General features: G+C 35.3%; 3 protein-coding genes and 1 non-coding gene across 5 annotated transcripts in view; 2 read left to right on the top strand and 2 right to left on the bottom strand.

Moving 5' to 3' along the window:
* Nucleotides 1-846, top strand: part of LOC116116586 (vacuolar protein sorting-associated protein 26A) — a 9,258-nt gene extending 8,412 nt beyond the window's left edge. For both annotated transcript variants that reach the window (XM_031402647.1, XM_031402648.1), the window contains exons 10-12: nucleotides 1-27; nucleotides 274-449; nucleotides 689-846. The exon at nucleotides 1-27 is cut by the window's left edge and continues 29 nt beyond it. In XM_031402647.1, the coding sequence (XP_031258507.1) occupies nucleotides 1-27; nucleotides 274-449; nucleotides 689-846 (361 nt within the window). The remainder of the gene's footprint in view (nucleotides 28-273; nucleotides 450-688) is intronic.
* A 1,430-nt stretch (nucleotides 847-2,276) lies between these two features.
* Nucleotides 2,277-4,538, bottom strand: LOC116116694 (rhodanese-like domain-containing protein 14, chloroplastic). Its single transcript, XM_031402742.1, has 6 exons — nucleotides 4,197-4,538; nucleotides 4,002-4,048; nucleotides 3,159-3,251; nucleotides 2,880-3,018; nucleotides 2,693-2,795; nucleotides 2,277-2,546 (listed from the first exon to the last, which is right to left on the bottom strand). The coding sequence occupies exons 1-6, from the start codon at nucleotides 4,417-4,419 to the stop codon at nucleotides 2,432-2,434; spliced, it is 720 nt and encodes a 239-aa protein (XP_031258602.1). The 5' UTR covers nucleotides 4,420-4,538; the 3' UTR covers nucleotides 2,277-2,431.
* Nucleotides 4,539-34,009: 29,471 nt separating this feature from the next.
* Nucleotides 34,010-36,419, bottom strand: LOC116116608 (protein FAR1-RELATED SEQUENCE 5-like). Its single transcript, XM_031402672.1, has 4 exons — nucleotides 35,586-36,419; nucleotides 34,833-34,937; nucleotides 34,136-34,231; nucleotides 34,010-34,066 (listed from the first exon to the last, which is right to left on the bottom strand). Exons 1-4 carry the CDS (start codon nucleotides 36,417-36,419, stop codon nucleotides 34,010-34,012), a joined length of 1,092 nt encoding a protein of 363 aa, XP_031258532.1.
* Nucleotides 36,420-66,077: 29,658 nt separating this feature from the next.
* LOC116116749 lies at nucleotides 66,078-66,182 on the top strand. Its single transcript, XR_004125860.1, has one exon. It is a non-coding gene; the product is annotated as a small nucleolar RNA R71 (small nucleolar RNA).
* Nucleotides 66,183-72,089: the final 5,907 nt, after the last annotated feature.

Genomic DNA, 72,089 nt, shown 5'->3' with positions numbered 1-72,089 from the left:
CATTGAGTTTGAATACAATAAAAGCAAGTAAGTTGTCTATGTCTTTTGACTAGGGTTTGTTCAGCCTTTTTTAGATTGTTGTGCTCTCTGTCAGTTATCAATCAGTAGTCAGACTTGGACCATACAGTAGCTATGATTGGAAAATTTCAGATGTTTTTTGCAGTTTGTTGAATTACATTGGCATCTGGGGTTGTTTAATCAATCCCAATCCTGCCCTTTTCCCATTGTAGCCTGACTTTGGTGTTATTGCTTATTGGATTTTGGGTTTTACAGGTATCATTTGAAAGATGTTATTATTGGCAAGATATATTTTCTTCTTGTAAGAATTAAAATTAAGAATATGGATCTTGAGATTAGGCGCAGAGAATCAACTGGTTCAGGGGCCAATACACATGTTGAAACTGAGACACTAGCTAAATTTGAGTTGATGGATGGGGCTCCTGTCAGAGGTATGTTTGGAGATCTTCAAGTTTCTTTCGAATTTAAACAAATGTAGGACTAACAGACTCATTGGAAATGGCATCTACTACCATGCTAATTTTCTATATAATGAGAGACTTGAATAGCTAGTTTGTTAGGATGGCCTAGTAAACACTGAATTTAGCTGTGAGAAGTTAATTGTGTCTATGCATCATGCGTTTCAATTGCCAGTGGATGCATTTGCTATAAATTCATTCTTGCTTTACAGGTGAATCAATTCCAATCAGACTGTTTCTTAGCCCTTATGAGTTGACACCAACTCATCGCAATATTAACAACAAATTCAGTGTGAAGTATTACTTGAACCTTGTTCTAGTTGATGAAGAGGACCGTCGGTATTTTAAGCAGCAGGAAATTACAATTTAAAGGCTTCTAGAAACTTCCTAATTAATTATAGCACATGAAATCGGCATTTCATCCTTGTGAGAAGAGAATAGAATATTAACTGCTTCATAAAACCTTGTAAATCTTGAAAGTTGAGGATGCAAATTGCTGGAACGAGGATTGTGGTTCATACAGTGGCTTGTATACTTGCTTGGTCGGTTTTGATTTCTCATATTTCCTGTTATTTTCATGGCTCAGTTGGGATTGGGGGGAGAATTCTGGTTGCTATTTCCCTGGGCTTATTAATGGTCTCTCTTTTGATATTTGATATCATGACTTATCATTGCAACATTATCCCGCATTTGTAAGACTATCTGACTCTTGGTTTCTCCCCCAGAATGCCATGATCACATTCCATTCCTCTTCTTGATTGTTCAGTGTTCCTTTGTTTTTATCTTTTCTTAGTTGTCTGGGACATGGAGATAATTGTATACCATTGTGGAGGATCCTTTATTTGATTTGATTTTTTTTTGGGTACCAGATGTTAATGATCCATTGGAACAATAATTATCTGTGTTTTCTCTGGTATCGTTGTACTTGTTGGTGCTCCTGGAAATTCTATTTTTAATGTGCCTATTAATATGTGCTCTTCTTTTACTTTTGTCTTGCTACTTTGTTAGTAAGGTGTTATAATGGATTTCAAAGTCTCTGGCCAATTTGGGGGGATTGAATATTCACCTGCACCATCTATTAGCTCATGAAATACCCTATCTCTTTATGCTATTTTAATATTCTTGTGCTCTCAAACTCAATAATTGAATGCCCTTCACTCAAGGAGAAAAATCACTTGTTCTGTAATGAAATAAATCCCACCAATTCCTGGCTACAAATTCTGAAGTGATGCAAACTTAAAAGATACCTAGTTATTATAATGAACAATTATGTGGTTATGAAACTAACCATCCTAGCATGATAACATAACAGACTGGAAAAGCTCTCCTTTGCTTGCTATTTGGGATTGAATACCTTCTAACAATTATCCTGTAAGACCAATAACAGACTGGAAAAAGCTGGTCTTTTTTTTGGGTGCAACATATACAAGTTTTCCTGATATTTTCAAGTCGATCTTACATTTTATGTTGTTGAGGGCTACAAATTTGTTTACAGAATATGGGTATGTTATCGCATTTCAAAATTTTAAATGAAATTGAATTTGTTTTTCAAGACGTTTGAGATCATGTCTGGTAAATTTTCTGAAAACAAGACTTGAGAAATGAAAACAATAAAAACATGGCAAGATATTTTTATATTTCACAGATTGTGAATATGATTTGTAAATCCAATATCAAACACATCATTTGATGCTACATTTATGATATTTGCTGGGTAATTAAGCAAATGCTTTCTTTCGGTGCTTCAAAATCAATATATACAAATCTTAAACTCAAATGTGAAAAACAGTACATTGCCTTATGATATGATAAAAACTGAGTCTTGATACAATTAACATTCTCAATCGATGGATAAAGGTGGTGTCAGTCGTCACACAAGTACATTACATTACAATCAGCGTTAAGGGCAAAACTTGAGCTTCTCTGGAAGCAACAGCTTTAAAAGTACTGCTACTTCACTCTTCTGAAGCTGCCGGTAATCCCTCTTTGAACCAAGTGTAAAGCCCCCCTTCTAAGTGGAAGACATTTGTGTAACCATTGAGGACTAGCAAGTAGGCAGCTATCAGTGATCTGCAGTGTTAACCAAAGTTAGTGATAACGTATTCCAGTGTACAAAACCTGTACTAGTCTTAAAGTCACAATTTATTAATGCCGGAATCTATACTGATTGGTTATGTTTCAATAAGATAATTTTATACGGTGAGAGAGACATAAACCTTGATTGTTGGCCTTCAGGGAGACTTTGTGATGGCTTCATTGTGCCCCCGGCTGAGCATGCCACTATTATCTTTGCATCTTTACCTAGTTTTGATTCCACACCTGCGAGCAGACACTGAAGGATTATTTAAAAACACACATGAATGTTGTCAAAAAAATAGAAATATAATTCGGATTCTATTATACTCTGCAAAAACTCTGGGTTCTCTTCTGTGCCAGCAAAGATGCCGAAAAACGCAAATGCAGCACGCCTAGCAATGTCCCATGCTGTCCACTCCTTTATAAGCCTATATATTTGCACATTGATAGCACCTGGAGGATGAGCCTGTATCATCAAAGATAACTTAAAATATCATTCCTTGGTTATTCTTTGTGATGAATAATAAAGTTACTGGGAGAAACCGAAAATTCTGGAATGCATTATGTTCATTTGAGTTCTCTGTTGCTTGTTTTGGGCAGACTTACCTCTTTAAATTCCGCTTCAGGTCGTACATCAAGAATCACAAAGTTATTTTCTTTCTGTAGGCGCAAAGCCTCCTTCACATCAACACTCCTTACCTGCAGAGAAGAAAATTATCAGCAGCTTTTATCTAATGGTGCAGTTTAACTAAGCATCAGCATCAATGATCTGCTTTTTTTTTTTTTTTTTTTCCTTTACTTGACCATATTTGCTCTATGTATGACTTTAACTCATTCTCATTATTTTCACTCGTTCATTCTTATTCTTTGTTACTTTAAATTCTCATACTCTTTCTAAACAAAGCCAAGTGTTTTCACTGAAGCAGCACAAAATGCACCGAGATAGTGATTTTTCAATACTTACCTCTAAAATGTATTAAAAACACTGGCAGCATTAGATTAAGCTACTGTTACTAATTAGGTTAAAAAATGCGGATCTCGAACAGCTTCCAAGATAGCTCAAAATTGTAACGGAGATTATTTCCTGTATATGAATACTCACTCCATTGTATATCAATATTATGTGCTTATGTGAGCGTGTGCAATTTAACTAAGAATCAGCTTCAATGACCCACTTTCTTTTTTCTTTTCCTTTCCTAAACGATATTCACTCTATGTTTGACTTATCTCATTCTTTTCACTCTTTCATTATCAATTCTCTCATTCTTATTCTTTGTTTCTTTAAATTCTCTACTCTTTCCAAAGATGGTAAGTGTTCTCATTGAAGCAGCACAAAATGCACTGAGATGGTGTGTGCACGCACGGGCGTATTATAATCTTTGCATGCAATATTTGATTTAAATTCATGTCTGCAAACAGGATATATATGTTACGTAAAGAGAGCTATACCCTTTTTTGTAGAAGAAACTCCCTCTTAGTCTTCCAATCTTCTTCAGCTAATCCCTCCAAAGAAGACAATACAAAAACCAAGTCAGGGTTAAGCTAGACTATAAGCATACCATACATAAATTCACTAGTTTTCTGCATCAGAAATCAATCTTTTATCTCAAAAATGGAAATGAGAAATCTTATTTAAAATATTACCTGGTGATTTTGCAGGTTTTGTAGCTGCACTTTGGATCTTGAGGCCCCTTGGAACAGTGTGTGAAGACAATCTTCTCCTTGAAGTATATGTAACTGATCTTACTGCCAAGAAACACACAGAGTCTTGATTAGATTTTGAAGCAAATATCAATGGTGAAGATTGGTAATTAGGATATAAAGAAGATGAAGGAGAGTGATGGCTTATTGAAGGAAGAGCAGCCATGTCTAATTTGAAGTGAGTGATCAAATTAGAATTATGTAGTTATGAAGTTATGTTGGGATCTTTTGGGGTGATTTTGTAAGGCAGGGAGTTGTGGGGTAAAGATTTTATGGATCTTTTTTTCTCTCTCTTAAAATCTAAAGTTGTGGTTCATATTATACAAAGTTTGTTCTCAATTGGATTTCTCTCATCCCAATCATTGTTTTCTAGAACTTGGATTATGTTAAATTAATCCATATAAAAAATGTTTCAAGTTTAAGGTGGGTTTATCTGCGGTGCAGAAACCTCATTGACCATTTCACATCTGGGTAAGCTCCCGATTAAGGCTGAAGAGATGATCAGATTACTACTGTCATCTTCTGAGGGAAATTGACTAATTTGACCACATTTTGGGGGATCAAATGAAGAGCTTACCAATTTTTATCTGACCATTCATATATATCTTTACAGTTTTGGTAATATCTTCAAATGAAAACAACACAAAAGCCGTTGTGTCTTAGTTTGTTGATATTTATTGGTTGTACAACTGACAATTATGGTATGTTTGTATCTTATCCGATTCAATACATGAATGTTAGCGTAAAGATAGAAGAGAAAATTTTCTGAAATTATATAATTTATTAGTTAATGTGGTTTTCAGTTGATATTCTTTGTCATAATTTAAGAACGTGACCCTTAACAATCCAAAACATAGTCAAATGTTGAGACCCATATATCTATCACATTCTTTTCGTGATGAACCCAAAAAATGATGTCCACACTATATAAGATTATCTTGAACAATTTGGGTTTTTAATCTCTCAACTTTACTAATTTGTAAAGATGTCTTCTCAGGAACGTACTCATAAGTCATAATACCAAATGCTTCATGCTACACTTCCCAAGTCTTTAACAAATATGGAGATTTATAATTATGACCCAAAAGAAGAACCATTATAAAATCGATTAAAGGAAATTTTCAGATATAAAATACTTGACTATTAAAAAAATCTAAAATTATTTTTACTTATATAGCTTCTGTTTTTTCCCCCCAAAAAAAAACCCAACTAAAATAAATAAAAAGATTTTTTTTTTTTAATTTTTATTAAATCATTTCAAATATTCTTTGAGATATGTGCAAATCACTTGTGTCAAATCCATTTATAGTGGGTAGCAGTGTTTTGAAAACTGGATCGGACTGGCTGGTCGGACAAGTATGACCAATGACCGACACCCTCTTCGATTCGGGTTACCATTTTTAACTATTCACAAAATCCCTAACCTGACTGCCGGCGAACGAGGGGCTACCAAGTTTTGGGGTTAGAGGGGGTTTGTAGAATGAAGGTCAGTGGTTCAAGGGGTGGTATCGAATTGAGTTTTGGACGCCGAAATCAACTGAAATTTGGCCTAAAAAATCAACTCAATCATGGCGGTATTCTTGAGTCACGTCTGACAAACGAGGGCTATTAAGTTCTGAAGTTAGAGGAATTTTGTAGAGTGGAGGATGGTGGTTCAGGTGTTGGTGTCAGATTGAATTTTGGCCAGCAGAATCAACCAGAATTTGGTCAGAAAAATCAATTTAGGGTCAGATCGTAGGGGTGTATTTGTTATATTTCAAACCTGTAAGGACTACTAGATTTTTTAGGGTGTATTTGCAATATTTCAAACTTGCTAGATCACCATGTGATAGCCGTTTTCTACTCAAATACTCATAAAACATGTACATAATAAAATACATATAAAATAGCATAAAAAGGTTGGGCCCAAATTTTTCTTTTATTAACTATATACATTCTTTAAATACAAAAAGTTGTATCATGTACAAAACATCAAAACAGGGTGGACAGTGTAGCCATTTCCCTCCGCTTGCCGACGCCCATCCGACCGTGTCCTCACCTAGATCCTGCAAAACATGAAAAACAACGGGGTGAGCACAACTAATGCTCAGTAAGTAAATCCTCTACGCATCTATCTCCGTAACTATCTCTCTCTAATTCTTTCCTTACAGTTCTCATTTACTCTCTCTTTATACTTCTCACTACTTTCTCTTTCTCGTAACTCTTTTCACTAACTCTCTTTAGTAGTCACGGTCTCATCTTACCGGAGGCACGACCGAGACTCGCTCCCACTCTACGTGACTTCTACTCATTTTAGCCGATCGGACTCGGTTATGCATGGATTCGGAACCCTTGGCCATGTGAGTATAAAATCTCTCTCTCGGGTACTCTCGGGTATAGCCCTCATCCGCATGCACTCTCACGGGCTACACCACTTTTCTCTCTCTCATACTCATGCCGCTCTCTCAATGCNAAGGCTGCTACTAGATTAAACCTTTAGCGTTTGTCTAGGGTTGTTTAGTAGTAAGGTTAATTAGATCGCTTGTTTCCTAATTAATTACAAGTAAGGAGAGATAGGAAAATAGTTCCAACGGTGAATACTCAAAGTAACAATTGATTTATACTTGCATCGATGATCAGTTGTAAGATTCCGATGGTGGATGTTGACTTAGACCAAGGTTCGTTATTTTGATTGATTTCGATAATTTAATTTGAATTGTTTTTTAATTGAAATAGTTTCTGTTTTACTCAAACCTCCCCCTTCACGTAACATAAAAATCGGCTAGACACTCTTTGTGGGAATGATCCTTACTCACACTACTACATGTGTTAGGTTTTTTTAGGTTTTAATCTTGGTTGCCTACGACAACACACCATAAGCCATATTTCGATGGAATACTGACACTTGGAGATTACAGTAAACAACAATTTTGAGATAAAAGAGAGCAACTAGCTCATTAGGAGCTTATCCACTTTCTTCCAAAGCGTATACTTTAGGTTAGGTTTTTTCATTATCTCTAAGCTTGAGTTTTCTACTTGAATTCAAACGAAAGGAGCAACACAAGGTGCCAAACCAGTAAGATGCTCTTCAAGATCGTGGAAGCCAACATCAAAGAGTACTTCTGACTTCCAGAACTGATGATTATCCCTTGTTAATTTTGGGGAGATTACTGGGGGTGAGGATGAAGAAATTGTGGGTAAATTGGTGATGCTAATGGATTCAGTAGAAGGTTTAGAGCTAGATTCTTTCTCTGATTTGTTGAAAGGAGAAGAAATTGAGGAGAAATCGGCCATTATTGATGTTTGTCAATCGTTTTGATACCAAGTGAAGAGTAAGAGATGGCAAGAAAGTAAGAGAAAGTGAGAGAAAATAGAAAAGAAATTTTTTTTCTGAAAAGTACAATATGTATTTCTTAGTAATGAATTAGTTACACAGTAGGTTTTATACAAATTAGTTGAGCTGGAGTGGAAGCTAGAGTGGAGTCAACACGTCAACTATCTTTTGTCAACAAATCAACTATCTTTAGTCAACAAGTCAACTTATACACAAATATAAAGCACTCAACACTTAACTATTTCATATCCTAACATTCTCCCTTAAATCAAACTTCCTAACAACTAATCACCAATTGGCTGATATTTTCACTAAGCCTCTTGATAAAAAAAGATTTTATACTATTTGAAGAGAGCTTGGAATGATTGATATGAACCAAGTATTATTCATCAACTTATGTGATTATTTTACATGTGAAGTTGATTGAGATGATGTGTTTTATGATATTGAGAATATGCTTGAGTTGATTGTGATAACATGCTTTATACATTGATTGTGTGGTTGTCTTCGCACAAATCAAAGTGCAATAACTCTTACACAACCCCATTAGTGATTTGATTCATTGGATTGCAAAGATAAAAGAGTTGGGATTATGAGTTGGGCATGCACTCAAAATTTGCCTTTGCAACAACCCACATAGAGAAATCTATACATGCATCTCCAAAAGGGACCGATAAGGTACATTAGATGATGGACTTAAAAATCACCAAGTGGTATGCCTTCTCACGAAGATATGAGAAGAATCGTTTGCAATTTTAGCATATGTGAAACATATCTTGACGAATTCTTGTATGAATTGTTTTGTGCTTGTGATTGATCAAAGAAAACTCAAGTTGATACAATCTTATGGTTGTCATCAATTTGATACATTTTCTTATACATGAAAGTTCCCCAAGCGATTGAAGTATCTAGAACATGTTTGTTTGATGATATTTTGATCAATGTGCATTAGAGTCAAAATCTTTAAATTTGTTCCCATAGGAACGGTCATGCCCCATAGTCATTCTGTGTCATATGAGCTTTCAAGTCTTTGGAATGTTCATGCCTTGTAATCGCCGTTAGTTTAGGTTTAAAAACCTAAGCACGACTGTATCGCTTTCGCATATGACCGTGCAAAGTCAAGCTAACCTAACACTAAACGTTCAAAGTTTTGAGAACGATTGTGATTGATGACTGCACAACTGTGCTGCGTGATTTCTATAAATATATATAACCGTTCATTTTCTTTGGAACATCACGCTCCGAGTCAATTTTCTCTCAAATCCATTCCAAATCAATCCAAACCTTATTCCATTAATCCCAAATCCACAAATACTTCAAAGAAAGAAGGCCAGAACAAAAAATATTGGTAGAGGAAGCAGTGTGGCTCAGTCAAAGGATCTCAATGGACCAAATGGAATGGTTTTCAGAGACTTGGTGCAAAGAAGAAAATTTAATGTCATGGAGAATAGAGGTATGTTCTTAGGGCATACTTTTGATTGACTTCTATTAATAAAGGTTGATTTGATTGACTCCATACTTGAATAGGTACAAAATCTATGTTGGACAACTCTTATTGAAATGAGGTTAGGAGTGATGAACACCTTATTTATGAATTCTATAGTAGTCTGGAAGTGTTAAAAAAGGAAGATGGTCAATATCTTATGTATACTGTGAAGTTCAGATTAAAAAATGTTGAAAGGCTAGTCACCCCAGACGAGTTAGCAAGGTGGCTGGGTTGTGCAAATGAAGAGATGGTTAATCCTCCCAACAAATGGAGTGTTGTCACAGCATGGGTTGTTGCCTTGGGATTAGGAAGATATGATCCTCATACTTCAAAATCGACTAAGTTGATAGATCCTGCAATGAGATTATTCCATAGGTTTGTTACATTCACTCTCATTACAAGGAAAAGGATGAATGCTCAAGTATCAAGAAGGGATGTAATGATACTTCAAGTAGTAGTAGAAAAGAAGAGGATCAACACCCCAGTTCTTTTGATAAAAAGGCTAAAAGATATTAGCAAAGAATCAAGATAGATTCAGTTAGGGATGTTTATATCCTTTATAATCAAGAAGTTGGATACAAACTTGTCTGAAGAAGATGAGGCAAGAAAAACAAAGTTTAATGACAATCATCTAATGAATGGTTACTTGTTGCAAAATATGGGCATAGTGAAGCCCTAGAAAAAGTATGAGTGGGAATTGATCTCTTATAAAGGCAAAGAAGAGGACTTTGATTCCTTAAGTGAAGAAGAATCAAGGAAAAGATCAAGAACTGAAGTTGGATAGAGTTCAAGATCCTTTAACCAAGCTGATGAGATCTTTACAAAGTTCAAGATCACTTTGAAAGGAAATCTGAGCTCCTAAGCCTTTAGCTACTTGAAATTTCAAATGAGCTTCAATAGATCAAGGCCTCTATACCATCTTTTCTTCCACCTCCTCAACCTTAGCCCCAATTGTTTCTCGAGCCTGTTTTTGTGTCATCCTTGTATTTATTTTTCTTTATTTTGATCTCTATATAATGCACATGGGAAACATTTGTGTTCTTATGAACACTTGAACTTATATTGTTGTTTAATTTTAAACTTTTACTCTTATGATGAACGTGATGTGTTTAATCTATATATATAATGCATTTCTTTTCATCACTCTTATATGTCATTGTGTTTGCTTAATGACAAAAAGGGGGAGAGATAATAGATAATTGAGTTTGATTGTTGTGTGAGATAGTGAAATGTCTATTATATCTATTGAAAAGTGTATGAACTTCTTCCTTTGATCTTCAAAGTGAGTGTTACACTCTTATTTGACAAGAAGAATGGATATGCTTGGTGTAAAGAGGAGCATTGTGCTCATTTTATTTTGGATTATGCATATTCTAATGGTGAGCTTTTCAATTTTTGTTTTTGGAATGTTGTGAATGAGTTTATACTTTCATATGAAACTCAATTCTTGCTTAGTTTGGTCACCAATAAAAAAAAGGGGAGATTTCTGAGCCCTCATGTGTTTTGATGTGCCAAAACCAATGTTTTGAAAACCGAACAAAGCCTTGACCCGGTCAAGGTCCCGATTCACAGTTTGACTGGTCTAACCGGTCAAACTGCTAGTTTAATAAGTGGTTTAAAAACTTTAAATTCTTATAAACACACACGTGAAAACTACGTTTTAGTCCCTACATGTTTGAAATATAGCAAATACACTCCTGCAATCTATTTGGGTTTTGACTTTTCTGGCCAAATTCTGGTTGATTCCAGTGGCCAAAATCCAATCTGACACCACCACCTGAACCATTATCCTCCACTTTAAAAAATCTCTCTAACCTTAAAACTTGGTAGCCCTCCATTCGCCGGTAGTGACTCGCGAACACTACTGTGATTAGGTTGATTTTTCTGGCCAAATTCCAGCTTATTCCAGCTTCCAACATTCAATCAAACACCACCACCTAAATCACTGGCCTCCACTCTACAAAACCCCTCTAATCGAGACACTTGGTAGCTCCCCGTTTGCCGGTCATGAGTCTCATATTGGGTTGAATTTTCCAGTCAAATTTTGGCTTATTCCGACGTTGAAAATTCAATCCAACGCTACCCCTTGAACCACCGGCCTCTACTCTACAAAAGTCCTCTAACTCCGGCACTTGGTAGCCCCTCGTTCGTCGGCGATCAAATTAATTTTTTTGGATGAACAATGAAATTGAAAATTCAGACTGGAAAAGAGGCTAGTCGATGGTTGAACCGGTCCGATCGGCTGGTCTAATATGATTTTCAGAACATTGGTCCATACTTATCAAATAGTTGATTGGTTTTCTAACAAACATGCTTAGGTATGACAAAAAGTCATAACCAAAAACAAAATGTAGTTTTCCTTGTTGGCACGACCGTCAAAGTCAAAGAAACGACTGTTCCTTTGTTCACAAAGTTTTCCAAGTGGACGTTCCTCTTCGCACGACAACATTCCTTGTGATCATGCATGCTTCTGTCCAAAATGGAGTCAAGTCACTCACACCAACATGACCAAGCAGCATGCCCATTCCATCCAAGCCAAAAGTCAAAGTCCTCAGAATTCAAACACTTCTCACCTTTAATGAATCTTGGAAGACAAGCCTTGAAGGTTTTGAAGTTCAAGTATCAAAAGTGGAACAACCATTCTCCGTGGTGGAAAGACCATTCACACTCAAAGATCATTCATGGCTAAACTTCAATGTTCTAGGAAGTCGTTCATGCTTCTGAAACTTTTGTGAATATTAAGGAGCCAATGGTTCGATCGTTCCTCATGTTGGAATGACCATTCCTTGTGGTGGAACGATCATACCAAAACCCCTAGAATTGTACGAATTGACCGTCGGTGTCAGGAATGACCATTCGCAATAGTGGAACGCCCCGTTCCTCTATGTCTGTAGGCTTTTCAAACTTGCATTAAATGCAGCAACAACTATTTGCATCCAAGGGAGAAGTCAAACAATAAATAAGGCATTTCATTGCTAAGAAAGACAAAGAGAATATCAGAGATTGAAAGTCATATCAAACATTCTCACATTATCCCTAGAGCTCAAAATCCAAATAAAAAACATCAATCTCTTGTACTCATTTGTAAACCTTTGATAATATTATTCTTATTGTGTCTTCAAGTCTAGTTTAAGAGACAATCTTTCTCACACCTTTTATCAAACACTTTGTGGGTGAAATCCTATCAAACTATTGTAAGAGGCAAAATCCTGCCAAACTAGTGTATTAGGCGAAATCCAATTCTAGTGGAACTTCAAGGAGCTTGCCTTGAAGAAATGGATGTTGGAGGCTTTTGGGTAGAGCTCTGAACCACTATAAATCTCTAAGCATTTCTTCTCTCTTAACTCATTTATTATTCCTTGCATATTTACTTGAATCATCATTATCATTCACTCACATTGATTGCTAGTATTCATAACTCTCTCACACTTATTGTTTAACATTGATTATCCTTATTGATTGGCATCATTAATATTTATTGTCTATCTTTGTTGGTGTTGGATGTTCATAACTTGTTTGAGTTGGTAAATTTTTTTTATTCCGCAAATGTTTTTTAAAGTATCCTATTCCCCTCTCTCCCCTCCCCTCTAGGACTATTTTGGCATATAGGGTTTTACATTAAGCTTTATAGAAGGTCCGTGTAGTAGGCTTTAGGTCAATGACTCCCAAACTAGACGACTTTAGGGCCTAAGTATAGAACACCCTTCAGACTTACTCACCCGAACCAGCTAGGCTACAAGTCAAGATTTATAAATATTTTTTATAAAGCTTATGATCTATGTAATGACTTATTAAGCTTTCTTATGTAATGAGCTTTGGGCCAACCACCTCCAAGCTAGATAGCTTTAAGGGATTAGGTGTAGAACACCCCTTGAGCTTATTTACTCAAGTCAACTAGGCTTCAAATCAAAACCAAATCATCAAGCAACATTTAAGCACTTTCAAAGACAAGAATCAACATTTTTAACACGAGCAAGATAATCAATAAAAATTTGCTCCATGGGCATGTAAAGTATGTGGGAGACTTGCATAAACATTAAAACATATGACATTCACACAAAACGATGTTTAACCACAATTATAGACAAACCTAGCACATAACAGAAACAATAATTCAATGTTGCAATAAAATATTTTCACAAACCTCACAAAACCTTCTAATTATTACCTCATATGCTTCTAAAATGGTGATCATGCATGAATTCATGAATTTTTTTTTTTTTTTTTTTTTTAAATAGCTTAATTTTTCTTCCACTTTTGGACTTATAGGAGTAAGTTTGCACACATTTTCCACAAAAATATAAGCACCATCAACTCAACATAAATTCAATCAACACACATTCTTCAACTCAACACACAATCAACACTTCTTATAAAATCAATCAACACTTCTCCCTAACTTCAAATGTCATTGTCCTCAATGACTCACAACTATAAACTTTCTCCCTAACTTAGCATCAAATGATCTCAAATGACAATAAAATTAATAACAATTAAAATAGTCCAACACATCTAAGAACATATCCAATAATAACAACATATAGGGTGGAGAGGTACAACCTGAGGGACAATGACGATATCGTCACCAACGGGGGTTGTTGAGCATGTTTAGGAGTATTTAGGAGTAGTCCACGACCAGACAACATGAGTTCTCAACCACAACACACACGTCAATTCCTACAAAGTCAAAAACAACAAAGAAATCAAAGCAATAAGAACATATTTACAAGGTGGGTTGCCTCCCACAAGCGCTAAGTTTAGAGTCTTCAGCTAGACTTGGTGTAAACAGAAAAGTTTAAGGTGGTTGAAACATTGGCGGTTCCTTACATGAGCCTCGCAATTTAGCAACAGGTAAGGTCTCATGAGGTCCCAAGAAGGCATATTTGAACTTAATACGTCTTTTCTATGTGCACAAGTCTTTTAAGAATTTAGCATAGGCAGGTATGTGCTTAATGACATCTATAAGTGGAATAGTAATCGACCCTTGTCTAAATAGCTTGACCACTTCCTCCATCCTGGTGTTTTTCTTAAAGTTGGATGCATTATGAGACTCTAGGTATTGAGGAAAAGGTGTTATCGGCAAGTAAGATGCAGAGGATGGTTATTTCTCCCCAACTTCCTCTTTTTCATGTCTCGGCACACCTGACTCTATGGTTGGTTCTCTCTCACCCCTCTTGGCTTGGTTTCCTTCTAGGATCTCCTTCTTTCTAACCTTAATATATAATTCCCTCTTAGGCCTAGCTAACTCTCGATCGCTCTGAAGAGTCATCACGACCTTAGCTTGTTGAAGATACCTCCTTTGGTGAAATGTACCATTGGGATTACCTATAACTTACTCGACAAATGGCCTTCCTCTCTCCTACTAACCGCTTTAGCTATTTGACTAATCTGGATTTCTAGCTTACTAATGGATTGGGAATGGGAATGGGAATGGGAATGTATTATCTGGTAATGCTGCTCTAAGTCAGCTTAATGTTCTTGCATGGTTTGGAGTATGTCGGCTTTGTCTTCTTACATGGTTTGGAGCATTTGAGCCATCATTGACTCTAGTAAACCGGGCACTTGAGTGGGCTACTGAATGGGGGATGGGATCCTAGATGGGATCCTAGATGGAGCAGGTGGTTGGACCGAATGCATGTCCCTATAAATGCCCTGTTGATTCGAAGAACTAATCCTGTATGGCAAATTATGGGAGACATTTTGAGGTTGTTACTGCTTCCATGCAAAACTAGGATGGTTATGTCGCCCACTATCAAATGTGTTTGAGTATGAATAATTTCGTCTCTGGAAACCTTGTGTAGCCTACCCTTGCTCCTTAAAAGTGTCGAGAGATGGTTCCTCAAATGCATACTCAACAGCTAAAGGGTCCGAAGGCATAGAAAAGACATCCTGACTTGTCTTACCGGGCGATGGTTTCCTAGAAGCTTGCCCTTGGATGGATATGAACGGGTCAAACTGATAGGTTAAAGACTCCAACTTAGACCTAATATCGTCTTGTGAGGTACCTCGTATATGTCACAATTCCAAGGCGGTTGCCCTATGATAGGAATCCTAGAAGGTAGAGGGTGGAGCATGTAATAAAAATTATCACCCACCCTCCCTACTTGTTGTATGTTCCTTCTACAAGTATGTTCTAATTCTAGGTTCAATGGGACAAACTCAAGGTGACACAACCCTCTATCATGCATTCACCAATCAAGTGCACCAAAGGTTCCACCAACAACCACAAAAAATTCAAAGAAAAGAAAGGAAAACTATATGCAAATCCTAAAAAGCAAATTCAAAAAGCACACATAAAGAAAATTAAAACTAAATTAAAATTTAATAAAACTCTAACTAACAAATTCACACAACAAATAACACAAGCAAATAACTAAAACTATCAATCAAATAAAAGAAATAACACTAAAACAAAAACTAAATCGTATGAATAAAAACAAAATATGTAAAAATAATAAGCAATACACCAATTACCAAACTATTACTTCAAACAACCTGAAAGAAATTACTAAAATTATCAATAAAATAAAATAAAATAAAATAAAATAAAAAGGGTAGAATTGAAACTAGTAATTAAGTCCTATGATTAAAAACAAACGATGCAAAAATATTAAGCAAACTATCAACTAATAAACTACCACTCAAACATGCAATCCATCTACACAAACAATTAACCAAAAATGCTGCAGCGTTTCCCCAATGAGATCTTCCTGCAAAATATAAACAAACACAAATGAGACTGTCCTAATGAAAATTAAAAAATGCAGAAAAATTAAAATTAAAGCATAATGACAAAACCTAACACACACAAAGTCAAAAGCACATTGCTCCCTAGCAACGGTGCCAAAATTTTGTCGAACCAGTCATCACGACTAACAAAATTAATCCTAATTACCATAGTTAGCGATAAGTAGGTTGAATCCACAAGGAGAAATTACTAACAACCTAGTGTATATTTGAGTAACGATAATGAAATTGGCAAATCAATTAACTAAAAATTAAGAACACTATTTAATTGCAGGTAATTAATAGCGTAAAATTAATTGCTAACTAAAACTTAATATAACGGGGTTGCCCTTGTGGATTTGGTTCGACCCAAAACTAACTCCCACAATTCGTCTCCTCACTCTTAGACTTCCTAAACCTACAAGGCTAGGCAAGTCACATAAAGTTATTTTTCAACAATCTAGGTATAATCTATCCTGTCTCCCTACTAATTTAATCAAAGATTGATCAGTTAAAGACTATATCTAAGTATAATCTATCATGTCTCTCTATTGACTCAACCAAAGTTCGATTGGTTAAAGACTATCATTGATTAACCAGAAGCTCTAACAATTAAAAACCACTAGTTGGTACAAAGCTAACAAGTACAACTATCAACTTTGTATCATTCAATTAACCAATTACAATGAATGCATTCAAAGCAAAAATATTGTTAAATGAAATATCACTTGATTGCAATCTAAATTGAAGCAATTGAAAGAAATAATCACGTTCAACATTCTCAAACCAACATTCAACATGCAGTTAGTTCCATTTCAACACAAGTCCTCAATAGACATCAACCACTCAACAAATCGTGCATCAAAATCATGGTAAAGTATTGTAATTAACTTGAAACTAAAACAAACATAATTCAAACACAACACAAAATTCAATCAATCTGTCCAATATCAATCTCAATCTAACTAGTCAAGAAATGTACTAAAAAGAAATCGTGGTCAACAATCATGGTTTGGCCTTCAATGGGACGGGCAACCGGGAGCTCAACTGCTCATGGTGGTGTTGACGGTGGCTGGAAAAGGTGAAGTGTCACTACTCATAAGGGAAAATGGACAACTGGTAGTTGGAGTGGTCTATATGTGAATGATGAAGACCAAAGGGCATTTGGAAGTTGAACGACAAAGTGACAGCGGTGGATTTTGGCAAGCTTCACGATGGCGACGGGGAAATGGAAACCAACACTTGCCGAATTGTAGATCTAAGTTGGGAGAAGGTAGATCGGTAGTTGGGGAGGTGAAAGGCCACCGAGAAGTGAGCAAAACCCGATGGAATGCGAACAGTCACTAGCGATGGAAGATGAAGCGTCGCATAGTGTTTCTTTGTCTTAATTAGCATGGATGATGGCAAGGGAACTCGGGATAGGGTGGATAAAAAGCTAGGGAGGCTGATCTACACCGGGGAAGAGTAAAAGTAACCAAAAAATGTAGAACTCGTGACTGGAAGTTGAACGAACGCATGGAGGCAGGAGATGAGGCGTCACGATGTTGAAAATGGTGAGGCAAAGGTGACCGGCGATAGGAGAAGGTGGAAAGTGATTAGGAGAAGGCCGATCGGCTTTGGTGTGTGGCGTCCCCATAAATTGTGACTCTTCATTTCCTTTTATAGTAAATATGGAAAATATCAGTTTGGTCCCTACATGAATAAAAAGTGACAAAATCAACCTCTGCTATTTATAACAATATGACCCTTGAACAACATAAATGAGACAAAATCAACCCTAGATAATAAATCACACCCTAATATCAACTCACTTAATCTCAAATTTGAATCCAAGCCTGCCAAATTAGTAAGAAAAACTCAAAATATGATTTTCATGCATAAATTCATAATTTCTCTAAATTGTCTCAATATAAATTGATCTTTAAGCACAAAAAGGTATTTTATCCACACAACACCTATCAAGCCAAATTTTTCCTTTTATCCACACAAATGCAGTTTTCTCCCCTTATCAAGCCAACAAGCCCCTTTTTTCTTCAATTTTTCAGGTAATATATTTTATATTTGTATTCTTTTAATTTTGAAAGTTCAAGGTTAAATTATAGATTCTGATTTATGAAATTGTCATTGCCATTGAGACAAAAAATTGCAACAATTTTATATTTATTTGTTATAAAAAAGTGTTTGATTCAAATGGGAGTTAACTTTAATTGTTTTACAAGTGTTATGAAAAAGTGAATTTAATTGTACAAGTGTTTGGTTAATTGAATAGATTTTTTATACATATCAATTCAATTTTAGCCAATGCATATAATGTAAGATCTATTTAAAAAAAAAAAATATTACCTTAAGATCTATTTCAATTCAATTTATATTGCTTAAATTTAATTTTTGTTAAAGTATTTAAAAATTGGAAAAAGAAAGAGATATACTTGTGATGTGTATGTGTTGTTAGAATACTTATTAGCTTTTATAAATCTTTTTAGTAGTTGTGATTTCACTATTAATAATTATTATTGTATACATAAATTATTGTTATTGTTTGGTTTATATTGAGTACATAGCTTATTTTGTTGCATTTTCTCTATCAACTAATAATATATTGTTGTTTTGAAATAGTATGGAGAGATATTTCAAAAGAAAATCAACAATGATCTCATCATTTGAACAAGAGGAAAATATAGGTGATTCAAGTAAAAGAGTGGATGTTGATTTTAGATTATGATCCTAATATTCAAGATCAAATCCGAATAATATATTTGGAAAGCGGTCTTTGTCAACCTAAGGGTCATGAGTATCCTTCTAGGTATTTTGGTGGATTTTCAAGACGGTTTGTTGTTTCTTGGTTTAGTGAATTTGAACAATGGTTAGAATATAGTATAGCGAAAGATGTTGCGTTTTGTTTTTATTGCTATGTTTTTAAGCCAGATGGTGATAAAGGGGGTAGTGATCTCTTTGTTGGTCAAGCGTTTTCAAATTGGAAAAAGAAAGAAAAATTGAATATTCACATTGGAGGTTCTAATAGTGCTCATAACCAAGCTCGTAGAATGTGTGAATCATTATTGAATCAAGACCAACATATTCATACATTTTTTTTATCGACACTCTTCTTAAGCACGAATAGAGTATCAAACTCGTTTAAATGCTACAATTGACTGTATTCGTTTTCTTCTAAGGGAAGGACTTGCATTTCATGGTAATGATAAATGCTATGATTCAAGCAACCAAGGGAATTTTCTCGAGCTTCTACGATTTCTTGGTAATCATAATGAAGATTACAGTGTTGTACCTTTCAAGAATGCTTCTGATAATCTCAAATTGACATTACCTGAGATTCAAAAAGACATTGTAAGTGTTGCTTCAAATGAAAAAGTAAGTTCTATCATTAGAGATTTAGGAGATTCATTATTTGCTATAATGCTTGATGAATCTTATGATATCTGTAGGAAGGAACAAATAGCTATTGTCTTACATTATGTTAACAAGAATGGACTTGTTATGGAGCGTTTTCTAGGTGTTGAACACTTTACTAGTACCACAACTCTCTCACTCAAGGCAACACTTGATAATTTCTTTTCAAGGCATGGATTGAGTTTTTCTAGATTGCGAGGACAAGGTTATGATGGAGCTAGTAATATGCAAGGAGAATTTAATGGTTTGAAGACACTTGTTTTGAAAGCGAATAGATGTGCTTATTATATTCATTGTTTTGCCCATCAACTTCAGTTGACTCTCGTGGCTTTAACAAAGAAACATGATGATGTTAATGATATTTTTAATATCGTGGTGATTGTGGATAATATTGTTAGTGCTTCGTCAAAATATTGTGATATTCTTAGAGATAAGCAAGCTTGTAAAGTTATTGAAGCTCTTTCTAGTGGTGAACTTTCAAGTGGTAAAGGTCTCAACAAGAGACTATTCTACAACGTGCCAGTGATATGCGTTGGTTCTCGCATTATGGTACGTTATTGAGCATAACCTTGATGTTTTCATCCATTATCGATGCTCTTGAAATTGTGGCAAAAGATGGGTCAGACTTTAAGCAAAGATTTTATGCAAAAAACATATTGAAACTAATCTGATCATTTGACTTTGTGTTTAGTCTATTTTTGACGAAAGGTATACTCGGTTTTACAAATTAATTTTCTCAATCATTACAAAGAAAAGATCAAGATATTGTAAATGCAATGAATTTGGTTGAAGCATGTAAGCAAGCATTACAATTGATGAGGGATATTGGATGGGAGACTTTATTGAGCAAAGTTGTTCTTTTTGTGCCAATCATGACATTGATGTTCCTAATATGGATGATAAGTTTTTTATTCAGGGGCGATCACAACATAGGGCTCAAGGTATCACAACCTAGAGGTAAACATTGAATTACTTATTTATTTGGCATATTTATGTCCAAATGAATCATTTGTTGCTTTTGATAAACAGAAATTGATGTGTCTTGCCAAACTTTATCCGGATGATTTTTCTGTCTTAGAACTCATAGCACTTGATTCTTAACTTGATGTTTACATTTTGGATATGCACTCTAATGTCAAATTTATAGGATTGAAAGGGATTGGAGATCTTGCAAAAATGATGCTTGAAACTAAGAAGGATATAGTGTTTCCATTAGTTTATTTGTTGATGAAATTAGCATTGATTCTACCCATTGCCACTGTTAGTGTAGAGAGAGCATTTTCAACAATGATTTTTGTGAAGAATCGTTTGCAAAAAATGAGTGATCAATGGTTGAATTATAGCTTAGTTGTGTATATAGAGAAAGATGTATTTGATAGTATTGATAATGAAGTTTCAAAAGATGAAATCCCATCAAGGATAATTATAAATGTATTAGTTAAGGTTTTATAAATACAAAATTTGTGCTTGTGTTAATTTAAATTTGTATTGTTCTTCCAACTTTGACCCCCCTACATTTTATTTCTAGCTACATCCCTGGAGGTACACCACCACAAACTTTTCCAAGTAAGGCTAAAAGATTTGGTAGTGTGCAAAAGGTGATTAGTGCATTAATGAGTCCAAAAGGCTTAATGAGGAATTCATACGCCCCATAATGATTCACACAAGTCGTCTTCAAGTCGTCAATCTCAGGTGTCCTCACTTGGTAATAACCTGACCTTAAATCAAGCTTTCTAAGATACTTGGCTTATCCTAACTGATCAAACAAGTTAGCAATCAAAGGAATAGGGTACTTGTTTTTTATGGTTACCTTGTTCAATGCTCGGAGTTGATACATAACCATAGTGACCCATCATGCTTCTTCTAAAATAAGACATGAGCTCCATGTAGCGGTTTAGATGGCTGGATAAATCTCAACTCTAGTAAATCTTTGAGTTGTCTTTTGAAGTCATCCAACTTAGGTAGTGACATACAACAAAGAGATTTGGTTAATGGCTTGCCTCCAAGCTCGAGCTCAATTTGGTGATTCACCTCCCTTCTAGGTGGCAATCTCTTAGGCAATTCTAGTGGCATTACTCCTTTGTAAACCTCAAGTACATCAACAATTTCTCTCGGTACCTCCCTCCTCTCATGTTGGCCAAATATGTGGTTTCTCCCTAATTAGCTCATTTCTTAAATGAAGATTGTTGAGAGAAGATATGGTTTGTCATTTGGCTTTGTTACTGTGAGAACCATGCATGGGTTTTCCTCTAGGATGCATATAGAGTTTAACTATGGCAATGGCACAACATTAAACTCCTTGTTGAATTCCTTACATAATAGAACATTAAAATCATCAAGAAGAACAACTAAAAAATTTGTCTTGCCACTCCATGTGCCTAAGTGTAGTTGTACATCCCATGCTACACCATCAAAAGGTCTTGTTTTAGTATTCGCTTTCTTTAACCAATTGCTCCCTTTGTCAACCTTGAGGCCTAGTCTATTGGCTTTCTCTTTCCAAATGAAATAATGAGAAGATAATGTGTCTACCATGACTTGAGTAGCCTTCCCATAAATGCTAACTCCCACATACTTAAGGGATTTCTCATTGGATTTGAGTGGAACCAGTTTTGCTTTCAAAGCTTTGAAGAGTTATGAAGATCCAATCTAAATCTTATCACCTGACTCTTGTTCTTCAATGATGGCACCCAATACACTATCTTGGGACATTCTCCCTACTAACGTGGGGCTCGTTGCATATGAAACAATTATATCGAGGCTTTACATCTTTCTTGTCTTTCTAGTAATCCACCATAGCTACAACTTTGCCTTTTCATCATTGAAATAAGACTTTTTTGCTCCCCCACCTTTGCATGCTTCAATTTGGAATTTTTTTGTTTGGAAGAGTAGTCATTTCTTTGATACCTATGAGGGTCTCTGCTATTGTCATTGCGATGGCTACATCTTTCACCCCATGACTCTATAGTTCTTGTGATGCCTAATTTTAAAGCCTATCTATAAAGTTGAAGAGAAAATCTTCCTCACTCATGTTATCGGTCTGCAACATTAGCCTAGTAAGCTCTTTGTCATAGCCCATGGTAGAGCAAGTGTGCCTTAACTCATTCATTCTCTTCCTTTCATCATAAGTCAGATTATCATGATAGAATTAGTGCTTCAACTCCTTTAGCTCTTCTCATGTTTCAATTTTGCAAGCCCCATTTCGCTTAACTAGACAATGTCTCATGCCTCCATAATAACTACTTTTGTCACGATTGCTAACAATCATGTCATGACATTTTGTAACACCTTGACCCACTGTCAAAATATTGTCCACTTTGGGACCACGAAAGTTGCAAAAGTTTGCTTTTGGGCTTCACACAAGAGTTTTTCACCCAAAATGCATCTTGACAAGAGCTCACAAGATATAAACTAGCCTTCAATTGTCCTTCTCAAGCAATGTAGGATGTCAAAATTCACCATTTTTCAAATCCAGCATCCTCGTTGGAATCCTAGGTCGAGCTACTAACCATCCACACAATTCGGTTAGGCCTTGCTCTAATACCACTTATAACACTCTAGCTCACTATCAAGATATATATTGTCCGCTTTGGGTCCAAGCATGCTTGCATAGGTTTGCTAATAGGCTTCACGCAAGCGTTATTCATCAAAAACGTGCCTTTTCACTTTAAGAGCTCCAGGAATATTTAACTAGCATTCACTTCTCCTTCCCAAGTGATGTGGGATGTCACAATCCATTGACCATCATTGACCGATATCGGCTAGCATTAACTGGCTATTGCAAATTTAAATTGTAAATATTAAAATTAATTATAGTATTTATTTGTTTAAAATTAATTTTAAGTAAAATTGCCTTAACTAATGTCATGGTTTTAGTAAGAATTATTTAATGTAGATTGGATTGTATTATTGTAAAATTAATATTATTTAATACAATACATTTTTGGCAAACATTTAATAATATAGCAAACATTACTATATAATAAAAGAGGCATTACCTAATCAGATGTTGTGTGATCTAGATCCCAAAACTTTTTAAATACAGTTAAATCTTGATAAATTAATATCTTGGGGCTATAAATGTTTTTAATTAATCGATATATTATTTAATCGTATAGATTAATAAATTATTAATTTATCGAGACATTCTTTATTTTCTTTTTCCAATAAAACATTAAACTTAATGCATATACATATTGTGTATTGTTAATATGGTATAGGGAGTAGTTGTTGAAATAGCTGTTGGAAATAGCAACAATCACATTACATAAATTTCTCTTATAATACAAGAACACTACACGGAGCTACTTAATGCTCTAACAAAAGTTAGATATGTGGTCCAAGAAGACATCACTTTCAAGCGGAAACAAGTAACATTAGAGTCATATTTTACAAAGGTTTCCTAATTGAGTCATGTATATATATAATTTTGAAGTTTAAGAAGACTATTAATTTATAGAGTAAATGATTTTTTCCCACCCAAGGTTTGGCCTAATGACACTTTCCAACCCAAAAAGTTTTAAAATGACACTTTCTCACCCATAAACCAAATCTATTAGTAAATTTCGTTCTCAAGAAAGATAGAATCGTCAAAAGTTGTTATAAATAAGGGCAAAATGATCAATTTAAATTATGCAAAAAAAATCAAAATTTAAAATTCGAAATCTGGGCTAGTGTATGGTTTCTTCTCTTATCAATTTAATAAAGCCTAGAGTTTTCTTGTCTTGTTTCTCCTTAATCTAGGGTTTCTTCTTGATTAATCATGGCAACCCAAAAATCTAACAACCTCCAGCAACCCTAGCGCTTTACCTCCATCGTCTTCCATCTATTTTTCTCATTCTCTACAAAAAGAAAACGAACAAAGCAAAACCCATTATCTCCTTTACGCAATTCTGAGCTGCCTTGGAGATTTTGCAATTTCTTTGTGGGTTATTGCTATTTTGATGATTGATTGATGATCAAAATTGGGTTGCGACTGTTTCAGATTTCTGGCAGTTGTATGTTGATTGTGTGGCGGTTTCAATGGCTGCGGCAATTTTCTACAGCTGGTTGAGCTTGTTCTTTGATGAGAATGCAAAATATCATATTTACCCCCCTAAATGTCTAGTATTTTATACTTATTTGTTGCCTAAATGTACTCATTATTATTCTATTTTGATTTAGGATGCAAATGGAGGCGTTAAATGCAAAACAAAACTAATTAGGTGAATTCGGATAGTTTCAACATGTTTCGTAATCTAGGCATAACTCTCTCATCCAAGCTCCGATTGAGATGATTCAAAATGATATGGAACTAGAAGAAAGAGATCTACAACTTTCATGTTTTGAGTTTGGAGAGATACTTGCTGCATCAAGGTTTTAATCGGGCTTGAAATTGACGCACCTGCACTGCTGACGTTCTGGAACATTCCACCTTGTCATGCAAGTCAAATAGGTAGTTTATTATTGGAAGCTTTGAAGACATGGTGCACGCAAGTTACAGTTAGAAACACCACTTTCCTATTTTATATTAGCACTTTATTTTATTTTCAATTAATCAGATTAGGATAAATGTTATTTTAGGATATTAGAATATTTTTAGGAGATTTAGTAGATTAAAAAGATTTGAATTGGACATTTTAAAGGGGGAAAGCGATCAGAAGGGAGAGAACACACACGCCTCTCCTTCTCTTCTTGAACTTCTTTTGAGTTTTTTCATGATAGCCATGAGCGGCTAAATTTTCATAACTTGGTCGAAGGAAACGGAGGCCTCGGAATCAATAAAATTGTGAGATCTAATATGTTTTTTTTAGTGTTCAATATATGTTTTGAGTATTGGATGTTCTTCTATGCTTATTTTCATGATTGTTTCATTTAATTACTAGGAGGCCTACTAGTTTATTATTTGTTGCAATCTATTGCTAAATTAGATATCAAATATGTAATTGTTTGATCCTTCTAATTTGTGAGTAACTAAGAGTTAAGAATTTGCTGCGTCAGGAATTATTAAATCTTAAGAAGAACACTCGACTGAATTAAATACAACCGCTTGTGTTTGTGTTGTTCAGCTTCATCGATCTCTCTAATTCTTAAGGCTGCCACTAGATTAAACCTTTAGCGCTTGTCTTGGGTTGTTTAGTAGTAAGATTAATTAGATCGTTTGTTTCCTAATTAACTGCAACTAAGGAGAGATATGAAAATAGTTCCAACGGTGAATACTCAAAGTAACAATTGATATATACTTGCATTGATGATCAGTTGCAAAATTCCGATGGTGGATGTTGACTTAGACCAAGGTTTGTTATTTTGATTGATTTCGATAATTTAATTTGAATTGTTTTTCCTAAAATTGTTTCCGTTTTACTCTAACCCCCCAGCCTTGTTCACGTAACATAAAACTCGGCTAGACACTCTCCGTGGGAACGATCCTTACTCACACTACTACATGTGTTTTTAGGTTTTAATTTTGGTTGCCTGCAACAACACACCACTCTTCACCGGCGAGGAATTGCACCCAGTCAGGTGAGATTCACGCTGAATCAGGTGGGAAGGTGATTGGGAGATGAGATATAAAACATAAGCCGCCCCTGTTTGTTTTCCAAGAAATGAAGAAAAAGAGAATGCTTTAGGAGATGGGGTTGAGTAGAACTGGGAAAGTGAAAGAAAAAGATTCTAACTTTCCCCCAAGGTTTTGTCAGAATTTAGTTGAACTCGTCAGCCGAAACATAAAAGACTCCTAATAAAAAAGTTCACCAAAGAAGAATACGATTCTGCGTTATGTTTGAACCCGGGTTTTTGCAAAATCCAGTAAGAAAAATCAAGCACAATCTGGGGATTCAAGTTCAATTTATAGAGGGAAGAAACATGAGAAGTGGAAATAATAAAAGGAATGAGCTTCATCATTGAAGGGTTTTTTGCTAGTTTTTAGGGTTTTTTGAGAGGATTGAGAAGAACTGAGAGTGGAGATTTGGTGGGTCAGGGTCGAGGGGAAGAGTTGAAGAAGAGGTTGAGAAGAGGTTTTTGAAGAGAAACTGACATGGGTTTTTTTTAAGGTGATGATAATGGCAATGTACAACTTGATTACAGGAATTATGCTTTACTGCAAAGTGTACAACTTCATTGCATATTTATAATTTTGCTTGATATGTGTTAAAATTTAATATAAAATGTTAGTTGCAGTTCTACCTTGTGGATCAATCTTCCTAGTTGTGCTCTTCATTATCAATTGCATCTAAATTAACTGGCAGCTTCTAGCCATCTCAATTCTCCAACGTCTGGCTGGTAAATGGGAACAACAAAATAGCTTTCAGCCTCTTAATGTTTTGAATCTTCTGATCTTTTAATTTGAAGAATAAGTAATTTGTAGACAAAAATCATTTAGTTTTATAACTACGTTTCTTAATGGAAATGGAAACTGTATTTGAGCCTGTCAAGTACAAAACTGGCTGTTCGGCCGACATTGAATTTGCTTCACTCGTAGTGTTTTTTTGAATTAGAGTTTTTTTTATTATGTTTATTAAGAAATTTAATAGTTAGGGTATATAAATATTTTCATAATTAAAAAGTGGGTATAAAGATAATTGATTCTATTATATGACATATAATAATAATAAAAATTAATAAATCAAATAGGGATGGTATTTTCGGCTGTGTTTGTTTTATTATTTTGAGTAGTATTTTTGAAAAAAATTGAGTTGAGTTATTATTACGAGGATAGGATTTGAATTTGAAAATGTGTTTGGTAAGATTATTTTTTAATCTCCTACATTTGTTAATTTAGTTAAACACCCCCTACAATAAAAGTTATAAAATTAACAAAAACACCCTTATCCACCCATTAAATGCCAGCAACCGGCCACCACCATCGGACGGTGGCCGAAAGTTGCTGGAATGGCACACAATCGGCTGGATGTGGCCGGTTGAGGATATTTAGTTAAATTAAAAAACCTAGGGGGTTAAAAAATCTAAATATATTGAGTTGAATAAAATATGATTAGATTTTGAGAATAAGAAAACAAATATGTATTTTTTGAGAATAAGAAAACAAATATGTATTTTGAGTATGATAGGAATAGGATAGGGAAAAATAACAAAACAAACGTAGCTTTGCAACGAATATATATTGTATTTAATAGAATTTACTAAGGAACATAACGATGGAAGGGAAAGTGTCATTTTGAAACTTTTCGGGTGGAAAGTGTCATTAGATCAAACCCTGGGTGGGAAAAAGTCGTTTACCGTTAATTTATACATCAAATGGTATCTATGTGGTTTTTTTTTTAAATGTACTATGTTATAAATTTACAATCATTAATTTATCATATTGATTTCAAGTTGAAATCGGTTAAAAATATTATTTAATTGAGGTCATTAAATTTTAGAATACTAATTTATCTATGGCAGACTATTTTATATAAAATACTTTTATCAGTAATACAAGGTTTACACCACCTTCTCACATCACTCTCTCACATCATGACGTGACAGATGACATGGCACTACCACATCATCAGCCACATCAACAAAATGCCATGTCATTTCCCCCCAAATTATAAAAAAAAAAAACCCAAAATTTGAATTCCCCCTAAATCTAATCTCTCTCCCAAAACAAAATCAAAACGTCAAACTCTCTTCTTCCCCTAAATTAGAAATCTCTCTCAAAATTGTCCTACAATTAGTCTTCCACCACCGTCATGCGCAACTCCTCTTCCTAAAAAAAAAAAAGTTTCTCTCCGGAAATCCAATTGAAACCCTAGAATGGAACTTGAACTCAGTACCGTCATTTGTGACTCCTCTTCCACCACCACTCGTCGCCGTCATTCGCGACTCCTCTTCCACCACCATAGGCTATCCTTTACAAACCCACACGTTTCGGGCCACCAATCTATCATCTTCCACCACCACCAACCTATCATTTTCAAAGGTGAATCTTTGAGTTCTTGAATGGGTTTTTAAGTTGATTTGATTGCTTATTTCTAAAAGTTCCTTTAGGATTTTTGGGATTTTCTAATTGTTCATTTTTATATGTTTGAATGAATAGATTGAAGTTTGAACTGATGGCCTTAATGGTAAGAACATTGATATATAAGTTTCTTTTTCTTATTAACTTCTAATTTTCTGTTTAGATGAAGAGAAAATTAAGAACCCAGAAATGGAAAGTTACGTTTTCACTAAGATAGATAACTTAATTAAAATTTTAAGTTGCTCCCCAATTGGTGCAGATGGTGGGTGGGCAATGAGAGGGTGTGGGGCTTGTTTCTGGTTTGTTGCATGGTGCATTTGGCAGAGATGTTTCTGGAGAAAGGGATCTTGTCTCTGTTTTTCTTTTTTTCTGTCCTGGTGCATGGGTTGACTTTTTGGTTTGGGGTCCTGTGTTGTGGCTGCTGCAGACCCATCTCTTAGGGTTGTGTGTGGTTTGTGTGGCTGGTAAGAGGGACTGGTGGTTGGGGGGTGTTTTTGGTGCTGGGGTGGTTGGCTTGGAGGTTGACTTTGTGGAAGGAGGTGAGGGCTGCATTGAGGCAACAGGCGCTGGGGTCTTTGTGTTAGGAAATGACCTAGTTGCGCAGCGGAAAACAAAATTTTATACAACCGTAGATCGTTCCTTAAAGCCCAAAATCAAGGCACAAATTTTACAGTTTATGTATAATATCAAGAATCTGCAAAAAAATGTAAATCTAAAGTTTAGATTCATACCCACGTTGGAGGCTCCACCAATATTGTCTCTGAACGTGTTTGCTACCGATCCAAGTANAATTTATTTATGCTTTACTACTTGTTATTATTATATTCAATAAGCTAGCGTTAGAGTTTATATTTCCGTTGCATAACAGTATGTTGATTGTGTGGAGGTTTCAATGGCTGCGGCAATTTTCTACAGGCGGTTGAGCTTGCTCTTCACCGGCGAGGAATTGCACCCGGTCAGGTGAGATTCAAGCCGAATCGGGTGGGAAGGTGATTGGGAGATGAGATATAAAACATAAGCCGCCCCTGTTTGTTTTCCAAGAAATGAAGAAAAAGAGAATGCTTTAGGAAATGGGGTTGAGTAGAACTGGGAAAGTGAAAGAGAAAAGATTCTAACTTTCCCCCAAGGTTTTGTCAAAATTTAGTTGAACTCGTCAGCCGAAACATATAAGACTCCTAATAAAAAAGTTCACCAAAGAAGAATACGATTCTGCGTTATGTTTGAACCCGGGTTTTTGCAAAATCCAGTAAGAAAAATCAAGCACAATCTGGGGATTCAAGTTCAATTTATAGAGGGAAGAAACATGAGAAGCGGAAATAATAAAAGGAATGAGCTTCTTCATTGAAGGGTTTTTTGCTAGTTTTTAGGGTTTTTTGAGAGGATTGAGAAGAACTGAGAGTGGAGATTTGGTGGGTCAGGGTCGAGGGGAAGAGCTGAAGAAGAGGTTGAGAAGAGGTTTTTGAAGAGAAACTGACATGGGTTTTTTTTAAGGTGATGATAATGGCGATGTACAACTTGATTGCAGGAATTATGCTTTACTGCAAAGTGTACAACTTCATTGCATATTTATAATTTTGCTTGATTTGTGTTAAAATTTAATATAGAATGTTAGTTGCAGTTCTACCTTGTGGAGCAATCTTCCTAGTTGTGCTCTTCATTATCAATTGCATCTAAAGTAACTGGCAGCTTCTAGCCATCTCAATTCTCCAACGTTTGGCTGGTAAATGGGAACAACAAAATCGCTTTCAGCCTCTTAATGTTTTGACTCTTCTGGATCTTTTAATTTGAAGAATAAGTAATTTGTAGACAAAAATCATTTAGTTTTATAACTATGTTTCTTAATGGAAATGGAAACTGTATTTGAGCCTGTCAAGTACAAAACTGGCTGTTTGGCCGACATTGAATTTGCTTGAATTAGAGTTGTTTTTATTATGTTTATTAAGAAATTTAATAGTTGGGGTATATAAATATTTTCATAATTAAAAAGTGGGTATGAAGATAATTGATTCTATTATATGACATATAATAATAATAAAAATTAATAAATCAAATAGGGATGGTATTTTCAGCTGTGTTTGTTTTATTATTTTGAGTAATATTTTTGAAAAAATTGAGTTGAGTTATTATTACGAGGATAGGATTTGAATTTGAAAATGTGTTTGGTAAGATTATTTTTTAATCTCCTATATTTGTTAATTTAGTTAAACACCCCCTACAATAAAAGTTATAAAATTAACAAAAACACTCTTATCCATCCATTAAATGTCGGCAACCGGCCACCACCATTGGATGGAAGTTGCTGGAATGACACACAACTGGCTGGATGTGGCCGGTTGGGGGTATTTAGTTAAATTAAACCTAGGGGGTTAAAAAAGTCTAAATATTTTGAGTTGAATAGAATGTGATTAGATTTTGAGAATAAGAAAACAAATATGTATTTTGAGTATGATAGGAAAAAATAACAAAACAAACGTAGCTTTGCAACGAATATATATTGTATTTAACAGAATTTACTAATGGAACATAACGATGGAAGGGAAAGTGTCATTTTGAAACTTTTCGGGTGGGAAAATGTCATTAGACCAAACCTTAGGTGGGAAAAAGTCGTTTACCATTAATTTATACATCAAATGGTATCTATGTGATTTTTTTAAATGTATTATGTTATAAATTTAGAATTATTAATTTATCATATTGGTTTCAAGTTGAGATCGGTTAAAAATACTATTTAATTGAGGTTATTAAATTTTCTAATACTAATTTATCTATGACGGACTATTTTATATAAAATACTTTTATCAGTAATACAAGGTTTATACCACCTTCTTACATCACTCTCTCACATCATGACGTGACAGATAACATGACAGTGCCACATCATCTACCACATCAACAAAATGACACATCATTTCCCCCCAAATTAAAAAAAAAAAAAAATCAAAATTTCAATTCCCCCTAAATCTAATCTCTCTCCGAAAACAAAATCAAAACGTCAAACTCTCTTCTTCCCCCCTAAATTAGAAATCTCTCTCAAAATTGCCCCACAATCAGTCTTCCACCACCGTCATGTGCAACTCCTCTTCCTTAAAAAAAAATTTCTCTCCCGAAATCCAATTGAAACCTAGAATGGAACTTGAACTCAGCACCGTCATTTGCGACTCCTCTTCCACCATAGTCATTCGCGACTCCTCTTCCACCAACACAAGCTATCCTTTACAAACCCACACGTTTCGGGCCACCAATCTATCATCTTCCACCACCACCAACCTATCCTTTTCAAAGGTGAATCTTTGAGTTCTTGAATTGGGTTTTTAAGTTGATTTAATTGCTTATTTCTAAAAGTTCCTTTAGGATTTTTGGGATTTTCTAATTGTTCATTTTTATATGTTTGAATGGATAGATTGCAGTTTGAACTGATGGCCTTAATGGTAAGAATACTGATATATAAGTTTCTTTTTCTTATTAATTTCTAATTTTCTGTTTGGATGAAGAGAAAATTAAGAACCCAGAAATGGAAAGTTACGTTTTCACTAAGACAGATAACTTAATTAAAATTTTAAGTTGCTCCCCAATTGGTGTAGATGGTGGGTGGGCAATGGGAGGGTTTGGGGCTTGTTTTTGGTTTGTTGCATGGTGCATTTGGCAGAGATGTTTCTGGAGGAAGGGATCTTGTTTCAGTTTTTTTTTCTCTCCTGGTGCGTGGGTTGACTTTTTGGTTTGGGGTCCTGTGTTGTGGCTGTTGCAGACCCATCTCTTGGGGTTGTGTGTGGTTTTTGTCGCTGGTAAGAGGAACTGGGGGTTGGGGGGTGTTTTTGGTGTTGGGGTGGTTGGCTCGGAGGTTGGCTTTGTGGGAGGAGGTGAGGGCTGCATTGAGGCAGCTGGCGCTGGGGTCTTTGTGCGTCGCTATAGACTCATTTTCTCCCCTACTGCTGCGATTTTTTTTACCAGCAGGGGGCTGTTCTTGCTGCTTTTTTGCTGTTGGCTGTCCATTCTTACTGTTGTGTTATTGCCTGGATGTTGCTGCTGTGGTTTGTACCGTAGGGCTATGGCTAATTCACTTCTCCAGTTGATTTTTTGTTGCTGTTTTATGGGCAGTTTTATGCTCCTACTCCAGGTGTTTGTTGGGGTCTTGTGTTGTGGCTACTGCTATTCTCTTTGCTGTGTAAAGACTTTTTTGGTTTTCCATCCCTAGATGGTTTCTTTTGGCTGTTTAAGGGGTGTGTAAATGGTGTACATTCTGGCTCCCTTACTTTCTTTTGTTAGGCGGCGTCCCTTGCTTGTTTTGGGTTGTCCGCAGAGTATAGGAAGATGGTTGAGAAATTGTACAAGCCTCCAAGCGTATGATTTGAAGGAGTGAATTTTGATTGTTACAAAAAACTTCCTTTTGTTTTCTTGTATTAGGCAGAGAATAAAAAATGTATCTTTGTTAATTGTACTTTAGTTATTCTTTCTTTATTTCAGAAGTGTCGCCTGTCTCTTTGCAGATTAAAAGGACCTTTATCAATGAATTTATTTTTTTATTTGAAAATAAATTGACGCTCTTTTTTCTTTACCTTTTTATATCAATTTTGTTGCTTGATTGAGTGGTTTGAATTTTGAAGCAGAGTTTCTTCCATGTTTTGAAGCATATTTAAAGACAACTTGTTTTGAGCATCATAGAGAAAATTCTGAAACGACTTTAGGCCCTCCTAAATGCATAAAATAAGCTAAATTATGCAAATAATTTTCTGAAATTGTGGTAATACGTATTATATTATGTTTTGTGGTTTGATTTGCAATAAACAAAAGCACTTGGTAACTTGTCATAAATTTATGGAGATTTTTTAACTCAAGATAGTAAGTGATCATTCATAGGAGAGTTAGAGATGATTCAAAACAAGTGTTACAAACTTTAAATGATGCATTCATAATCTCTTATTTCCACCATAATAAGACTTCAATTACTTGTTGGATTTTTTTGTCATGAAACTTAAAATAAAAAGTACTTCCAAGAGAAAAATTCATCCAATAATGAAATAGAACCTCAATGTTGCATTATAAAAACTTGTACACAACAGACATTACAACATATATTATAAAAACGTGTACACAACATACATTACAGCAGCAAGAAAATAAAGTGATGAGCTGGTTGTTTTGATCAGTACCAGTACTCTCCTTCGATGAACCTGCTGTTTTGATCAGAATCAGTATCATTCCATTTTCTTGTTATCCTTTTAATTGTCAAGCAAACTGAAGCAAAAGTCCAAAACACATAATATGCCAATAGATATGATCAACAATAATGCATACAAGACAACAAACAAGGAAGCCTAAGCACACGACTTCAACAAAGCCAGATCTTCAAAAAAACCAGGCAAACAAAACAAGCAGTTACAGCAAGCAAAAACCCAATCCAACAACTAAAAACTTCAGTAGTAGCTCACGAAAAGTGAAGGGAAACAAGCCAAACCAAGTTGCTGCCAGCAGCCATGGGACACATCACCCACTGCAATAGAAAAAAAAGCCAGCTTCCCAACAAGGATTACCCCAACTCTTAGCAGCCCTCAACCCCTCCACTTGCTTGTAGCCTTTCCAACCTAACACCCAAACGAACCGCCTAGCCAACCCAAAATAAGCAACAACCACATCCAAGTAATTTCTTGGACAACCATGATAGAATAAACATTAAATTTAGAAAATTCAAGACACCAAAAAGAAAAGCTAAAAACAATACCACTTAAAGTAAAAGAACAATTAGAAACTCATGCTTAAAGTGACCACCCCCAACCACACCAACTGCATATTGCTAAACCATACTTCATATGTAAATTGAAAGAACAGAGAGAGTGTGATAGAAGTAAAGTGAAGTACCACCAACTGTATATTACAGGACCATACTTCAATCAATAATTTGTATCTGCAAGTGATGGCCTGTAAGTGACAGACAGTTCACTGTAACCCTGGGCAGTGAAAAGACAACAACATTAATATTATAGTCTCAAACACAGTTCAACCTAAAGGATTCATACCTGACTTAATACAAGGACTCCTGCTTCACGTGGGTGGACATTACTCGCATATGCACCAGCTTCAATTGATTCTTTTGATTCTTGGGAACTCCTAGTCTGCAATCAAATTAAATTTATAAGTACATATCATTTATTAACATATTTTAAACGTTATAAAATTAGATGTGACACTCACTTGGTTAAGCAATTTCTTCCCTTTAAATTTACATAAAATCTACTCGACCTTTGATTACTTTCTTTTGAATGGAGGTTGACCTTTCGTACGAACAACTCGTGGAGTCAGAATGTTATTGATGCCCTCTATGGAAGTAGAGTGAACACTATCGCGGTCCTGGAGTCCTTTAGATGACATGTTTAGGTAGCTATCAATCCTGCTAATACCAACATTAGATACTAATTTGTTCTTCATGTCACTAATCATTTGCATGACTATACTACAATCATCGTCATTGCTTGATGCCGAATCTGCCACCTCACAAAATGAATTAGACAACTAATCAAATTGTTGTCCTTCAAGAGTCGTGCTCCAACTATTATAACTTATCCTAACTTTGGTGTGACATCTGTATACATTTTTCCTCCACCGCCTTAAAATGTATTTTTCTGGTATAAGATAAATTTTTTTATGAATCAACACTGCAATTGCATGTCGACATAAAATTCCTCTAAACTCAAACAATTGACAATTGCAACGAACCTCAGAAACACGTTCACCAAAGCAAACTACAAAAGGAACATGACGGTAGCTCTTTCCAACCAATACATCTTCCTTGACTACATATTGGATATTGGAATCAGTTTCCTTGAAAGAATGAATATGACAATAGAGCTTAGCAACAAGCTCTTTTTGAAACTCTTTGAATTTTATAGTAATGTATGCATCTTGAAATTGTTTCTCCATCGGATAAGTGCTTATACAAGGGATCTATGATTTAAACGACTTGAAATCACCTTCATTTTCTTTTTCCACTTTATCATGCAATGCGTTCTCATATTGTTCTACAAATTGTTTTAATGTGGTTTTTGAATTTACATACCCATCAAAAAATGAATACATACTTTCACTACGTTGAGTTGTAGACATACCTGCCCAGAAAATATCTTTTAGAAATGCTGGCACCCACCGATATCTTTCATTATACAAACCAAGTAACTAGTCATTTTCGTGAAGACTATGTTTATCAATGAACCTATTCCAACGTTCTTCAAACTCCTCACGCGTCAATGAATCATACACGACATTTTGCAAAGAAAACTTTATATGTTCATGTTCACAATAACCACTTAACTTTTCTGGCAACTTCTTCATTATATGCCATAAACACCGTCTATGTCGTGTACTGGGAAACACAATCTCGATTGTATTTTGCATTGCCTTGTCCTAATTAGTGATTATAGCCTTAGGAGCAGAATTCCACATACATGCAAGCCAAGATTCAAAAAGTCATACAAAAGTTTGTGTGTCCTCGTGGGAGACCAACCCATAACCTAACAATGTGGAATGGCCATGATGGTCAACACAGACAAACGCAGCAAATGACATATCATACTTGTTAGTCAAACATGTCGTGTCGAATGTGACAAAATCGCTGAATTCCCTAAATGCAGCCCTACTTCTTGCATCCACCCATAGAACATTCTGCAATCGACCATCCTCATCTAAATCCATAATGTAGAAGAAAGTTGGATTATCCTTTTGCATATTTAGAAAATATTTTTGGATTGTAGTAGCATCCCCAGCACCAAGTCGGGTCCTCCTAACCTTTTCAATGTAATTCCTACAATCCTTTTGTAAGAAAGTCAAATTCTCAGCACCACCATCTTCAACTAACAAGGAATTAAAATTTTTATTAGGTCTAATCCCAACCCTATCATTTACTTCAAGCTTCCTTTTCACATACGGCTGTATAATCCGATTGCTCTTGAAAAATCTAGATTTGCTAGAACTACTGAGTTCATGGTTATGCTCATAGATGATCGACACTATTTTCCATTTTCCATCAGAACGTCGAGATGCAGTACAACGAGCCTTACAACCACTTTGTGTTAATGGTACAATTTTACAAACATTTCTGGAGTTACTGTCTCGCTTCCCACCACAAGAACAAGCCACATTTGCATAAATCAACTCCCCATCAACTCCTTTTCTTGAAGATCTTATAGCAACTTCAAAACCCATTTTATTCTCATAGCTCTTATAGTATTGGAAAAACTTATCAAACGATTCATAAAACATTCCAGGTTCAGGTTTGCATTCTTCTTCTAGACTTCTGTTATCTTCCATTTCTTGAAAATCATTATCCTAATATATTGAAATTATAATGGCCTAAAATTAGAATACAATAAAACTTAAAAAAAAAGGTAGAAATAATACTATTAAAGGAATTACAATCATATTAATGAATAAAAAAAAGATTACAAAGACAAACTTACCTCCACCATATTGAATTGAGAGGAGATTCGGTTCTCATGTTTTTCAAGTACACTCCTCCATCTTTAAAGTGGTGGTGGAAGAGGGTGCTGCAAGAGACACCAGATGTGTTAAAACGGTTGTGATTGGTGGTGTGGTGTGCCAATTAAGAAGTATGCACATACAAAAACTTTTAATGTAAACAATAAAACCTATATTAAAGCACGTCAACAACAATTTCAACCAATTGGATTTTGAGCTAAACCAGACACAAAAAAAAAAAAAAAAAAAAAAAAAAAAAAAAAAAAAAAAGGGCTACATTTAAAAACAATAGTGCACTTATTATGAAATTATTTAAGTTTTATTCATTTTGTTGTTATCCTTTAATTGTCATGCAAACTGAACCAAATTCCAAAACATGTAATCTCTAAAAACAACATAATCTTATATTGTCTGACTCAATCTTCCCTTCCTACATATTGCCCATTTTGTTTTTCATATAAGCATAAAATCTCATTTTACAACAAAATAGATGCCCATTCCACAGCCCAACTCTTTTATTTTAAACATGAATGCCAAAATTAAAATTATCTAAGTTAAAGCTACCTTTTATTTAAACTATGAAGTGAACGAGTGGTGGTGGAAGAACGATAGCCGCTGTGTGGAAGAGGAGTCGTGAATCACGATGGTGAAGAGGAGTCGCGAATGACGGTGGTGGAAGAGGATCGCAAATGACAATGGTGGAAGAGGAGTCGAAATGATGGTTGATAAGAGCTTGAAAGTATATATTTTTTTAGATTTAATTGGATTATTTGTGGAAAAATGTGTTCAATTGTGGAATTGAATAATTATTTCAAATACCTTTTACGGATCACGGGTGTATTTTGAGTATTTTAAGTTCAAACCGATATTTGAAGGAAAAAGAATGATATCGATGGAATTCGTGACAAGTAGGAACAAACAGTGCAAGAATCGAAGTTGAAACGAGGAAAGTTGTGACGTGTCAAGATACAACAGCTAAAATCTGGAAATCCTTCAAGATGAGCATGCTTGATGTTTCGTTCATAACTTGAGCTGTAGAAATCAGAATTTAATGATTCTTATGGCGTTAGAAAGATTATCAGAGAGCTACAAAGTTTTATTGATGACTTTATCAAATTCTAAAGATCACTAACTTGTAGGAACAGAAAGAACGATGCCATAGCGACCATTTCTGATCGCCGCAGCGATGGGTCACTGCTTGTTTGGGTTATTGCATTCTCCTAGTCTCATCTAAATGGGTTAAGACATTTAATTCTTCCTAAGTAACCTCAAAACCCTAGCACTATAAATAAGGTCTTTATTAGTTTTTTAGAGATTAAGAGAGGAGAAAGGACGACTATTATTTTGGAGATCGAATTCTTGCAGTTCTCTTTCACCAATAAGAGAAGTTTTTCTAGTTTTCTTTCTTGAGCTCAGTTATTGATACAATGGTTGTTTTTATTACTGCAACTATGAACTAAATCTCTTTTCTAGGGCTAAAGATGTAGCCCAATTTATAATATGTGTTGACGTTATCTTTATTGATTCCTTATTGAGCATTAATTCTTAAGTTTTATTATGTGTGTAATGCTTTCAATTCTTAGGATCTAAGGGTTGAATGATATCATGGGATGTGGTTGAGATCGAGAGATGAAACCTGATTTGTCTAAGTTAATTAAAACCATAGATTGAGTAAACGCTAGTAGAGATATGTTACCGCAATCTATAAGGCTCTGGTAATTCCATGAACTATGATCTCTTAGCTTCTAAATCCAACTTAGATATATTTGGTTGTTGTTGTTTTAGGGTTAATTCGCTAATTGTTCGAGAGAAAGTTAGTGAAATATTAAGGAGTTTGGCTTTAGAAAAGCTTAATTAAGTTAGCAATAATCGTCAATACATAGGATTAATTGGTGTGAAATCTATGTCCTAGGTGGGTTTAGCCATATTGATCTTTATATCCAAGTATTATAAATTCTGATTTGTGTTAGTTTTTCATTAATTCATTCATAAATTCTGTTTCATCAAAAGCAATAAATAGACTAGTTTGGTACTTGGTAGTAGTTCTTTTGGGATTTGACACGTTTACTCGAGCTTTATTATTTGCACGATTTCGTCTATTGCGAATAGCCTGTCAAGGCTGATTCAAGTTCAATTCTATTGGTTTCAAGTGGATTTTGAGAGAAGATTTTTTGTTAGGAAGAGGAGTTGCACATGACGGGGTGGAAGACTGATTGTAGGCAATTTTGAGAGAGATTTCTAATTTAGGGAAGAAGAGAGTTTGACGTTTGATTTTGTTTGGAGAGAGATCAGATTTAGGGGAATTTAAATTTTGGTTTTTTTTTTTAATAATTTGGGGGAAATGTATGTGCGATGATGTGATGTACAGACATGTCACATCATCTACACGTCATGATGTGAGAAGTGTTGTACACCTAGTATTACTGTACCTTTATATTTTGTCGACACTTCTTTTGTTTATTCTTACTAGAGTGGAAAAGCACTCGCCCGATCTGGCCGCGACAGGTTGTTGTTAATGGCGGGTAGGTCTTGACCTGCCTGTAACATTGGCGGGCCGGGTTAGGCTCGTCCATATTAGGGAATTGGCTGGCCCCAACTTGGACCGCCAAACCTAACCGTTCGGTTTGGGGCGGGTTAGGCTGCGGGTTGGGCCAGGTTAACCCCTTTTTGATTTTTTTTTTTTTTAATTTTGTTTTTTAATTTTTTTTAAGTTTAAATGTTTAATTAACTTTCTAAATGACATAATAACAATTTATAAATGTAACTGTTTTTAGTAATTGTTAATTTCTTTTCAAATATCAATAATTAAATCAAATTAATTTTTTTTTTTTTGTAACATTCCAATATTAATTCAATTTTAATACATTAAAATTGTAATATAGGAATAATTAAATTTTTCATTTATGAAAAATAAAATAAGAAATTACAATAATTATTGCCTCGTTAAAAACCTCACAAGAAAAACCCCAATGAGACAAAAACTTGATAAAGAAAAAAGAGGCAATAATTGACAATTAATTTACAAGTTACAATTTACAAAACACACTATTTTGTTTTCTTGGGTTCACTAGGACCTCCCCTCATACGTATCATCGATATTCACAATGAAATGATCTATTAAAGTATCATCGACAACCTGTATTGACCTGTGGACGCGACCAGTTCCAATCTCGAAGACACATGTGAGCAGAGACTTCAATCATTTGTGGTGAAACTTTAGTCCTCTTTCTCTCTTTCATTTAAAATTCTTCCACTTGCACTAAATGTTGTTCGGATGAGACGGTTGAGATAGGAACAGAGAAAACATCCAAGGCAAGTCTTGATAATACCGACGAAAATACATTTTACTGGCTCTCCTAATAGTCTAAGAGATCAATGTTGGCTCTCTGTTGTGGATCTACTGGTAACATTTCAGGGGTTGCCAAATATTGTTGAAGCTATTACTCTGCGACTGCATGGAAGACAGTACATAGTTGTGTTGTTGTTGTTGGAGCTTTTGAAGAGGAGGTTGTGCTTCGGATTCAGCGTCCTCTTCGCCTATTCATTGCACCCCAAGAGTAGAGATCTTCGTTTGTTTCTTCTGATAGCAGCCTTCCCTGGATGTTTCCTGCTCTTGCGGGTTCATACCTGTTTTCATACTGAAATATACTTCGAAAAGTGTATTTTTTACCTCTCCTATTTGATTGGTATATGCTTCGTTTGTAAATTTTCATAAAATTGTCAAAACCATTTTCTAACACTGCTAATTTAATTCTAGGATCAAATATAGCACCTAAACAATAAGAGAAAAGGAATGGGTTCCCATATTTAAAAAAAAAAAAATATTTCATTGCCTTTATTGGTGCATTTAAAATTACATTGTCTTTGTTTTATATAAATAACTCGAAGTTGTTATAATTGTATGTATTACCAATAAACTAGATATAGATAATACACACTAAAAAGTTGTAAAGTGGATTGGTAAAAAGTTTAAGAAACGAATATAAATACTTAGCTATTTGCCAATCATTTTCTACCAAATAATGAGGACTCTATTATTTGCTACAAAATAACTGTTATATTAGTATAAGGTAAACATGAATTAAGCATTTAAATAGTACTATTCCATTTAACAGGCATGTCTAATGCAAATTCTAGGAGACATATGTTGATTTTATACAAACGTCTTGAAATTAGCATTTCTTTTATTCTACTAGTAATCCACAGTAACTAAACAATCCTTAATTCTATTAATAATTTTCTTTAATTGTTGCATACCACTTTTCACAATTAAATTAATAACATGGCATGCACTACGTTGCAGTGAAAAAACTTCAAATCTGTTATATAAAAGATAATTACTTTTAAAAATAATCTATAGCTTTACTATTAGAACTTGCATTCTCTAAAGTTAAACTCATCACTTTACTAACAACATCATAATCTTCTAAAACTCAACAATTTAATTATAAATTTGTTCACCACTATGATCAACATCCATTAATCTAAACCCTACAATAAAGATTATTTAATTACATTCATTATCAAAATATGACTAGTCCACAAATATAACTTGTTTAGCTCTACCACTCTAAATAGTGGCAGTTAGAGCCACACTAACATGACAAATATGTATTTATTTTAATTTTAGAATTTCATTTTTCAAACAATTTTATTAATACATTTCTAGTTGCAGTTTTAGAATAACTCTTTAAATCCTGGAAAAATGAATTTTGAACAAATCTTTCAAAATAATTTATCTTTAGCCAATTAATAGGTTGATCAGTTGCAGCAAATATAAACTAACTGTTCCTATATATAATCAGAATTATACGCCAATTAGTACCCATACCATTTTATTCCTATTGAAGTTTGATTGCTTTTTCTATTTCCATGTTGATTAATATGTTTATTAGCATGTTTTTTAAAGTACATAGTACTATTACACTGATCAGCTTTATAAATATTTCCATAGTAATTTGCATCTCGCTTTCTTGACTTGAACGCCATTTTCTCTCGTAAAATTGTCGAAATGCGCCAAACGTCTGATGTGTGTCTGTCTTCGCTTTCGACGACAGTTGATGATCCCGCCTCAGCTGAGATGAAGTTGGACGCAGACGAAGTTACGAGGATGACCTTCTAGAACCACCGGGAGCATATTTTGGGGTATATCGGATTCTAAGAATGCGGAAAGCGAGACTATTTGAATTTCCTCCTACATTTATTGTAAAATCAGCGGGTAGGACTAGGAGTAGTTTCTTATCATTTATAATTGATGGGAGAGAAATATATACCATTGTAGTTAGAAAAAAAATTTGATGTAAAAGAAAATAAAAATTAAAGAAAGAGAATTAGAATGGAATATGAAATTGGAATTTCGAAAATTGGAAATATGAATTAAAAATTGTAAAAAATAATAAAAATAAAATACGAGCCAAATTGATAACAAAGCAGATTAAGAGAATAATGAATAATTGAGAGATTAGAGATTAGAGAATATGAGAGAATGAGAGAATTTGAGTTGTGAGAAAAATGTGAGAGTTTAGGGCCAATTTATAGGAAAAAATGGGAAGAAAAATGACGAAAAGACCACTCCACGACATATATTTCAAAGGTAAAGGGGTAATTGCAAAATAAAATAAAATTTTTATCTTTATTTTTTATTTTTTTCGGCCAACCCAGCAGGTTGGCGGCTTCTCTGCAAAAGAGACAAAACAGCAACCGCCGGCGTTTGCGGGTTGCCATTGTGCAACCTGACAGCCGGGGTTGCTGCTGGGTTAGGGTTCAACCCTGCTTCTTTACGGGCCGGGTTAGGGGTTGACCCGCCTAACCCGCCCAAATCGTTCCACCTCTAATTCTTACTCAACTCACCGTCTTTATAAGTTCTAGGTTTTGTATCTTTTCCTTTTTTCTTCGAACAAAAAATGGTCAACCGTCAGATCATCTGATAAAAAATCCAAGACAATTTACGACAGTAAATATAGGATAGATTATCAGAAGATATGTGCCTTAAAGTTTTCCGATTTTCTGGATCAGCAGAGCCTTGCCACTGCTCACAAGGTTAGTTTTAGATGTAGCTCATACACTTCTCAGTTCTCAATTCTGTCTGAGCCGTTTTTTTATTGTTATTTTATTTTATTTGTGTTTTTGTTGGTAGTTTTCTTTTCACGATAAGATGCCAACTGGGATTTTTGAATTTGCCAAAAATTGGATGGTGATTCTAGATTATGTTAAATTAAGTAAAGTTTTGTGTGTTTATTGGATCGTCATGTTTTTCTTTGTGTTGTATCTATTGGATAATCCGCAAATCTGACTCTATATTACAGTAGTTGTTTAATTCAATGTAGGAATGTTTGTAGTTCTTAAAATAATCTGTTTAAAGGAAAATCTTGATTTTGATGCCTTTATGTTCATCCTTTTGTTGTATTTATCTGACATTTTTTGAAGGTCTCTTTGTAAAACGTTGGAAACCACGGCAATTTGGGTGTCGCAAAGTTTGCAGAAGATGGAAGGTCTTAGCCCTCGCGACAACAATCTGTGTGTAACCTATTCAAGGAAAGATGGGGAGGAGATCGCGCCGCATTTACGCCCCTACCGATTAAGACTTGGAAAGATGTGTATGAGGTGCAAGATCGATGTGATCGAGTTGGATTGTAAGTTAACCTTGAACCAATATGATTATCACCACCTTGCGGAAATTCTATGATACTGGGACAATATCATTTCCCCGGAATGAAAGTTGAAACTATTGAATAAACATGGAGAATCTTCAGCAAAAACAAGTGCATTTTATATAATAGTTAACGATAACACGAGATGGTAAAATATAGTTTTGTTGGGCATACTTGATGAGATGGTTCGTGGTAATGTTTTCAGGGGTTGAAAATAATCAGAGAAGGCTTGGACTACTATCTTGTTCACCAAGGTGAAGTCCAACGCTACTTGGGTTCCAGAAGTCAAAGAGGAGATGATAATTGTACATCCAATTCTGAGAAGAGGAATCCGGGAAGGCAGCGTTTAGACAGAATCCTTTTCTCATTTAGAGACTTGGAAGTTGCTTAACGGATGCCAACGCTGCGCAATGCTATGAATATGATGGTTCTTGGATGGCACTGTTAAAGACTATGCATTATCACTATGTAGAAAATTTGATATTTATTCCAGTGTAATGTAAACATATTCACAAATGAAATCACACCATCAAGTTCAACAGGCCGGGCCATAACTTCCCCAAGCTTTGCCTGATTCCTCATTCTGCGCTCAGAATTTGGATGCTACAGATGAACTGATCAGCAATTTTGTCCGATTCTCGATTTCAATTGTGGAGGACGGGGATCCGTAGCTCCAAATTCAAGTCTTTGTAAAGTTTACTGGGTATTATGCACACAAAGTTAACCCTCTCATAATTTGACACCCTTACTCACAGATAGAGGTAAATTTAATCTTGAACGGTTAGAAACTCGTTAATCTGCCTAACTACCAATCTTCAAATCATGCTGGCGCAAAATAAGTTGCTCTCTTTAGGAGGATTGGAATAAAAGGAATCTATTTTATTCGACAGTGTCTTTCAAAAAATGCCAAATACTTAACGATGGACGAATTCAAATACATTAAATCACCTGGATCATACTATAAAAAATCAATTGGTACATTTTTATACAGCTATTAGACATTAATGAGTTAGCCTGTTTTCACTTTTAACTCAACAATATAAGATTGGACTCAGTCTCACACATCCATCTTTTAAATAAATTAAATTAAGAATGATGTAAACTTGTACCAAATCAATTTTAGCTACTTTCTTGTCATTTCTTTAACTAAAGCAACTCCAACCGCTGTGAACAATCATACAAGAACAATTGGAGCCATCACAGCATTCAAAAGTTTCTATACAAATTAGAGCTATGATGCAATTTACTTTTATATTCAAAAAATGACAGATGTCTAAAGCAAATCATCGATTCAAGATTATGGAGAAATAAGAAGAAAAGAACTATTTCAGTACACTATTATAAACCCTGTTTCGAAAAACGATATAATATATCTGAATTACAGAAGTAGAATATTTAATTTCCTACATAATCTGATGCACCACATGTTATATAGCGGCCGAAAAAACTATTTTTAAAAGCTTAAGTGACGTTTCCTTCACCACTGCTTCAGCAGACCACTAATTTTCTCATACATTTGAATCATCACTGGTAAATTTAATACACCTCAATCAAACAGGAAACTTCAACATGAATGGAATGAATCAAGTGGTTGTTTTCACCTTACGGCAATGCTGGCGAATTATCAACTCAACATCGATCAAATGTTTATATGCTCTGCCTCGGCGTCCCTTTCCTTTAGTGACCAATCTTGCGGCCTCTGCAACAACACAAAGAGATTTGAACTCCAGGTATTTGATGATTTATGACTAGTTTTTAAGAAGTCCGGATCTGAAAAGCAGAGGATATATAAATGCATAAAATTAATGTTGGAAGTATCCATTTATATTGTTTTCAACACGTAGGATACAGGCCAGTAACAAATGATATCTACTGCATTTATATTGAATCTTAGTGTAAGTATTGCGTCGGAATATATACTCACTGATTTTCTGCAATCACCATCAGTCGCGTCTGCAAGACTGATGCCACTAAGAGGAAAATCGAGCACATACCAAACATAACGGTAATGGGAAATGCATCAACCTTGAGGTAGAAAAGAAAACCGAAATCAATAAACGTGAGAGAGAGATTCAAAGAGAGAATAAGATACCAAGAACAAGAGTGCTTAAGTTACCATATTTAAAATGGGCTGCTACTAGATTAGCTCGAGTCAACTGTCTAGTGTGCAAACCAGCCCAACAAGGTTGACCAATCCACAGAATTTCAAATTAATAACTCCAATCAGATTTGGATGTGTAGAGAGCACTTAATCTTATATACAACCATAGATTAAATTTCTATAACTCTAAGAAATCTAATCTAAAAAACAATAAACATCTCAATGTTTCAGAGTAAAGTGCGGAACATACATTATATAGCAGACGAACACAAAGATATTGAGAGGAATGATGGAAAGTTCATGATGGTGCTTCTGGCCTCCTCAGGAATGTACTGGGACCTCATCTTCATAATAGGATGGCCAAAATAGCCCTACACAAGCCTCAAAGGTACAGAAGCCAAGAAGCTGAATACAACCAGAAAATGAGATAGCTTCCACCTCTTACCTTGGAGGGTGTAACGAAGCTGTCCAATTTGTGAAATTAGAGATCATTAGAAAAAACGCATCCAGCAAACAAACAGCAGAGAGCAGATAAATAAAATTAATACAAGAAGAAGATGTCAACTGGAACAGATAACATCACTAGTAATAATTGGAAGGACGAGGGAGACTAGAAGACACTAGAAAAACAATCTGCATGTAGCCTCTCTACCCTGAGTGATGAGCGAGCAGCCAGCAACGAGATGCAACGGGAACTGCCAACATTGAAGCCACATGAAAGAGTCACAAAATAAAGCCATGGGGAATCTCCTCATTGTTTGGGCTTAGAGCAGGAGTCCAGAGAAGACAAGGTATACATCGCACCTTCAAATAGGGACTGGATAGCACCCAGCAAAGCATTTTTTTCATCTGCAGCACAGGGAGATAATACTAAACACCAAAGGTGGGGACCAAAGCAAAATTATATGAGGAATCTCAAGAAACATATAACAACTAAAGGTGGTAGACAAACAAGTATGAGCGGACCAAGAACAAAAATTGGCCACCAAAGGCCACCATGAATCAATATATCGATGTCAATTATGAAAAAACTTTACCTGAAGCAATTGCCACAGCAGCAGACCTGAATTGTGGAGGTAAATCCTTGTTCTCAGCAAGCATCTCCGTAATTTTCAGTCCATGAAGATAAAATAATGGCCATCCAATATGCAAGAAAGAAAGCATGCAGCAGCATCAAAGGGGGCCACAGGACAAAGAAGCAAATGAATCAACAAGTAAGTTTCCAAACAATCCAGAGACCAATAGCACAAGACCATTGCCAAGAAATATTGCCTTTGATGGATGTTTATGACAGCCATTGTTGCTCAAAGCCCCTCTGCACAGATGTTGTGGTAGTAAACAAAATAGTGAAGAGCGGTTACACTTGACTAAGACAGTACAATCATCACTTGAGAAACATTAAAATAAGTAAAAACTAACAACTCAAGGATCATTTAGCAGAAAACTGTCAGCTAACAAAAATGATTTATTTTTGAAAAGCATGGATATGACAGAGAAGCAATGTCTCACCTTGTTGTGCTCAGCAACAAGCCATGACTCAAATGCTGAAAATAGGAGAGAAGTGCAATACCTCCCAAAAATACGACCTATCATCAGAACTTTGTATTGGGGAGAATGCTTAGTGAGCCTACTATCTCAGTTATGATTGTTATGCAAATAAGTCGCACATGTCTCCTTCTTGACCTCTGAATTTAAGACAAGAAATGAACATTGTTAATTTGTGTAAGCTAATTCATGATCACGAACCACAAACCACATGAAGAAAATACTCACTGTTTATCAGCTAGAGATCCAACAATTGTCCCAAACAACATGGAGGATCCAAAACAGCTATAAAAGCTGTCCTATTTCCCCTTTGCCATATCCATACTGACTGTAAAGGAAGTAGACTAAGGCCCTGCAACCAGTCCCCAGCTATTGCCACATAACACAATCAGTCAGACAAAGAATTAAAAAAGAAAAACACCACAATAACTTCAACTCAAGTCAAACAATTTCTATCACAGAACAACAACCATACAAACCATGATCATAGCTAAAAAAGAGTAGTTTTCATAACAACAAAAGTGTGTGTGTTTCGATGACAAGACCTGACTTATTGAGGAATCAGGACTTATAAGAGTTTGACAAATTGGTAATAATTAAATAAATTTATTATCATTTTTTAAACCTGAATTCATGAAAGAAGCTTCAAGCAAGCTCAAACTTTAGGTGTTATACCCATTTGTTTTAAAGTTCAGATCTCTAGTTAACAATTGCATCTGCCATTAAAAAGAAAAACATCATCACGATCTACACCAAGAAAGCAATGTGACTTTGAATCATCCTGCACTAAAAGCTAAAGTTTTCCTAAAAAAAAGAAGACTCAATTCAGTACCAGAGTACTTAAGAGTTCTATTAAGTACATTTTCTCCAGCAATCAGATGCAACCCAGATCCCATATCATTCATACTTTCTTTTTTGATTTAAGCTCCCTATTCATCCCACAGTATTACTGGAATATATTGGCCAGCCCTTGGATCAAAGTCAAAAGCTTGATCCAGGACCTTTAGCCTTTATACAAAGGCAAGCACATAAATTGAAGAGCTTAATTAACATCAAACTACTTCAAAACAAGTAAATCAAATTGAAAACACAAATCTAAAACATGTGGTATGAAATTAAGTCAGATCTAACAGAAAAGAATCAGATCTGAAGAGAAAAAAAGAAAGCTACCCATCATAAGAGTAGACAAGAAGGTAATTGTTCTTTGAAAGAATTGAAACGAGCGAGGAGAGGTGTTGATTCTATCTTTGTTATTTTTGCTGAGCTCCATCGCAGCAACCACTGCACCCAATCACACGAACACAAGGAAATAGAACAACTCCATTGTTGCTGCAATGGTGTTAATCGCGAATCTGTGTGCTGTGATTCTTTGTTTTAAAATTAAGTACGCGCTCACTCAACATATATACATGCATATATAGTTAGACGTAATATGTGGTAGTGAGAAGATGGGTTCGTCTCCCATGTGTTTGGTATACGGTTGTACTTCCATATCAGCCGTTTGATCGACGTAAATAATATACAGTAACAATTTAAAATAATGAAATTCCTTTTTTATTTCTTTTAGAGATTTTTCAGCCATTGGATCAACATCCCTTTAAATAGAATAATTTATGTAAATCCCAGTGTCTTTCTTAGACTAGCCAGTAAGCGCTGGCCCCTGGCCGATTTCGAAGAGAGTGATGCTATAAATCTAATAAAAAAATTTAAATTATTTTTTCATTCCAATTTTGCCCTAAAAAAAATATCCCAAATTTGATGCAAAATAAGTTTGTAATTCAAATTATGTACTTCATAGCCTAGTCCTAGGATATTCAGAAGAATATAATCTGTAAAATGTTTTATAGCTCAAACTTATGGCACATAAATGTTTTAACACAATGAATGATTTACATATACTTCTTTTTTTTGTAACCAAAGGTTCTCTCAGCAACTTTACGCTACTTCGATTAATCATAGAACGATCGAGTAAAAGAACTGTCGTAAGATAACATTATATTACTCTTTTATATAATTTTAATTGAGTGATAATATTGTAATTTAAAAGTTATTAAAATGAGTCTTTTCAAAAATTTAACGAGGTGAAATTAGTGTTTTAAAACCCAAGCTAGTGAAACCGACAAAGGGTTGGGTCCCAGATTGACCGGTTAACCGATTGATCAGTGAATCAAACCAGTGCCAAAAAGTTTAAAATTTAACAAAAATCCACCCTAAAAATTCTATAAGTCCTTATAGGTTTAAAATCTTGCAAAAAAACCCCAAACACCACTGTTAATGTTGGCAAATAAGGCATATTTCTGGTGACAACAAACACTCCCCATCACTACGAAAATACTCCCCTCAGCCTTGTATAAAAAACCATCTCACCCCTCCCCTGTTCGCCTCTCCAATCACTGACAACAACGGGCTTTTTTTCGGTGACATATTTTTACGATTTGTAGTCGATCCACTCACCATAAATTACCGACGTCCACCATTGCACTCACTGGCCATTGATATTTAAAAGCCCTAACATTACAGTCTTTAATTGTTCACAGATTGATGCCATAATTTCTAGTGTTTTTATTGAATAAGAAAAATGTGTAACTTAACCTAATGAAGCCCAGGGTCTCAGTTCAATCGGTTCAACCGATCAAGTCAGGGGGTTTTAAAATGAGGTGAATAACATCACTCTTTCAAAAGTAAGTCTTCCATCCGGTTTAGTTTTTTCCATTGCAATTTAATGGTGCTAACAAAATTTATACTACTTGAAAAATGTTTTTATGTTTTAGTAAAATAATTGCTTTAAAAATGGTATATTGTAATTTTGTACTATGTTTTAGAAAATATTATTTTAAATTATTACACAATTTCTGACAAATCCAATTATTTAGAAAGAGAGGTTAAAGGATAATTGTTTTTAGTGTCAAGTTAACAACTCATAAGCAATTGTCTATTAGATCACATCAGATTAATGATTAAAAATTGGTATGATTTGTATTACAAATTTACAATAGTTTGATCCTTATTAAATATATTATTATTAAAATTTTGAAAATTATATTTTCTTAAATTCTCGACAGTTATTTTTTTTTTTTTTTTGGTTTTTTTTATCTTAATTAAGGATTGATTTGTTATGTTATATTAGTGCATAATATTTATTTAAATTATGAGAATTGGAATAGATGAAAAAATTTTAAAGGCATATAGAGGCAAACATTTGCCCTAAATCATAATACAAAATTCAATATTAATTAAAACCTAAGTAATCAGCTGTATATTAATTAGTAAAATATAACAGCAAACTAACACTACAAATCTAAGTGGTAAGAACATGGAAGATTGGAACTATGTGGAGTATATTTTCTTTTCAATGGCATGTCAAATGGCCCCCAACAGGCAAATATTAAATTATTTTGGCATTATATTATGTATATGAAGTTATGAAAAGCCTTTTTCTTGTTTATATTTTTTCAATTTATATATCTTTTTCCAAATTCCAATTTTATATTTGCAATTACCCATTTTATGACAATTTATCCTTTATTTATTTGCCTTTATAGGTCAATAACATCATATAAAGAGAATAAAGTTTTAAAAGTACAGAAAACCATTGGCCCAGTATTATCGTTAGAATCCCAATTTATAATTCAACCAAATTTTATATTTGTTAAAAGTTTATATACATATTAATTATTTGAAATTCGAAATTTTTTACTGATAAAATATACAGTATCTATGCCGTTTTATAAATTTCTAAAAAATAAAAATATCCTTAACTAATAATGCCAGTTAAGAAATGAAAAGAGTAGAAATAAAGAAGAAGAAGGATGAAATGATTGATGGTGCTGTAGAGTATCCAGACTCAAACAACGCGCGTGCAGCTATGCATCAGATATTTAGGGAGAGTGCCACGTGGAGATATCAGGATTTTGTATCTTGTTTAATATTTTTGAGCTTGGTGTCGGTGGTTCACTGGCGAGGCATGGTTAGTAGTTAGGGGCGTTTGGTTGACGATAATGTCCGTATATATAGGGTAATGTCATCTTATATACTATTGATTACCACGTATTAGTTTGTCAAGTAATATAGATTTTGTATCTTCAAATACATAATAGTAACTACTATTGGTAATATTGGAGATAATTTGATTACTCATTTTCTAGGTATTCTGAGATTACCAGGGTTATCCTTTTTGTTACAATTTACCCTTATTAATGAAAATTTGGACAATAAGCCCTCATTTAAAATAAATTACATTAATATCCTATTTCAATTTTACCCTTATTTAACTAAAATTTTGGACAATAATGTCCTTGAATTTAAAACAATTTACAAACCACTGTCACTCAGCCACCACCACCACTGCCACCCAGCCACCACCGCCTACAGCGCGCCAACCACCACGGACTGCCTCGAAAAAACTACACGGAGTCCCTAAAAAAGAACGAGTTTCGGTGAGAGGCTCGGCGAGGATCTGGCCATTAACGGCCAGATCCACCGATTGGCCTGATATGGCCGTTTTCGGCCATCAATATGGCTGGAAACGGCCATATCGAAGCCTCTTGGTCATGGTGAGTTGCTGATGGGGACTTTTGGAGACTTCCGACGATGGTCTACGATGGCGACAGGCGGCGCCAGGAGGCGGGTGTATTCGTAATAAATTAAAATTTTATATAAGCAAGTGGTGTTTAATTAAACTGAAATTATATAAAGAGAAGAAATATTTCAAAAATTAATAATAAATAAATTATATTAATATTTGTAAAGGGACAATTTGTAATTTATAATAACACTAACCACCAATTTATTCCCCATAACAACCTATTAATATAACATACCCACCAACTAACCAAAACATTTTCTTAAAGATTTCCAGATATCTTCAAGGTAATCTATCTTTCCAGTAAGAGTAATACTACACATACATCATTTTCATACAATATTTCAATACAATATTATGTGGCAAGATATGATTGGCTAATTTAAAGTTAAAAATTAACTTTCACCTAATCATATTGCCACATAATGTTGTATGGGAAATGTTGTATAAAAAATATGTATTATAGTATTTCTTCAATAATTCAATATTTCCAGAATCTAACATTCCTGAACCAAACGCCTTTAGAAGTAGTAGATATCTTAAAGCACGACTTGGATCCGAGAGTTGAAAATAGAAGGTGGACCCACTTATCATTTTGTCTGTACGCCGCTTGATTGATGGAAATCCTCGGATCGTAATTCAAAAAATTCCTTGTAGGATAGGCTTTAAATTGGGGTTGACGGTGATCTATTTTGCATTAATGAAATTGATGCCCATGCCATCACTTTCACATTTCAATCCTAATTAAACTAAGAGGCTTCATCTGGGGCAGGCCGTCTGAACAAAAAAAACCAAAAAGAAAAAAAAGAGTAAACATGTACCCACCAAGGTTTGGCGATCTAAAACGCTTGTACCAATGGTTTCATAAATTCTACATTCCAACCTTTAATTAACACCTGTGATTTTTGGGTTCTGACACAGTATAAAAAAATGTTATTAGACTATATCAAACTGCCCTTCACAACTAAATTAACAAATTATTTATAAACCCCAAATTAGAAAATTAGAAAATAATCATCTTACTTTCAAATTTATTTTAAAAAACACACCTTCTTCAACTTTCCTCTTCTCCAATTGGAATGGGCGCGCGCGGCTGTTGGTCGCTGGTGTGCTGTGTGTAAGGTTGAGAGGCTGGCTAGGGTGTTTCTTCGAACACTTGGTGGGCGAGTTGTGAGTGGAGAGGTTGTGTTGATGGGGGTTTTCCGTGACTGGTTTACATGCAACAGAAAACAAACAACGTGGTGAAGATGGTGGTCCAGAAGGGGGGAAAATGGGCGGCTGTGAGTCAGTGCAAATCGCGCGCATGTTAAGAGGTGAGAAGGCGCGCGCGTGAATGACATAGGTTGTCATTCATGGAGATCTGGTGGTCGACAGGTAGTTTGCCAGTGAGGGTTTTGGCCAGCAGTTGAGGCAAAAGTGATGGTGAGTGTTGGGTGGGTTCGCTGTCAGAAACAGCCCAACAACGGTGAAGGAGGCTGTCGCGGGAGCAAAAGGCTGCGGTTGGTTGGTGGTTGCGTCGCAAGGACGTCGACAATGGCAAGAGGATAGTTGAGGATTCGAAATGAGGCTTGGGGATATGAGTTGTCACTAGAAACGGCAACAAGACCACACAGAAGTGCCAGCTGAAGGCTTGGTAGTTAGAGAGAAAAATTTTGAGATGTGAAAGGTTATTTTGAAATTACTAATTTGGGGAGTGAGAGATTAGGATTTACCATTTTTTTTGGATAAAAAAAACCTAGTATGCGTTTGGTTTAATATTTTTTTCCCTATTCTGGATCCTATTTTTCAAATAGCGTTTGGTACAATATTCTCAAAATATTACCCTATTTTTTAATTACATTTTAACCCCATAAGGTTATTAATTTTACTAAATACCCCCTGAAAAAAAGTTTAAAAAATTAACAAAACACCCCCATTAACCCAACTTGTCAGATTCCGGCAACCACCGTCGGTGATAGCCGGAATCTGACAACGGCCAAACTTCAACCAGAAATGGCCGGAAGTTTACCGTTGTGGCCTTTTCCGGCCAGATCCACACGGATCTGGCGGAAAGGCCAGATCTGGCCGTCAGCGACGGCCAAGAAATGGCCGTCGTTGACGGTCAACGACGGCCAAATCTGGCCGTCGTTGACCGAAAACGACGGCCACATCTTTGGCCGTCGCTGAGGCAAAAATGGCCGTCGTTGGCCTTTTCCGGCCGTCGAGGCCAATACAAACGTAGATCTGGCCTTTTCGGCCGATCCACCATGGATCTAGCCGGAAAAGGCCATAACGACGTGTTACGGCACAGATCGACAAGTCTGTGGCCGTAACGAAATTTTCCGGTCAGATTCCGGCGGTGGTGGCCGGAATCTGACACTGCAGATGGTGGGGGTGTTTTGGTCATTTTACATGTAGGGTCTTTATTTAAATTAGTAAACCTAAGGGTTTTTTATAAATTTTAAAATTACCTCGTAAACTCCCATATCCAATAACCCAATACTATCCCTAAAATCCTATCCAAAATACTAAACCAAACGCACCCCTAAATACCCTTGACCGTTTCATTAAATGATTTTATGTTTATTTAAGGGAGGAATATAGAATTTATGAAACTATGGGTGGGAACTTGTAGATTCGCCATACCTTGGGTGGGAACTGTAGATTTTTGGTGGGTAAATGTCGTTTACTCAAAAAAATAAAAAAATAAAAAAATAAAAATTGGGCAGGCCGCATCAACTGCCACAGTACTAGTAGCTTAATAGTTAATACTACGACATGGGGCTCCTGGCATGGATACTTTTTAAAATGGGTAATGCTATCTTTGTACTACCCTTTACACCATTTTCATTACACCATAACCATTTTACTAATAACAATTCTATTATAATATTAAAAATTTAAAATAATTAAAATTTTGTGTGAATGTGACATATGCCACATAATGATGTAATGAAAATGATGTAAAGGGTGGTGTAAAAGTAGTACTACTTTTTTAAAATTTAAGGTCAAAAAATACCTTCAATAATAGTTACGATAATTTCATCCGCATTGACTAGGGATGACAATTTTCCCATGTAAAGGGATACTTGTTAATCTCCCCACTAACTCTCTGTTTTAAAAACCGGACCGGACCGGCCGGTCCAACCGGTTGGACCGAGACCCAGGGTCTTCTCTGGGTCGGGTCACTCTTTTTAACTATTTCAAGTTTAAAATATAACAAACACGCCCTTGATTAATACGCATTAGTCCTTAAAGGTTTCAAAGCAAACACACCCTCTGGCCAAATGCAAATCGGCAATGACCTCCCCTTTTCCGGCGACCTTCCACCTTCTCTTACTGTCGGAAACCACCTTCTGAGTTCTGACTTTCTCCAGCATTGTCACGCTTCATCTCCAGCCGCCGCGTGATGTTTCGTCGTCCAACTTCGCCGCGTGATTTTTCCTCTATTTCCCAGCGTCGATCGGCCTTCTCTGGCATCGACAAGCTTCCTCAGCCACCGATCTACCTTTTCCCAAGCTCCCTTGCCGTCGTTCACGAAGATCCAATCATCTCACCAAAAAAAGCCACCGCGACCATTGACTTCCACCACCGATTTGCCATTTTCTGGCAATGACTCTACTTGCTAGTTGCCGATTTGCCCTCCCCATCATTCGATCTACCCTCCCTGGTGTGTCGCCGTTGCTCTCCCAATCGATCGCCGATTTGCATTTGGCCAGGGTTGTGTTTGCTAGATTTCAAACTTATAGGGACTGATGGTATTTATCAAGGGTGTTTTTGTTAGATTTTAAACCTGTCAAACCATCGGTTCAACCTGCGGTCCAACCGGTTGGACCGATTGAACCGTTACCCGGCCATCAGAGCGGGTTGCCCTCCGGTCCGATTTTTAAAATAATGCACTGACTCACTCCATTTGCCATCCTTAGCCTTGATAGATATTTAAGTAAAAAATATTCTAATGATTATTAAAAACTATCAAATACCTTTGGACCAATGGTATTTTTTCTTATATATATCTATCTATAAGTTTTTCTTTTTTATATTTATATTTTTAATAAAATATTTTTAGCAGGTTTTATGATGATTAGAGGGGTTTTAGTAATTTTAAAGGTATCTAATATTTTCCGATAATTTATGAGACGATTTTGACTTGCCAATATTTTACGGGTCAATGAAGTTAACTCATGGTAGTTTATAGCACAAATTTGAAGGTATTTCAGTCATTTATTTTGAACAAAATCCTAGTAATTTTATTTAATTTCTTAATCTATTACATTTTATTGAGCATAATTTTAGTTTTCTCTTAATTCTCCAAATAATTTAAAAAAATTGAATGAAATATTCTTTTGTTAAACTTCAATCTACACTCTCTTTTATCTTATTTTTACCTATTTTATAATTTGTAAATTAAGAAAAAAAAAATATCTTTTAACTATTGTTGTGTGTGATTTTTCCATCAAGCTTGGTGAGTTGCGAGGGATTGGCTTGACCTAGAATTAGTTCGACTCTACTAGTTGTTCGACACAGCATAAGCTCGTTGGCGTATAGCTCGACCCAGCTCAAGGTAGTCGGGAACAACCTGAATGATCATTTAATCGATTTCCAGATAACTTCAGATCCCAGATATTACGGGAATGATCAGATTAACAACAATCTCTGCACAATCACAGCGCCCAATCACAAGAATATCGGAGTAGCATTTCAAATCAATTATAATCCCTTTATTTTCGCTCTTTCCTTTGTACAAACATTATTTATAAACCCCCTCAAATGATGAAAAAGGGGTTACAAAATTTTCATAGAACTCTTATTGTAAGCTCTCACAGCAAATACAAGAATAGTGGATGTAGGCTCAAGAGTTTATCTCGCCGAACCACTTTAAAAATCTATTTGTCATTTACGTTTTATATTCATCATTTGCTCATCGCTGATTATCCGTAATCACGCACACATCAGTTCTGATCCCGCCAAGGTTGATCAGATCACTTTAGTTGGTGCAAGTTTCTGTATCAACATTTTGACGCTAAAAGGAGGGCCTCCGCCAACATCTTAGAAATTCTGGCAAACAACCACATCAACTGACTCAATCCAAGCTCACAATGGTGCGTACCAGATCAAAGACTCTTTAGTTATAGTAGATGCCCTAGAGCCAATCAATTATTGTAGAATTGACTCTTTGTAATAATGTTCATTAATCAATAAAAGGCATTTTATTCTATATCGCGTAAATCATTATTATTGCAATATGTATTGATATATGTCCTTAGAATGAAAACCTTAAAATCACGTGATATATTAATTAGTAAATCTATACAGCAAACTAACAACTACAAATCTAAGTTGTAAAAAAAGATTGGAACTATGTGGAGTATTATTTTCTTTTCAATGGTCATGTCAAATAGGCCCCCAACAGAGCAAATATTAAATTATTTTGCAATTATATTATGTATTATTGAAGTTATGAAAAGCCTTTTTCTTGTTTATATTTTTTCAATTTATATATACTTTTTCCAAATTCCATTTTATATTTTGCAATTACCCATTTTATGACAATTTATCCTTTATTTATTGCCTTTATATAGTCCAATAACCAATATTAAAGAGAATAAAGTTTAAAAGTACAAGAAAACCATTGGCCCAGTATTATCGTTAGACCCCATTTTATAATTCAACCAAATTTATATTTTTAAAGTTTATATCATATTAATTATTTGAAATTCGAAATTTTTTACTGATAAAATATACAGTATCTATGCCGTTTTTAATAATTTCTAAAAAATAAAAAATTCCTTCACTAATAATGCCAGTTAAGAAATGAAAAGAGTAGAAATGAAAGAAGGATGGAACATGATTGATGGTGCTGTAGAGTATCCAGACTCAAACACACGCGGTTGCAGGCTCCATGATCAGATATTTAGGAGAGTGCCACTGGAGATATCAGGATTTGTATCTGTTTAATATTTTTGAGCTTGGTGTCGGTGGTTCACTTGGCGAGGCATGGTTAGATTAGTGGGCGTTTGGTTACGATAATGTCCGATTATTAGGGAATGTCATCTTATATTACTGATTACCACGTTTAGTTTGTCAAGTAATTAAAGATTTTGGTAATCTTCAAATACTAATAGTAACTACTATGGGTAATATTGGAGGTATTTTGATTACCTCCATTTTTCTTAGGTATTCTGGAGATTACCAGGGTTATCCTTTTTTGTTACAATTTACCCTTATTAATGAAAATTTTGGACAATAATGCCCTCATTTTAAAATAAATTTACATTATATCCTATTTCAATTTACCCTTATTAACTAAAATTTGTACAATAATGTCCTTGATTTAAACATTTTACAAACCCTGTCACTCAGCCACCACCACCACTGCCACCCAGCCACCACCCGCCTACAGGCCCCACCACCACGGACTGCCTCGAAAAAACTCACCGGAGTCCCTAAAAAAGAACGAGTTTCGGTGAGAGGCTCCGGAGGATCTGGGTCTCTGTTAACGCCAGATCCACCGTTTGGCCTGATATGGCCGTTTTTCGGCCATCATATGGCTGGAAACGGCCATAGTCGAAGCCTCTGGTCATGGTGAGTTGCTGATGGGGACTTTTGGAGACTTCCGACGATGGTCTACGATGGCGACAGGCGGCGCCAGGAGGCGGGGGTGTTTTCGTAATAATAAAATTTTATATAACAGGGTTTTTTAACTAAATCTGAAATATTGGGGTTAAAAGAAATTATTCAAAAATTAATAATAAAAATATATTATAATAATATTTGTAAAGGGGACAATTTAGTAATTTAAATAACATACCCACCAATTTATTCCCCCATAACCAACCATATTAATATAACATACCCACCAACTAACCAAACACATTTTCTTAAAGATTTCCAGTAATCTTTCAAGGTAATCTATCTTTCCAGTAAGAGTATACTACACATACATCATTTTCTACAATATTTCACTACAATATTATGTGGCAAGATATGATTGGCTAATTTAAAGTTAAAATTAAACTTTCACCTAATCATATCTGGCCACATAATGTTTTATGGGAAATGTTGTATAAAAATTGTTTATTTATTTTCTTCTAATAATTCAAATCCAGTAATCTAACATTCCTGAACCAACCGCCTTTAGAAGTATAGATATCTTAAAGCACGACTTGGATCCGAGAGTTGAAAATAGAGGTGGACCCACTTATCTTTTGTCTGTACGCCGCTTGATTGATGGAAATCCTCGATCGTAATTCAAAAATTCCTTGTAGCATATGCTTTAAATTGGTGTTTGACGGTGATCTATTTTGCATTAATGAAATTGATGCCCATGCCATCACTTTCAATATTCAATCCTAATTAAACTAAGAGGCTTCATCTGGGGCAGGCCGTCTGAACAAAAAACCAAAAAGAAAAAAAGAGTAAACATGTACCCACCAAGGTTTGGCGAATCAAAAAACGCTTACCAATGGTTTCATAAATTCTACATTCCAACCTTTTATTACACCTGTGATTTTGGGTTCTGACAAGTATAAAAAAATGTTATTAGCTATTATCAACTGCCCTTCAAACTAATTAACAAATTATTTATAACCCCCAAATTAGTAAAATTAGAAAATAATCCTACTTTCAAATTTATTTTAAAAAACCACACCTTCTTCAACTTTCCTCTTCCCACTTGGAATGGCGCGCGCGGCGGTGTTGGTCGCTGGTGTGCTGTGTGTAAGGTTGAGCGAGCTGGCTAGGGTGTTCTTCGAACACTTGGTGGGCGAGTTGTGAGTGGAGAGGTTGTTGATGGGGGGTTTTCGCGATGACTGGTTTACATGCAACAAGAAACAACAACAGTGGTGAATGATGGTGGTCCAGAAGGGGAGAAAATGGGCGGCTGTGATCAGTGCGCAATCGCGCATGTTAAGGTGAGAAGGCGCGCGTGAATGACATAGGTTGTCATTCATGGAGATCTGGTTGGTCGACGAGGTAGTTTGCAGTGAGGGTTTTGCAGCAAGTTGAGCAAAAGTGATGGTGATGTTGGGTGGTTCGCTGTCAGAAACGCCCAACAACGTTCGAAGGAGGCTGTCGCGCGGGAGCAAAAGGCTGCGGTTGGTTGGTGGTTGCGTCGCAAGACGTCGACAATGGCAGAGGATAGTTGAGGATTCTGAAATGAGGCTTGGGATAGTAGTTGTCATAGAAACGGCAACAATGACCAACAGAAGTGCCAGCTGAAGGCTTGGTAGTTGAGAAAAAATTTTGAGATGTGAAAGTGATTTTTGAAATTTTACTAATTTGGGGAGTGAGAGATTAGGATTTACCATTTTTTTTTTGGATAAAAAAACCTAGTATGCGTTTGGTTTAATATTTTTATCCCTATTCTGGATCCTATTTTTCAAATAGCGTTTGGTACAATATTCTCAAATATTACCCTATTTTTTTTAATTACATTTTAACCCCATAAGGTTATTAATTTTACTAATACCCCCTGAAAAAAAGTTTAAAAATTAACAAAAACACCCCCATTAACCCAACTTGTCAGATTCCGGCAACCACCGTCGGTGATAGCCGGAATCTGTACAACGGCCAAACTTCCAACCAGAAATGGCCGAAGTTTACCGTTGTGGCCTTTTCCGGCCAGATCCACCACGATATCTGGCGAAAAGGCAGATCTGGCCGTCAGCGACGGCCAAAGAATGGCCGTCGTTGACGGTCACGACGGCCAAATCTGGGCCGTCGTTGACCGAAACGACGGCCACATCTTTGGCCGTCGCTGACGCTAAAATGGCCGTCTTTTGGCCTTTTCCGGCCGTCGACGGCCAATACAAACCGTAGATCGGCCTTTTCCGGCCAATCCACCATGGATCTAGCCGGAAAAGGCCATAACGACGTGTTACGGCACAGATCCGACAAGTCGTGGCCGTAAGAAATTTTCCGGTCAGATTCCGGCGGTGGTGGTCCGATCACACTGCAGATGGTGGGGGTGTTTTGGTCATTTTACATGTTAGGGTCTTTATTTAAATTAGTAAACCTAAGGGCTTTTTTATAAATTTTTAAAATTTACCTCGTAATACTCCCATATCCAATACCCAATACTATCCCTAAAATCCTATCCAAAATACTAAACCAAACGCACCCTAAATACCCTTGACCGTTTCATTAAATGTTTTATGTTTATTTAAGGAGGAATATAGAATTTATGAAACTATGGGTGGAACTTGTAGATTCGCCATACCTTGGTGGGAACTGTAGATTTTGGTGGGTAAATGTCGTTACACTCAAAAAAATAAAAAAATAAAAAATAAAAATTGGGCAGCCGCATCAACTGCCACAGTACTGTAGCTTAATAGTTAATACTAGCTCATGTGGCTCCGTGGCATTTTTTTTTTGTAACCAAAGTGTTCCAGTCAACTTTACGTATACTTCGATTAATCATAGAAGAGACTAGAGTAACAAGATGTATAGATAACATTATATTTACTCTTTTATATAATTTTAATTGATGATAATATTGTAATTTTAAAAAGTTATTAAAATGAGGTCTCTTCAAAAATTTAACGAGGTGAAATTAGTGTTTTAAAACCCAAGCTAGGTGAAACCCGACAAAGTGGTTGGGTCCCAGATTGACCGGTTTAACCGATTTGATCAGTGAATCAAACCAGTGTCCAAAAAGTTTAAAATTTAACAAAAATACCCCTAAAAATTCTATAAGTCCTTATAGGTTTAAAATCTTGCAAAAACACCCCAAACACCACTGTTAATGTTGGCAAATAAGGCATATTTCTGGTGACAACAACACTCCCCATCACTACGAAAATACTCCCCTCAGCCTTGTGATAAAAAACCATCTCACCCCTCCCCTGTTCGCCTCTCCAATCACTGACAACAACGGGCTTTTTTCGGTGACATATTTTTACGATTTGTAGTCGATCCACTCACCATAAATTACCGACGTCGCCACCATTGCACTCACTGGCCATTGATATTTAAAAGCCCTAACATTACAGTCTTTAATTGTTCACAGATTGATGCCATAATTTCTAGTGTTTTTATTGAATAAGAAAATGTGTAACTTAACCTAATGAAGCCCCAGGGTCTCAGTTCAATCGGTTCAACCGATCAAGTCAGGCTGGGTTTTAAAACACTGGGTGAAATAACATCACTCTTTCAAAAGTAAGTCTTCCATCCGGTTTAGTTTTTTCCATTGCAATTTAATGTTGCTAACAAAATTTATACTACTTGAAAAATGTTTTTATGTTTTAGTAAAATAATTTGCTTTAAAAATGGTATATTTGTAATTTTGTACTATGTTTTAGTAAAATATTATTTTAAATTTATTACACAATTTCTGACAAATCCAATTATTTAGAAAGAGAGGTTAAAGGATAATTGTTTTTAGTGTCAAGTTAACAACTCATAAGCAAATTGTCTATTAGATCACATCAGATTAATGATTAAAAAATTGGTGTATTTTGTATTACAAATTTACAATAGTTTGATCCTTTATTAAATATATTATTATTAAAATTTTGAAAATTATTTTTTTCTTAAATTCTCGACAGTATTTTTTGTTTTGTTTTGTTTTTGTTTTTGTTTTTTTTATCTTAATTAAGGATTGATTTGTTATGTTATATTAGTTGCATAATATTTATTTAAAATTATGAGAATTGGAGTAGATGAATAATATTTTAAAGGGTATATAGAGGCTAAACCTTTGCCCTAATATCATAATACAAAATTCAGTATTAATTNAATAGTGCACTTATGATAATTATTTAAGTTTATTCTATTTTGTTGTTATCCTTTTAATTGTCATGCAAACTGAACCAAAATTCCAAAACATGTAATCTCTAAAAACACATAATCTTTATATTGTCATGACTCACTCTTCCCTTCCTACATATTGCCCATTTTGTTTTTCATATACAGCATAAAATCTCATTTTACAACAAAAATAGATGCCCATTCCACAGCCCAACTCTTTTATTTTAAACTATGAATGCCAAAATTAAATTATCTAAGTAAAGCTACCTTTTATTTTAAACTATGAATGCGAGTGGTGGTGGAAGACGATAGCCCGCTGTGGTGGAAGAGGAGTCGTGAATCACGATGGTGGAAGAGGAGTCGCGAATGACGGTGGTGGAAGAGGAGTCGCAAATGACAATGGTGGAAGAGGAGTCGCAAATGATGGTTGATAAGAGCTTGAAAGTATATATTTTTTTAGTGATTTAATTGGATTATTTGTGGAAAAATGTGTTCAATTTGTGGAATTTGAATTAATTATTTCATAAATACCTTTTACGGGATCACGGGTGTATTTTGAGTATTTTTAAGTTCAAACCGATATTTGAAGGAAAAAGAATGATATCGATGGAATTCGTGACAAGTAGGAACAAACAGTGCAAGAATCGAAGTTGAAACGAGAAAGTTGTGACGTGTCAAAGATACAACGTAAAATCTGGAAATCCTTCAAGATGAGCATGCTTTGATGTTTCGTTCATAACTTGAGCTGTAGAAATCAGAATTTAATGATTCTTATGGCGTTAGAAAGATTATTCAGAGAGCTACAAAGTTTCTATTGATGACTTTATCAAATTCTAAAGATCACTAACTTGTGGAACAGAAAGAACGATCGCCATAGCGACCATTTCTGATCGCCGCAGCGATGGGTCACTGGCTTGTTTGGGTTATTGCATTCTCCTAGTCTCAATCTAAATGGGTTAAGACATTTAATTCTTTCCTAAGTAACCTCAAAACCCTAGCACTATAAATAAAGGTCTTTAATTAGTTTTTTAGAGATTAGAGAAGGAGAAAGGACGACTATTATTTTGGAGATCGGAATTCTTGCAGTTCTCTTTCACCAATAAGAGAAGTTTTTCTAGTTTTCTTTCTTGAGCTCATGTTATTGAATACAATGGTTGTTTTTATTACTGCAACTATGAACTAAATCTCTTTTCTAGGGCTAAAGATGTAGCCCAATTTATGAATATGTGTTGACGTTATCTTTATTGATTCCTTATTGAGCATTAATTCTAAGTTTTATTATTGTGTGTAATGCTTTCAATTCTTAAGGATCTAAGGGTTGAATGATATCATGGGATTGGGTTGAGATCGAGAGATGAAACCTGATTTGTCTAAGTTAATAAAACCATAGATTGAGTAAACGCTAGAGATATGTTACCGCAATCTATAAGGCTCTGGTAAATTCCATAGAACTTAATGATCTCTTAGCTTCTAAATCCAACTTAGATATATTTTGGGTTGTTGTTTTAGGGTTAATTCGCTAATTGTTCGAGAGAAAGTTAGTGAAATATTAAGGAGTTTGGCCTTTAGAATAAGCTTAATTAAGTTAGCAATAATCGTCAATACATAGGATTAAATTGGTGTGAAATCTATGTCCTAGGGTTTAGCCATATTGATCTTTATATCCAAGTATTTATAAAATTCTGATTTTGTTTAGTTTTTCATTAAATTCATTCATAAAATTCTGTTTCATCAAATAGCAATAAAATAGACTAGTTTGGTACTTGGTAGGTAGTTCTTTTGGGATTTGACACTCGTTTACTCGAGCTTTATTATTTGCACGATTTCGTATATTTGCGAATAGCCTGTCAACGGTGCTGAGTTCAAGTTCCATTCTATGGTTTCAATTGGATTTTGGGAGAGAAATTTTTTTGTTAGGAAGAGGAGTTGCACATGACGGTGGTGGAAGACTGATTGTAAGGCAATTTTGAGAGAGATTTCTAATTTAGGGGAAGAAGAGAGTTTGACGTTTTGATTTTGTTTTGGGAGAGAGATCAGATTTAGGGGGAATTTAAATTTTAGGTTTTTTTTTTTAATAATTTGGGGGGAAATGATGTGGCAGATGATGTAGCACTGTCACATCATCTACCACGTCATGATGTGAGAAGGTGTTGTACACCTAGTATTACTGTACCTTTATATTTTGTCGACACTTCTTTTGTTATTCTTACTAGAGGTGGAAAAGCAACTCGCCCGATCTGGCCCGCGACAGGTTGTTGTTAATGGCGGGTAGGTCTTGACCTGCCCGGTAACATTGGCGGGCCGGGTTAGGCTCGCCAATATTAGGGAATTGGCTGGCCCAACTTGGACCGCCAAACCTAACCCGTCGGGTTTGGGGCGGGTTAGGCTGCGGGTTGGGCCAGGTTAACCCGCTTTTTGATTTTTTTTTTTTTTTTAATTTTGTTTTGTTTAATTTTTTTTAAGTTTAAATGTTTAATTAACTTTTCAAATGAATAATTAACAATTTATAAATGTAACTGTTTTTAGTTAATTGTTAATTTCTTNCTCTTTGGTTCTTTTGAAATTGTCTTCGTGTGGACTACGTGGGTTCGATCCTACACTTGGATCGGTAGCAAAACATTCGTTGACAAATTTGGAGGAGCCTCCAACATGCGTTTGTTTTATTTAAACTTAGATTTATTTTTCCTACAGATTTTATTTTAATATGAATTGTAAAATTATACCCCTGATCTTGGCTCATGTAAACGATCTCTATATTATATTTGTTTTGTTTCCGCTGCATATATGGGACCGTTTACTAACAGTGGTATCAGAGCCTAGGGTATTGAATTTTACAATTTTTATTTGGATTGCTGATAACATGCATTTGATGGTATAATGTTGCCGTATAAAATCTGCCTTAAATCATGTTTTGAGAAATTGATTAATCGATTAATCTGATTTGTTGATGAATTGCAAGGGTAAGTTCAAATTAAATTTAGATAAAATATCATAAATTTCAGAGAATGACTTATCCCATTTGCTGTTCTTCAATAGGCTCGGAAAAGGACTAGGTGGAACATAAGGCTTTAGTGGAACAACGATGAGGCTGATCTCCTCATTCTGAATAGATACACGTGATTGCTTCCCCTTCACTTTATCTTCCCCTACATGATCAATTAAAGGCTTATTAGATTCAAAATTAATTTCCTTTTGAATTACCTTAACACTTTGGAGCACTGTGACTGCTTTCGCTTGCTCAGGTTGGTTTGTTAATTTACTAGGAACATGGCCTTATACTGCCTCTGTTATCTGTCCTATTTGAACCTCTAGCTTTCTAATGGACGCCTCTTGCTACTGAAACCTTTGTTCAAAGTTCATTTGGTTCTACTGAGACACTTGGATCATTTAAGCCAGATCGTTGATGATTGTTATTCATGAAAAACTAGGATGACTCTTCCAATTTGGGTTGTACGTATTTGAAAATGAATCATATTTAGGCCTCAGGTTGTAAGAGTTCATCATATTAGCTTGCTCTGAATACTTTAAAAAATTCCACTAGGAGGACAAGAGTTAGTTACATGACCAATATTACCACAAATAGCACATACCTCTTTTGCAGTACTTTGTCCTTGTCCCATCATCATATTGCACATAGTTTTCATCTGCTTGGCTAACTCTGAAACCTGCATCGCCAACTCAGTGTTAGTATTTACTTCATACATCCCTCTTGATTTTCCTCTAACACTTTTTTGCTGTGAGTTGGCTCCAAGCATCTCATATGACTTATTCGTCTCTTGTGCAGTCTTTTCCCCCATAGCATCACCTGCAACATTATCAACCATGGCTTAACAAGCCTGGGTCAGTCCATCATAGAAAAAATTGGTTCAGTAACTCTAAAGGATATCTATGATGTGGACACTGAACTAAAAACAATTTAAAACATTCCCAAGCTTCATGGAATGGCTCACCTTCCATTTGTGAGAAAGTAGCAATCTTACCCCTAAACTCTACAGTTTTGTCACGAGAATAGAATTTACCGATGAACTTATTATAAACTGCATCCCAAATGGTAAGTGAAGCGGGGGTTAATGACATGAACTATGTTTTAGCCGCATCCTTCAAGGTGTAAGGAAAACAACGCATCCGCAATTGGTCTTATATCAAACTTTGCAAAGGAAAAGTTTGAATAGTAGAATAAAAATCACGAATAAATGTTAAGGGGTCCTCTTTGGCTATGCCATAGAATAAAGGTAACATCTAAAAGTGAATGTGCTTCAGTTCGTAATTCCTTGCTGCCTCATTCAGCACTATGCAAGATGGCGACGTTCCTATGGTAGAACGTGCATACTCCTTCATAGGTCGAGGTAATTTTGCCATTATCTTTGGCTCTAAACTTGAATCTGATGAATTTTCAGGAAATTCTGGTTCCTTCCTCTTTCAATCGATCAAATTGACTCTATCCACGTAAGGTACTAATTCTTTATCTAGTGATCGGCGACCTTGCATTCAAATACAAACACACCAACGAAAACAAAAACAAAAGAAAAAAAAAAATAACCCAAATAAAAATAATACAAGTTAAATTAAATAACAATAATTAAAGCACGGTTATCAAGAAAACTAAATAACTCAAAACAAATCCCCGACAATGGCGCCAAAAACTTGATGAACAAATTCTACTTCCTCGTAAGTGCACGAATCACTATCGCAGAATAGTGTACAAAGCAAGGGTCGATCCCATAGAGATTTGTAAGTTATCAAGTAATCCTAATAACTATGCCTTAATTAACCAAATAAATAGAATTAATAATAAAGAATTATGAAAAATCACTTTAAAAGCAACAACTGAATAAAACTAAAATTAAACAACTACTAAAATTATCTAAAACCAAATTGACCAAAACCTAGGGTTCCAATTTCACCATAACTATCCAGCTCTATGTCAAACATCTCTTTATTGTTTATCAATTCAGTCTCTAGGGTTCGCATTCACTAAATCAAGGTATCACTGTAAGGCATTCGGGATTAATCTAGTATTTTTAACAGAAGACTAGCTAGGGCGTATTGTCTAGCCTATGAATTAAAAACCCATTAAATACAAGAATACTTGGAATGATGAATAAAGGTGTTAGGAAACGATCAAGTCATGGTAGCGGAAAACAAAAATTATTTACAACATGGATCATTCCTTAGAACCAAGACTAGGGCACAAATTTACAGTTTATACATTATATTAGAATCTGCAGAAAAAAATCAGTTTAGAGTTAAGAAATCATATGCACGTTTGGAGGCTCCTTCAACTTGTCTTTGAATGGGTTTCGCTACCGATCCAAGGATAGGATCGAACCAGCGGTAGTCCACACGAAGATAATCCCAAGGAACTAAAGAAGGACTTGCTAGATCCTCTTTAGCCTTAAGAACCAAGAACAAAATCAATAATATTTTGATTCAACACAAAAAGCAATCTGGCGTGGGAAGAGAGAAAAGGGGGCTGGAATTTTTAATCTTAATGATTGAATGAAATGTTATTTCATTTCACAAAAATTCTGCACTTATATAGTGCACACAATGCCCTATTCCCACATGGAATAGGCTTCGGCACCAACCCAAACAACCCCTATGTCCAAACAGCCCCATTTGGACATTCTAATTAATATTATTATTATTTCAATTTAATTAAATTAATATATATATCATATATTAATATTTAACAATAACAATAATTCATTTAAATATATGAGAACACATGTTTAAATATAATCTCACTTATTTAATTTTTAATATCAAATTAAATAAAGGCTACGACCTCAGCAAATTTAATTGCACTGTGAGATTACCAAAATACCATTTCGCCTACAAAAACGAAAACACCCTTCTTATAAGCTGATTCTTAAATTATCTTCTATGTGTGTGATCCATAGGCTCCTTATCATACTAGTAATGTGTAGTATCACGATTAACACCAATTAATCGTCTCACTATACACAGACCAGGATTGGCCCCTAGCAAGACATCATTGCCACCCGATAGATTCAGATTCAGCGAAGCAGCTACTGGTCAACGATATGGTTACCGTACAATCCAATTCTTTCATCATCTGTTATCTCAACGAAACCGAGGCACATAAATAGTATAAACCTCAGTTACTCTCGATATGTATGTATTCAGTTACTAGACCAATGACTGGAATAATAATCTGGATAGAGCAACAACTCAATCCCATTATGGCCACAGTTTTAGTGTCATTGCCATTTACTGAATTGCGCCATAAGATAACTTCTCCCGTACCCAAGAGTGATGAATCCTTTGTCGATCCACCATAGTCGTGATACACTCCTTGATGCAGCCAATCACTACCGTATTGATAGCTCTAAATAGTTCTGCGTTGGGCTAGTATCAAATTGCACAAATCGGTGCACTGTTAGTAAACGGTCCCATATATACGGCGGAAACAAAACAAATATAATATAAAGATCGTTTACATGAGCCAAGATCAAGGGTATAATTTTACAATTCATATTAAAATAAAATCTATAGGAAAAATAAATCTGAGTTTAAAGAAAACAAACGCACGTTGGAGGCTCCTCTAAATTTGTCAACAAATGTTTTGCTACCGATCCAAGTGTAGGATCGAACCCACGTAGTCCACACGAAGACAATCTCAAAAGAACCAAGAGGGATTTGCTAGATCCTCTTTGGCTTCAAGATTAAGAAGAAAGCAAATCAATTGAATTGATTTTTGAGCCTAAAGTGTTTTTGTCGTGGGAGTGTATTGAGAGGGGCTGCTATGTGTGTTTTACTTTAAAAGAGAAATCAATTAATTGAATAATCACACACTTTTCTTTTTATAGTAAAATAATCAAGTTGCCATATTCCCATATGGAATAGGCTTGGGCTCCAACCCAAACACCCCATGTTGCCAAACACTTCCAATTTGATATTTTATTTTCCATCATTATCTCAATTAAAATCAATTAATATATATATTTAATATATATATTAACATTTAACAATAATGATAATATATTTAAATATGTGCGAACACATATTTAAACGTAATTTCACTTATTTAATTTTTCTAACAAATTAAATAAAAGCTACGACCTCAGCAAATTTAATTGCACTGTGAAATTACCAAAATACCCTTTCGCCTTAAAAGACGAAAACACCCTTCTTTCTTCTTGGATCTTAAATTATCTTCTATGTGTGTGACCCATAGGCTCCTCATCATATCGACAGTGTATAGTATCGCGATTAACACCAATTAATCGTCTCACTAATACACAGACCAAGATTGGCCCCTAGCAAGGCATCATGGCCACCCGATAGATTCGAATTCAGCAAAGTAGCTACCTGTCAACGATATGGTTATCGTGCAATTCGATCCTTTAATCATACGTTATCTCGACGAGACGAAGGCATAGAAATAGTGTCAACCTTCAGTTACTCTCGATATTATGTATTCAGTTTCTGAACCAATGACCTATATTATAATCTGGATAGAGCAACAACTCAATCCCACTGTGGCCACAGTTTTAATGTCATTGCCATATACTGAATTGCACCATGAGATAACTTCTCTCGTACCCGGGAGTGATGAATCCTCTGTCAATCCACCATAATAGTGATACACTCCTTGATGCAGCTAATCACCACCGTATTGACAGCTCTGAAAAGAACTACGTTAGGCTAGTGTCAAACTACACCAATCGATGCACAAGGCGCTCCAGTGATCTTAAGTCTAAGGATCACATGCACCACCATTCGTTAGAGGATTTGTTCCATAGACACTAGGGTTACCATCCATATGGAATCCTCTGGTGAGTTAGTCTAGTGAACTTGCTGCGGTGTAATCGCCTACAGCAAGCACCCATGTGTTGCACCAACTTGTCACCAAACAACCTTGACAAGTAAGATCAGTCACTACCTTTCGACAGGGTCGTTCAACGTTATGATAGCCTTACCGTATTATCTGTGCCCTTACTTCAGAATAATACTAGGGCTACGGACGTTTTTAGAATGACCACCATATGTGCTCATAGGGTTCTCACTATCAAGATTTGAAACACTTGATACCCTCGTCACGGTTCTACCATTCTATGGACATATATCAATACATATTGCAATAATAATGATTTACGCGATATAGAATAAAATGCCTTTTATTGATTAATGAACATTATTACAAAGAGTCAATTCTACAATAATTGATTGGCTCTAGGGCATTTATTCTAACACAAGGCACTCCGATGATCTTAAGTCTAAAGATCTCATGCACCACCATTCGTTAGAGGATTTGTTCAATAGACATTGGGGTTACCATCCATATGGAATCCTCTGGTAGGTCAGTCCAGTAAACTTGCCTACAGCAAGCACCCATGTGTTGCACCAGGTTGTCACCAAACAACCTTGACAAATGAGACCAGTCACTGCCTTTCGACGGGGTTGTTCAACACTATGATGGCCTTACCATATTATCTGTGCCCTTACTTTAGAATAATACTAGGGCTACGGATGTTTTTAGAATGGCCACCATATAAGCTCATAGGGTTCTCACTATCAAGATTTGAAACACTTGATACCCTCGTCACTGTTCTACCATTCTAAGGACATATATCAATACATACAATAATGATTTACTCGATATAGAATAAAATGCCTTTTTATTGATCAATGAACATTATTACAAAGAGTCAATTCTACAATAATTGATTGGCTCTAGGGCACCCATTCTAACAAAAGGCGCATCTGTCAAGGCGTATGCACAGACACTAATTATTTAAGAAATCATGAACCAACTAATATTCTATCAAGGCGTATGCACAAAATACTAATCATTCATTCAATAATCTCAACACAAACAACCTACTAATTCACACTAAGTGTCGTCACACAATAATGGAAATTAAAGGAGTAATAAATACATGAATGAATCCAGATTTTCATTGAATTAATAACAATAAATATACAATTACACATAGAGCCTTCTAATTAGGCTACATTGGATCCCTAGAGAAGAGTTTAGTTACACATTGACATTGAAAAGAGCAAACCTGAAATTCCCCAAAAGCATGAATGATCTTTAAAACCCTAAGAAAAATCTCCTCTCTTTTTACTAAGAAAATAACTCTCCTCTCAATCTCCAGTTGACCCTAAACTAAATTACAAAGTCCTATTTATACTTTTCCTCTGCTAGGGGTGTTTTTGGAAGATTTCAAGTTCAAGTCGAAGTTAAAAAAAATAAGGATTTTATTTTTCTCCTGATCTATACTGTGGCGTGAATTTCTGGTGCTGTAGCACAACGTTTTTCCACAAACATACGACCTTGTCATGCCGCGGCATGAACTTTCTGCCCAACTTCAGCTTCTCGTGTGGCGGCGCAAAAAGTCCATGCCATGGCGCCATTAAGAAAATTCACTTCATTTCTTCTGTTTGACAATTCGTTTTTCTTCTTTAGCACGTACAAAACCTCCAACCATCGTGTGAGCATAAATACCTCACTTTTTCTACCTGAATACCTGAAACTCATACACATACCCGTGATTCTTGCAAATAAAAATATGCAAAGAACTTGAACAAAAAATAATCCATAAAAGTCATGAATTCCCTACGATCTACCCATAAAATCACTAAGTATGAGTGCATTTCCAAGCATTCATCAGTGCAACAAAACGTGGCTGAGCTGGGAAATCAGCAACCAACTGCCTAGAACCTTGACCAGACATGCTTCAGTAGTGCCTCCCCAACAGCTATGAATTCAGCAAGTGGCCAGTCTGGTTCATCGGCGGTAAGAGGCGACCGATACCTCCGACATCACAAACTACACTACACTCATGAGCGTGAGTCCCACGGGTAAACTAACCCCGAGAGGCAGCCAAGGAAGCAACTGTTGGGTGAGAGCGAAGGCAACGATC

This window comes from Pistacia vera, unplaced genomic scaffold (genome assembly GCF_008641045.1).
Source record: "Pistacia vera cultivar Batoury unplaced genomic scaffold, PisVer_v2 Contig78, whole genome shotgun sequence".
Classification (NCBI taxonomy): domain Eukaryota; kingdom Viridiplantae; phylum Streptophyta; class Magnoliopsida; order Sapindales; family Anacardiaceae; genus Pistacia; species Pistacia vera.
The sequence above is the reverse complement of the archived record's forward strand: the minus strand, read 5'-3'. Positions and strand labels throughout refer to the sequence as shown.

Bases quoted from the DNA above. Each gene is read 5' to 3' on its own strand.
- LOC116116694 (XM_031402742.1), bottom strand. From the start codon at position 4,419: ATGGCTGCTCTTCCTTCAATAAGCCATCACTCTCCTTCATCTTCTTTA. The intron at 4,049-4,196 runs GTAATATTTTAA...TGGAGGGATTAG, and splicing joins AAAACCTGCAAAATCACCAG to CTGAAGAAGATTGGAAGACT. The intron at 3,252-4,001 runs GTATAGCTCTCT...TCTTCTCTGCAG, and splicing joins AGTTTCTTCTACAAAAAAGG to GTAAGGAGTGTTGATGTGAA.
- LOC116116608 (XM_031402672.1), bottom strand. From the start codon at position 36,419: ATGGAAGATAACAGAAGTCTAGAAGAAGAATGCAAACCTGAACCTGGA. The intron at 34,232-34,832 runs GTTCGTTGCAAT...ATTTGATTGCAG, and splicing joins TTGGTGAACGTGTTTCTGAG to ACTAGGAGTTCCCAAGAATC. The intron at 34,067-34,135 runs GTATGAATCCTT...TTCACTGCCCAG, and splicing joins GAGTCCTTGTATTAAGTCAG to GGTTACAGTGAACTGTCTGT.